This window comes from Loxodonta africana, chromosome 13 (assembly GCF_030014295.1).
Source record: "Loxodonta africana isolate mLoxAfr1 chromosome 13, mLoxAfr1.hap2, whole genome shotgun sequence".
Lineage (NCBI taxonomy): Eukaryota > Metazoa > Chordata > Mammalia > Proboscidea > Elephantidae > Loxodonta > Loxodonta africana.
The window spans coordinates 87,020,869-87,092,957 of record NC_087354.1 but is presented as its reverse complement, the minus strand read 5'-3'; positions in this window follow the sequence as shown (position 1 = coordinate 87,092,957).

The following is a 72,089-nucleotide window of genomic DNA, read 5'->3' as shown; positions in this document are numbered from 1 at the left end:
AGAAAAAATGGGTTATAGAAGATATTAAGGAGGGAATAAAGAACTCATAGAATGCAATGAGAATGAAAATACTTCCTATCAAAACCTCTGGGACACAGCAAAAGCAGTGCTCAGAGGTCAATTTATAGCGATAAATGCACACATACATAAAGAAGAAAGAGCCAAAATCAGAGAACTGTCCCTACAACTTGAACAAATAGAAAGTGAGCAACAAAAGAATCCATCAGGCACCAGAAGAAAACAAATAATAAAAATTAGAGTTGAACTAAATGAATTAGAGAACAGAAAAACAATTGAAAGAATTAACAAAGCCAAAAGCTAGTTCTCTGAAAAAATTAACAAAATTGATGAACCATTGTCCAGACTGACTAAAGAAATACAGGAAACAAATAACCCGAATAAGAAACGAGATGGGCCACATCACAACAGACCAAACTGAAATTAAAAGAATCATATCAGATCATTACAAAAAATTGTACTCTAACAAATTAGGCTAGACAAAGAAATAAAGGGCATCCAGATTGACAAGGAGGAAGTAAAACTATCTCTATTTGCAGATGACATGATTTTATACACAGAAAACTCTAAGGAATCCTCCCGAAAACTACTGAAACTAATAGAAGAGTTTGGCAGAGTCTCAGGTTATAAGATAAACATACAAAAATCACTTGGATTCCTCTACATCAACAAAAAGAACATCGAAGAGGAAATCACCAAATCAATACCATTCACAGTAGCCCCCAAGAAGATAAAATACTTAGGAATAAATCTTACTAAAGATGTAAAAGACCTATACAAAGAAAACTACAAAGTACTGCTGCAAGGAACTAAAAAGGACCTACTTAAGTGGAGAAACATAACTTGCTCATGGATAGGAAGACTTAACATAGTTTTGAGAGTTTTTTTTTCTTTTGAAAATTAATCTTAATTTGTTTTTGTGATTTCCCTACTTGAGTTGATATCAGGATGTTCTATTCTGACCTTGTGTTGTGATGGTATCTGATATTATTGTTTTTCTGACGAAACAATTTCCTTTAGTATTTCTTGTAGCTTTAGTTTGTTTTTTGCAAATTCTCTAAGCTTGTGTTTATCTGTAAATGTTTTAATTTCACCTTCATATTTGAGAGAGAGTTTTGCTGGATAAATGATCCTTGACTGGCAGTTTTTCTCCTTCAGTGCTCTATGTATGTCATCCCATTGGCTTCTTGACTGCATGGTTTCTGCTGAGTAGTCTGAACTTATTGATTCTCCTTTGTAGGAGACCTTTCTTTTATCCATGGCTGCTTTTAAAATTTTCTCTTTATCTTTGGTTTTGGCAAGTTTGATGATAATATGTCTTGGTGATTTTCTTTTTTGATCAGTCTTATGTGGGGCTCGATGAGCTTCTTGCATAGATATCCTTTCGTCTTTCGTGATGTCAGGGAAGTTTTCTGCCAACAGATCTTCAACTATTCTCTCTGTGTTTTCTGTTATCCCTCCCTGTTCTGGGACTCCAATCACACACAAGTTATTCTTCTTGATAGAGTCCCACAGGATTCTTAGGGTTTCTTCATTTTTTTAAATTCTTTTATCTGATTTTTTTTCCAGCTATATTGCTGTCAATTCCCTTGTCCTCCAGATCCCCACCCTGCATTCCAAATGTTTGATTCTGCTCTTCTGACTTCCTATTGCATTGTCTAATTCTGTAATTTTATTGTTAATCTTTTGGATTTCTGAATGCTGTCTCTCTATGGATTCTTGCAGCTTATTAATATTTCCACTATGTTCTTGAATAATCTTTTTGAGTTCTTCAACTGCTTTATCAATGTGTTCCTTGGCTTTTTCTGTAGATTGCCTTATTTCATTTCTGAGGTCATCCCTGATGTCTTGAAGCTTTCTGTATATTAGTCTTTTATGTTCTGAATCTGGCACTTCCAGGATTGTAACTTCATTTGGGAAAGATTTTGATTCTTTAGTTTGGGGAGTTGTAGAAGCAATGATGATCTGCTTCTTTATGTGGCTTGATATTTACTGGTGTCTCCAAGTCATCTCTAAGATATTGTAGAGATTTATTTTATATTTCCTCACTGAGTCTTATCTTGTTTTGTTTCTTTCCAATATACATAGATGGGCTACTAGATTGTGCTGTCTTGATTGTTGTAGCCCTTGACTCACTTATGTCCTATTACCAGCTGGTTTCAGCTGTTACCAGATATATAAGCCTAAGAGTCCATTCACTATTCTTGAGTAGAATCTGATTTTGGGCCATCAAGTGTGCAGACTGTCACCTACCCACTTAGAGAAGTAGTGGTGATAGTTGTGTGTACCAGATTCTAGTAGCAGCATGGTTTCACACTCCGGGGGGGGGGCAGGATGCTGACAGACTTCCCCCAAGTGCCAGTGAGGTAGGTGTGTCTCTATTCATAAAGCACCTTGGTGGGTGGGCTCTGCAGCTGTACCTTAGGCCCCCAATGCAAGTACCTCTACAGATTGGTAGTTGTCACCCTCCTTAGACCCCTAAGGCAGGAGGCTGGGTGGTCTTGGAGGAGCTTCAGCCCTCAGTTCCCTGTTGTGGGTAAGTGAGGGCTCTGTTGAATAGGCAGAGATATCAGACCTGGGAAACTTGTCTTTAAAGTAATCTGCTAAAACAATTACAGTCAGATCTCTATCAGAAATGCATTTGCATTATAATAGCCACCTTCTTCCCTGTAGGTATGAAAGCCCAAGACTGTGGGTCACATATGCTTGGCTGGAGTTGGTTTGGTGTTTTTAGTCCAGTTAGGGAAAGATTTTTGGTCCTTGGGTTTTTTGTAACTGCTTCTCTCAGGCCAGGAGAAATTGTTAAGAAAAGACCAAAAACAAAGAAAGAAAGAAAGAAAGGTAAACCGCTGCGCACTTCACTCTCTGGCTCAGGAAATTCCAATGTTAATGAAGCCACTTGGGAAAGGAAGGGGAGGGTTCATATAAATAGGAAAGAGTAGCACCCCAGAATATAGACAAAGTTACTTATCTTGCTTGAGATGAATGTTTTATCTGAGATTCCAGAGAGGCACATCAACTCTGTGCACTGGCTGGGTAGAGATTGCCCCCAAGGGTCAGGCCCGCTTCCCATGCTTGCGCTGTCTCAGAAGCCGTGGTTAGTTTCTTCGCTTCCAGTCCAAAGCTTCCCCATATTTGTTCATTCTCAGTCTCTGTCACTCAGGTCAACTCTTTAGATCTGTGTTTGATGGTCAGGGTTCATAGATTGTCATGTATGTGATTGATTCACTTGTTTTTCTGAGTTTTTGTTGCAAGAGGCATCGGAGGTAGCTTCTACCTAGTCAGCCACCTTGGCCCCATGTCCGGAAGACTAAATACAGCAAAAATATCTATTCTACCAAGAGCCATCTGTACATACAATGCACTTCCGATCCAAATTCCAATGACATATTTTAATGTGATGGAGTAACAAATCACCAACTTCATATGGAAGGGAAAGAAGCCTAGGAGAAGTAAAGCATTACTGAAAAAGAAGAAAGTGGGAGGCCTCACTCTACCTGATTTTAGAACCTATTATACAGTCACAGTAGTCAAAACAGCCTGATACCGGTACAACAACAGGCACATAGACCAATGGAACAGAATTGAGAACCCAGATATAAATCTATCCACATATGAGCAGCTGATATTTGACAAAGGCTCAGTGTCAGTTAATTGGGGAAAAGATAGTCTTTTAACAAATGGTTCTGGCATAACTGGATATCCATTTGCAAAAAATGAAACAGGACCCATACCTCACACCATGCACAAAAACTAACTCCAAGTGGATCAAAGTCCTAAACATAAAGACTAAAACAATAAAGATCATGGAAGAAAAAATAGGGACAACGGTAGGAGCCCTAATACAAGGCATAAACAGAATACAAAACATTACCAAAAATGACAAAGAGAAACCAGATAACTGGGAGCTCCTAAAAATCAAACACCTATGCTCATCTAAAGACTTCACCAAAAGAGTAAAAAGACCACCTACAGATTGGGAAAGAATATTCAGCTATGACATCTCCGACCAGCACCTGATCTCTAAAATCTATATGATTCTGTTAAAACTCAACCGCAAGAAGACAAACAACCCCATCAAGAAGTGGGCAAAGGATATGAACACGCACTTCACTAAAGAAGATATTCAGGCAGCTGACAGATACATGAGAAAATGGTCTCGATCATCAGCCATCAGAGAAATGCAAATTAAAACTACGATGAGATTCCATCTCACACCAACAAGGCTGGCATTAATCCAAAAAACACAAAAGAATAAATGTTGGAGAGGCTGCGGAGAGATTGGAACTCTTATACACTGCTGGTGGGAATGTAAAATGGTGCAACCACTTTGAAAATCTATCTGGCGTTATCTTAAACAGTTAGAAATAGAACTACCATACAACTCAGAAATCCCACTCCTCCGAATACACCCTAGAGAAATAAGAGCCTTCACACGAACAGATACATGCACACCTATGTTTATTGCAGCTCTGTTTACAATAGCAAAAACCTGGAAGCAACCAAGGTGTTCATCAATGGATGAATGGTTAAATAAATTATGGTATATTCACACAATGGATTACTACGCATCGATAAAGAACAGTGACGAATCTGTGAAACATTTCATAACATGGAGGAACCTGGAGGGCATTATGCTGAGCGAAATTAGTCAGAGGTAAAAGGACAAATATTGTATAAGACCACTATTATAAGATCTTGAGAAATAGTATAAACTGAGAAGAACACATCCTTTTGTGGTTACGAGTGGGGGAGAGAGGGAAGGTGGGAGAGGGTTATTTACTGATTAGTTAGTAGAAAAGAACTACTTTAGGTGAAGGGAAGGACAATTCTCAATACAGGGAAGGTCAGTTCAACTGGACTGGACCAAAAGCAAAGAAGTTTTGGGGATAAACTGAATGCTTCAAAGGTCAGCAGAGCAAGGGCGGGGGTTTGGGGACTATGGCTTAAGGGGACTTCTAAGTCTATTGGCAAAATAATTCTATTATGAAAACATTCTGCATCCCACTTTGAAATGTGGCATCTGGGGTCTTAAATGCTAACAAGCAGCCATCTAAGATGCATCAATTAGTCTCAACCTACCTGGATCAAAGGAGAATGAAGAACACCAAGGTCACACGATAACCATGAGCCTGAGACAGAAAAGGCCACATGAACCAGAGACTTACATAACCCTGAGAGTAGAAGAACTAGATGGTGCCCGGCCACAACTGATGACTGCCCTGACAGGGAGCACAATTGAGAACCCCTGAGGGAGTGGCAGAACAGTGGGATGCACACCTGAAATTCTCTTAAATAGACCAGACTTAATGGTCTGACTGAGACTAGAGGAATCCCGGCCGTCATGGTCCCCAAATCTTCTGTTGGCCCAGGACAGGAACCATTCCTGAAGACAACTCATCAGACATAGAAGGGACTGGACAATGAGTTGAAGAGAGATGCTGACAAAGAGTGAGCTACTTGTATCAGGTGGACACTTGAGACTGTTGGCATCTCCTGTCTAGAGGGGAGATAGGAGGGTACAGAGGGTTAGAAACTTGCCAAATCATCACAAAAGGAGTGACTGGAAGGAGGGAGCGGGCTGACTCATTAGGAGGAGAGTAAGTGGGAGTATGTAGTAAGGTGTATATAAGCTTATATGTGACAGACTGACTTGATTTGTAAACTTTCACTTAAAGCACAATAAAAATTATTTAAAAAAAAACTAGAAATAGAACTAACATATGATCCAGCAATCCCACTCCTTGGAATATATCCTAGAGAAATAAGAGCCTTTAGAGGAACAGATATTTGCACACCCATGTTCATTGCAGCACTGTTAAAATAGCAAAAAGTTGGAAGCAACCAAGGTGCCCATCATCAGAAAAATGGATAAACTATGGTATATTCACACAACGGAATACTACACATTGATAAAGAACAATGTTGAATCCATGAAACATTTCATAACATGGAGAAACCTGGAAGACATTATGCTGAGTGAAATCAGTCAATTGCAAAAGAACAAATATTGTGTAAGACAACTATTATAAGAACTGGAGAAACAGTTTAAACAGAGAAGAAAATGTTCTTTGTTGGTTACGGGGTCGGGGAGGGAGAGAGGAAGGAAGGGAGAGGGGTATTCGCTAATTAGATAGTAGATAAATTTTATTTTAGGTGAAGGGAAAGACAATGTACAATACAGGAGAGGTCAACACAAATGGACTAAACCAAAAGCAAAGCAGTTTCCTGAATAAACTGAATGCTTCAAAGGCCAGTGTAGCAGGGGTGGGGGTTTGAGGACCATGGTTTCAGGGGACATCTGAGTCAATTGGCGTAATAAAATCTATTAAGAAAACATTCTGCATCCCACTTTGGAGAGTGGTGTCTGGGGTCTGAAACGCTAACAAGCAGCCATCTAATATGCATCAATTGGTCTCAACCTGCCTGCAGCAAGGAAGAATGAAGAACACCAAAGACACAAGGTAATTATGAGCCTAAGAGACAGGACCACATAAAACAGAGACTACATCAGCCTAAGACCAGGAGAGCTAGATAGTGCCCGGCCACAACTGAGGACTGCCCTGACAGGGGACTCAACAGAGAAACTCTGAGGGAGCAGGAGAGCAGTGGGATGCAGATCCCAAATTCTCATAAAAAAAGACCAGACTTAACGGTCAGACTGGGACTGGAAGCCATGGTCCCCAGGCCTTGTGTTAGCCCAAGACAGGAACCATTCCCAAAGCTAACTCTTCAGACAGGGATTGGACTGGAATAACCCACCGAAAAAAACCAAACCCACTGCCGTCGAGTGGATTCCATAGAGGCAGGAAAAAAAAAAAATTCCAGTGCCGTTGAGTCAATACCAACTCATAGCAACCCTGTAGGACAGAGTAGAACTGCCCAATAGAGTTTCTAAGGAGCGCCTGGTAGATTCGAACTGCTGACCTCTTGGTTAGCAGCTGTAGCACTGGAATTGTTATTGTTGTTGTTGTTAGATGCCGTCGAGGTGGTTCCGACTGACAGCGACCCTATGCACAACAGAACAAAACACTGCCCAGTCCTGAGCCAACCTTACAATCGTTGTTATGCTTGAGCTCATTCCTGCATCCAGTATGTTGGTACACCTTGTTGAGGATCTTCCTCTTTTATGCTGACCCTGTGCTCTGCCAAGCATGATGTCCTCCAGAAACTGATCTCTCCTGATAACTTCTCCAAAGTGTGTAAGACTCAGTCTCACCATCCTTGCTTCTAAGGAGCATTCTGGTTGTACTTCTAAAAGAGATTTGTTATTCTTTTGGCAGTCCATGGTATATTCAATATTCTCCGCCAACACCACAATTCAAAGGCATCAGTTCTTCTTCAGTCTTCCTTATTCATTGTCCTGCTTTCACATGCATATGATGTGATTGAAAACACCATGGCTTGGGTCAGGCACACCTTAGTCTTCAAGGTGACATCTTTGCTCTTCAGCACTCTAAAGAGGTCCTTTGCAGGAGATTTACCCAATGTGATGCATCTTTTGATTTCTTGACTGCTGTCCGTGGCTGTTGATTGTGGATCCGAGTAAAATGAAATCCTCGACAACTTCAATCTTTTCTCCATTTATCATGATGTTGCTCATTGGTCCAGTTGTGAGGATTTTTATTTTCTTTATGTTGAGGTGCAATCCATACTGAAGGCTGTGGTCTTTGATCTTCATTAGTAAGTGCTTCAAGTCCTCTTCACTTTTAGCTTGTAAGGTTGTGTCATCTGCATAATGCAGGTTGTTAATGAATCTTCCTCCAATCCTGATGCCCATTTCTTCTTCATATAGTCCAGCTTCTCGGATTATTTGCTCAGCATATAGATTGAATAGGCATGATGAAAGAATACAACCCTGATGCACACTTTTTCTGACTTTAAATCAGTCAGTATCCCCTTGTTCTGTCCAAATAACTGCCTCTTGATCTCTGTAAAGGTTCTTGATCTATGTGAAGGTTCTATGTAAAGCACTGGAATAAAAAAAAATAGGGGATGGAAAATGATGGTGGCGAAGAATGAGCTTCTTGGATCAAGTGAACACATGAGATTATGTTGGCATCTCCTCTCTGGAGGGGAAATGAGAGGACAGATGGGGCCAGAAGCTACCCAAATGGACACGAGGAGAGAGAGGGAGGGAAGAACTGTGCTATCTCATCAGAGGTAGAGCAATTAGGAGTGTATGGCAAGGTGTATGTAAATTTTTGTATGACAGACTGATTTGTAAACTTTCACTTAAAGCACAATAAAAATTAGTTAAAAAAATATCAGCTGCTTGTATGTGGATGAATTTATGCCTGGATTCTCAATTCTGCTCCATTAGTCTATGTGTCTGTTGTACCAGTGCCAGGCTGTTTTGACTACTGTGGCAGTATAATAGGCTCTAAAATCAGGTAGAATGAGGCTGCTCACTTTGTTCTTTTTCAATAATGCTTTACTTATCTGGGATCTCTTGCCCTTCCATATGAAGTTGGTGATTTGTTTCTCCACCTCATTAAAAAATGTCATTGGAATTGCATTGTATCTATAGATGGCTTTTGGTACAACAGACATTTTTACAATGTTAAGTCTTTCTATCCATGAACAAGGTATGTTTTTCCACTTATGTAGTTGTCTTTAGGTTTCTTGCAGTAGTGCCTTTAGTTTTCTTTGTATAGGTCTTTTACAACTCTGGTAAAATTTATTCCTAAGTATTTTATCTTCCTGGGGTCTACTGTAAATGGTACTGATTTGGTGATTTCCTCTTCAATGTTCTTTTTGTTGATGTAGAGGAATTCGACTGATTTTTGTATGTTTATCTTGTATCCTGATACTCTGCTGAACTCTTCTATTACTTTCAGTAGTGCTTTTTTCTGAGAATTCTTTGGGGTTTTCTGTGTATAAGATTATGTCACCTGCAAATAGAGATACTTTTACTTCTTTCTTACCAATCTCGTTGCCTTTTATTCCTTTATCTAGCCTAATTGCTCTGGCTAGGAACTCCACCATAACGTTGAATAAGAGTGGTGAAAAAGAGAATCCTTGTCTGGTTCCCCTTTCTCAAGGGGAATGCTTTCGGGCTCTCTCCATCTAGGATGATGTTGGCTGTTGACTTTGTATAAATGCCCTTTATTATGCTGAGGAATTTTCTTTCTATTCCGATTTTGCTGAGAGTTTTTATTGTGAATGGGTGTTGGACTTTGTCAAATGCCTTTTCTACGCCAATTGATAAAATCATGTGGTTCTTGTCTTTTCTTTTGTTTATATGGTGGATTACATTAATTGTTTTTCTAATGTTGAACCATCCCTGCATACCTGGTATGAATCCCACTTGGTCATGGTGAATTGTTTTTTTGGTATGTTGTTGAACTGCATTGCCTAGAATTTTATTGAGGATTTTTGCATCTAAGGTCATGAGGGATATAGGTTTGTACTTTTCTTTTTTTTTTTTTTTTTGTGGTCTCTTTAGCTGGTTTTGATGTCAGGGATATGCTTGCTTTGTAGAATGATCTTGAGAGTTTTCTGTCTTTTCCTATGCTCTGAAATACCTTTGGTAGTAGTGGTGTTAACTCTTCTCTGAAAGTTTGGTAGAACTCTCCAGTGAAGCCATCGGGGCAGGGTTTTTTTTTTGTTGGGAGTTTTTTCATCACCTTTTCAATGTCTTCTTCTGTTATGGGTCTATTTAGTTGTTCCTCCTCTGTTTGTGTTAGTTTAGGTAGGTAGTGTGTTTCTAGAAATTCATCTATTTCTTCTAGGTTTTCAAATTTGTTAGAGCACAATTTTTCATAGTAATCTGATATGATTCTTTTAATTTCAGCTGGGTCTGTTGCGATATCTCCCATCTCATTTCTTATTTGGGTTATTTGTTTCCTTTCCTGTTTTTCTTTTGTCAGTCTGGCCAGTGGTTTATCAATTTTGTTAAATTTTTCAAAGAACCACATTTTGTTCTTGTTAACTCTTTCAATTGTTTCTCTGTTCTCTAAATTCATTCAGTTCTTCTCTAACTTTTATTATTTGCTTTCTCCCAGTGTCTGAGGGTTTCTTTTGTTGTTCTCTTTCTATTTGTTCAAGTTGTAGGAACAGTTCTTTGATTTTGGCCCTTTCTTCTTTTTGGATGTGTGCATTTATTGATATGAATTGACCTCCAAGCACTGCTTATGCTGTATCCAAAAGGTTCTGATAGGAAGTACTTTCATTCTTGTTGGATTCTCTGAATTTCATTATTCCATCCTTAATGTTTTCTATAACCCAGACTTTTCTAAGCAGAATATTATTCAGTTTCCAAGTATTTGATTTCTTTTCCCTGCTTTTTCTGTTATTGATTTCTACTTTTATCACCTAATGTAATATTTCAATGTTTAGGATTCTGCAAAGGGTTACTTTATGACCCAATATATAGTCCATTCTAGAGAATGGTCCATGTGCATTAGGAAAGAAAGTATACTTTGCAGCTGTTGGGTGGAGTGTTCTGTATACGTCTGTGAGGTCAAGTCGGTTGATTGCAGCATTTAGATTTCCCGTGTCTTTATTGAACTTCTTTCTGGATGTCCTGTCCTTCACCGAAAGTGGTGTGTTGAAGTCTTCTACTATAATTGTGGTGCTGTCTATCTCACTTTTCAATGCTGTTCGAGTTTGTTTTATGTATCTTGCACCCCTATCATTGGGTGCATAAATATTTTTTTTATTAACTTTTATTAAGCTTCAAGTGAACGTTTACAAATCCAATCAGTCTGTCACATAGAAGTTTACATACGTCTTACTCCATACTCCCACTTGCTCTCCCCCTATTGAGTCAGCACTTTCAGTCTCTCCTTTTGTGACAATTTGCCAGCTTCCCTCTCTCTCTATCCTCCCATCCCCCCTCCAGACAAGAGTTGCCAACACACTCTCAAGTGTCCACCTGATATAATTAGCTCACTCTTCATCAGCATCTCTCTCCCACCCGCTGACCAGTCCCTTTCATGTCTGATGAGTTGTCTTCGGGGATGGTTCCTGTCCTGTGCCAACAGAAGGTCTGGGGACCATGGCCGCCGGGATTCCTCTAGTCTCAGTCAGATCATTAAGTATGGTCTTTTTATGAGAATTTGGGGTCTGCATCCCACTGATCTCCTGTTCCCTCAGGAGTTCTCTGTTGTGCTCCCTGTGAGGGCAGTCATCGATTGTGGCCGGGCACCAACTAGTTCTTCTGGTCTCAGGATGATGTAGGTCTCTGGTTCATGTGGCCCTTTCTGTCTCTTGGGCTCTTAGTTGTCGTGTGACCTTGGTGTTCTTCATTCTCCTTTGCTCCAGGTGGGTTGAGACCAATTGATGCATCTTAGATGGCCGCTTGTTAGCATTTAAGACCCCAGACGCCACATTTCAAAGTGGGATGCAGAATGTTTTCATAATAGAATTATTTTGCCAATTGACTTAGAAGTCCCCTCAAACCATGGTCCCCAGACCCCCGTCCCTGCACCGCTGACCTTTGAAGCATTCATTTTATCCCGGAAACTTCTTTGCTTTTGGTCCAGTCCAATTGAGCTGACCTTCCATGTATTGAGTGTTGTCTTTCCCTTCACCCAAAGCAGTTCTTATCTACTGATTAATCAATAAAAAACCCTCTCCCTCCCTCTCTCCCTCCCCCCTTCGTAACCACAAAAGTATGTGTTCTTCTCAGGTTTACTATTTCTCAAGATCTTATAATAGTGGTCTTATACAATATTTGTCCTTTTGCCTCTGACTCATTTCGCTCAGCATAATGCCTTCCAGGTTCCTCCATGTTATGAAATGTTTCACAGATTCGTCACTGTTCTTTATCGATGCGTAGTATTCCATTGTGTGAATATACCACAATTTATTTAACCATTCATCCGTCGATGGACACCTTGGTTGCTTCCAACTTTTTGCTATTGTAAACAGAGCTGCAATAAACATGGGTGTGCATATATCTGTTTGTGTGAAGGCTCTTGTATCTCTAGGGTATATTTCGAGGAGTGGGATTTCTGGGTTGTATGGTAGTTCTATTTCTAACTGTTTAAGATAACGCCAGATAGATTTCCAAAGTGGTTGTACCATTTTACATTCCCACCAGCAGTGTATAAGAGTTCCAATCTCTCCACAGCCTCTCCAACATTTACTATTTTGTGTTTTTTGGATTAATGCCAGCCTTGTTGGTGTGAGATGGAATCTCATCGTAGTTTTAATTTGCATTTCTCTAATGGCTAATGATCAAGAGCATTTTCTCATGTATCTGTTGGCTGCCTGAATATCTTCTTTAGTGAAATGTGTGCTCCTATCCTTTGCCCACTTCTTGATTGGGTTGTTTGTCTTTTTGTGGTTGACTTTTGACAAAATCATGTAGATTTTAGAGATCAAGCACTGGTCGGAGATGTCATAGCTGAAAATTCTTTCCCAGTCTGTAGGTGGTCTTTTTACTCTTTTGGTGAAGTCTTTAGATGAGCATACGTGTTTGATTTTTAGGAGCTCCCAGTTATCTGGTTTCTCTTCATCATTTTTGGTAATGTTTTGTATTCTGGTTATGCCTTGTATTAGGGCTCCTGGGGTTATCCCTATTTTTTCTTCCATGATCCTTATCGTTTTAGTCTTTATGTTTAGGTCTTTGATCCACTTGGAGTTAGTTTTTGTGCATGGTGTGAGGTATGGGTCCTTTTTCATTCTTTTGCAAATGGATATCCAGTTATGCCAGAACCATTTGTTAAAAAGACTATCTTTTCCCCAATTAACTGACACTGGTCCTTTGTCAAATATCAGCTGCTCATACGTGGATGGATTTATATCTGGGTTCTCAATTCTGTTCCATTGGTCTATGTGCCTGTTGTTGTACCAGTACCAGGCTGTTTTGACTACTGTGACTGTGTAATAGGTTCTGAAATCAGGTAGAGCGAGGCCTCCCACTTTCTTCTTTTTCAGTAATGCTTTGCTTATCTGGGGCTTCTTTCCCTTCCATAAGAAATTGGTGATTTGTTTCTCTATCACCTTAAAATATGACATTGGAATTTGGATCAGAAGTGCGTTATATGTATAGATGGCTTTTGGTAGAATAGACATTTTTACTATGTTAAGTCTTCCTATCCATGAGCAAGGTATGTTTTTCCACTTAAGTATGTCCTTTTGAATTTCTTATAGTAGAGCTTTGTAGTTTTCTTTGTATAGGTCTTTTACATCCTTGGTAAGATTTATTCCTAAGTATTTTATCTTCTTGGGGGCTACTGTGAATGGTATTGATTTGGTGATTTCCTCTTCAATGTTCTTTTTGTTGATGTAGAGGAATTCGACTGATTTTTGTATGTTTATCTTGTATCCTGATACTCTGCTGAACTCTTCTATTACTTTCAGTAGTGCTTTTTTCTGAGAATTCTTTGGGGTTTTCTGTGTATAAGATTATGTCACCTGCAAATAGAGATACTTTTACTTCTTTCTTACCAATCTCGTTGCCTTTTATTCCTTTATCTAGCCTAATTGCTCTGGCTAGGAACTCCACCATAACGTTGAATAAGAGTGGTGAAAAAGAGAATCCTTGTCTGGTTCCCCTTTCTCAAGGGGAATGCTTTCGGGCTCTCTCCATCTAGGATGATGTTGGCTGTTGACTTTGTATAAATGCCCTTTATTATGCTGAGGAATTTTCTTTCTATTCCGATTTTGCTGAGAGTTTTTATTGTGAATGGGTGTTGGACTTTGTCAAATGCCTTTTCTACGCCAATTGATAAAATCATGTGGTTCTTGTCTTTTCTTTTGTTTATATGGTGGATTACATTAATTGTTTTTCTAATGTTGAACCATCCCTGCATACCTGGTATGAATCCCACTTGGTCATGGTGAATTGTTTTTTTGGTATGTTGTTGAACTGCATTGCCTAGAATTTTATTGAGGATTTTTGCATCTAAGGTCATGAGGGATATAGGTTTGTACTTTTCTTTTTTTTTTTTTTTTTGTGGTCTCTTTAGCTGGTTTTGATGTCAGGGATATGCTTGCTTTGTAGAATGATCTTGAGAGTTTTCTGTCTTTTCCTATGCTCTGAAATACCTTTGGTAGTAGTGGTGTTAACTCTTCTCTGAAAGTTTGGTAGAACTCTCCAGTGAAGCCATCGGGGCAGGGTTTTTTTTTTGTTGGGAGTTTTTTCATCACCTTTTCAATGTCTTCTTCTGTTATGGGTCTATTTAGTTGTTCCTCCTCTGTTTGTGTTAGTTTAGGTAGGTAGTGTGTTTCTAGAAATTCATCTATTTCTTCTAGGTTTTCAAATTTGTTAGAGCACAATTTTTCATAGTAATCTGATATGATTCTTTTAATTTCAGCTGGGTCTGTTGCGATATCTCCCATCTCATTTCTTATTTGGGTTATTTGTTTCCTTTCCTGTTTTTCTTTTGTCAGTCTGGCCAGTGGTTTATCAATTTTGTTAAATTTTTCAAAGAACCACATTTTGTTCTTGTTAACTCTTTCAATTGTTTCTCTGTTCTCTAAATTCATTCAGTTCTTCTCTAACTTTTATTATTTGCTTTCTCCCAGTGTCTGAGGGTTTCTTTTGTTGTTCTCTTTCTATTTGTTCAAGTTGTAGGAACAGTTCTTTGATTTTGGCCCTTTCTTCTTTTTGGATGTGTGCATTTATTGATATGAATTGACCTCCAAGCACTGCTTATGCTGTATCCAAAAGGTTCTGATAGGAAGTACTTTCATTCTTGTTGGATTCTCTGAATTTCATTATTCCATCCTTAATGTTTTCTATAACCCAGACTTTTCTAAGCAGAATATTATTCAGTTTCCAAGTATTTGATTTCTTTTCCCTGCTTTTTCTGTTATTGATTTCTACTTTTATCACCTAATGTAATATTTCAATGTTTAGGATTCTGCAAAGGGTTACTTTATGACCCAATATATAGTCCATTCTAGAGAATGGTCCATGTGCATTAGGAAAGAAAGTATACTTTGCAGCTGTTGGGTGGAGTGTTCTGTATACGTCTGTGAGGTCAAGTCGGTTGATTGCAGCATTTAGATTTCCCGTGTCTTTATTGAACTTCTTTCTGGATGTCCTGTCCTTCACCGAAAGTGGTGTGTTGAAGTCTTCTACTATAATTGTGGTGCTGTCTATCTCACTTTTCAATGCTGTTCGAGTTTGTTTTATGTATCTTGCACCCCTATCATTGGGTGCATAAATATTTTTTTTATTAACTTTTATTAAGCTTCAAGTGAACGTTTACAAATCCAATCAGTCTGTCACATAGAAGTTTACATACGTCTTACTCCATACTCCCACTTGCTCTCCCCCTATTGAGTCAGCACTTTCAGTCTCTCCTTTTGTGACAATTTGCCAGCTTCCCTCTCTCTCTATCCTCCCATCCCCCCTCCAGACAAGAGTTGCCAACACACTCTCAAGTGTCCACCTGATATAATTAGCTCACTCTTCATCAGCATCTCTCTCCCACCCGCTGACCAGTCCCTTTCATGTCTGATGAGTTGTCTTCGGGGATGGTTCCTGTCCTGTGCCAACAGAAGGTCTGGGGACCATGGCCGCCGGGATTCCTCTAGTCTCAGTCAGATCATTAAGTATGGTCTTTTTATGAGAATTTGGGGTCTGCATCCCACTGATCTCCTGTTCCCTCAGGAGTTCTCTGTTGTGCTCCCTGTGAGGGCAGTCATCGATTGTGGCCGGGCACCAACTAGTTCTTCTGGTCTCAGGATGATGTAGGTCTCTGGTTCATGTGGCCCTTTCTGTCTCTTGGGCTCTTAGTTGTCGTGTGACCTTGGTGTTCTTCATTCTCCTTTGCTCCAGGTGGGTTGAGACCAATTGATGCATCTTAGATGGCCGCTTGTTAGCATTTAAGACCCCAGACGCCACATTTCAAAGTGGGATGCAGAATGTTTTCATAATAGAATTATTTTGCCAATTGACTTAGAAGTCCCCTCAAACCATGGTCCCCAGACCCCCGTCCCTGCACCGCTGACCTTTGAAGCATTCATTTTATCCCGGAAACTTCTTTGCTTTTGGTCCAGTCCAATTGAGCTGACCTTCCATGTATTGAGTGTTGTCTTTCCCTTCACCCAAAGCAGTTCTTATCTACTGATTAATCAATAAAAAACCCTCTCCCTCCCTCTCTCCCTCCCCCCTTCGTAACCACAAAAGTATGTGTTCTTCTCAGGTTTACTATTTCTCAAGATCTTATAATAGTGGTCTTATACAATATTTGTCCTTTTGCCTCTGACTCATTTCGCTCAGCATAATGCCTTCCAGGTTCCTCCATGTTATGAAATGTTTCACAGATTCGTCACTGTTCTTTATCGATGCGTAGTATTCCATTGTGTGAATATACCACAATTTATTTAACCATTCATCCGTCGATGGACACCTTGGTTGCTTCCAACTTTTTGCTATTGTAAACAGAGCTGCAATAAACATGGGTGTGCATATATCTGTTTGTGTGAAGGCTCTTGTATCTCTAGGGTATATTTCGAGGAGTGGGATTTCTGGGTTGTATGGTAGTTCTATTTCTAACTGTTTAAGATAACGCCAGATAGATTTCCAAAGTGGTTGTACCATTTTACATTCCCACCAGCAGTGTATAAGAGTTCCAATCTCTCCACAGCCTCTCCAACATTTACTATTTTGTGTTTTTTGGATTAATGCCAGCCTTGTTGGTGTGAGATGGAATCTCATCGTAGTTTTAATTTGCATTTCTCTAATGGCTAATGATCAAGAGCATTTTCTCATGTATCTGTTGGCTGCCTGAATATCTTCTTTAGTGAAATGTGTGCTCCTATCCTTTGCCCACTTCTTGATTGGGTTGTTTGTCTTTTTGTGGTTGACTTTTGACAAAATCATGTAGATTTTAGAGATCAAGCACTGGTCGGAGATGTCATAGCTGAAAATTCTTTCCCAGTCTGTAGGTGGTCTTTTTACTCTTTTGGTGAAGTCTTTAGATGAGCATACGTGTTTGATTTTTAGGAGCTCCCAGTTATCTGGTTTCTCTTCATCATTTTTGGTAATGTTTTGTATTCTGGTTATGCCTTGTATTAGGGCTCCTGGGGTTATCCCTATTTTTTCTTCCATGATCCTTATCGTTTTAGTCTTTATGTTTAGGTCTTTGATCCACTTGGAGTTAGTTTTTGTGCATGGTGTGAGGTATGGGTCCTTTTTCATTCTTTTGCAAATGGATATCCAGTTATGCCAGAACCATTTGTTAAAAAGACTATCTTTTCCCCAATTAACTGACACTGGTCCTTTGTCAAATATCAGCTGCTCATACGTGGATGGATTTATATCTGGGTTCTCAATTCTGTTCCATTGGTCTATGTGCCTGTTGTTGTACCAGTACCAGGCTGTTTTGACTACTGTGACTGTGTAATAGGTTCTGAAATCAGGTAGAGCGAGGCCTCCCACTTTCTTCTTTTTCAGTAATGCTTTGCTTATCTGGGGCTTCTTTCCCTTCCATAAGAAATTGGTGATTTGTTTCTCTATCACCTTAAAATATGACATTGGAATTTGGATCAGAAGTGCGTTATATGTATAGATGGCTTTTGGTAGAATAGACATTTTTACTATGTTAAGTCTTCCTATCCATGAGCAAGGTATGTTTTTCCACTTAAGTATGTCCTTTTGAATTTCTTATAGTAGAGCTTTGTAGTTTTCTTTGTATAGGTCTTTTACATCCTTGGTAAGATTTATTCCTAAGTATTTTATCTTCTTGGGGGCTACTGTGAATGGTATTGATTTGGTGATTTCCTCTTCGGTGTTCTTTTTGTTGATGTAGAGGAATCCAATTGATTTTTGTATGTTTATTTTATAACCTGAGACTCTTCCAAACTCTTCTATTAGTTTCAGTAGTTTTCTGGATGATTCCTTAGGGTTTTCTGTGTATAAGATCATGTCATCTGCAAATAGTGATAACTTTACTTCCTCCTTGCCAAACCGGATACCCTTTGTTTCTTTGTCTAGCCTAATTGCCCTGGCTAGGACTTCAAGTACAATGTTGAATAAGAGCGGTGATAAAGGGTATCCTTGTCTGATTCCCGTTCTCAAGGGAAATGCTTTCAGGTTCTCTCCATTTAGAGTGATGTTGGCTGTTGGCTTTGCATAGATGCCCTGTATTATGTTGAGGAATTTTCCTTCAATTCCTATTTTGGTAAGAGTTTTTATCATAAATCGTTGTTGGACTTAGTCAAATGCCTTTTCTGCATCAATTGATAAGATCATGTGGTTTTTATCTTTTGTTTTACTTACGTGATGGATTACATTAATGTTTTTTTCTGATATTAAACCAGCCTTGCATACCTGGTATAAATCCCACTTGATCATGGTGAATTATTTTTTTGATATGTTGTTGGATTCTATTGGCTAGAATTTTGTTGAGGATTTTTGCATCTATGTTCAAGAGGGATATAGGTCTATAATTTTCTTTTTTTGTAATGTCTTTACCTGGTTTTGGTATGAGGGAGATGGTGGCTTCATAGAATGAGTTGGGTAGTATTCCATCATTTTCTATGCTTTGAAATACCTTCAGTAGTAGTGGTATTAACTCTTCTCTGAAAGTTTGGTAGAACTCTGCAGTGAAGCCGTCCGGGCTAGAGCTTTTTTTTTGTTGGAAGTTTTTTGATTACCATTTCAATCTCTTTTTTTGTTATGGGTCTATTTAGTTGTTCTACTTCTGAATGTGTTAGTTTAGGTAGGTAGTGTTTTTCCAAGAATTCATCCATTTCTTCTAGGTTTTCAAATTTGTTAGAGTACAATTTTACGTAGTAATCTGAAATGATTCTTTTAATTTCATTTGGTTCTGTTGTGATGTGGTCCTTCTCGTTTCTTATTCGGGTTATTTGTTTCCTTTCCTGTATTTCTTTAGTCAGTCTGGCGAATGGTTTATCAATTTTGTTAATTTTTTCAAAGAACCAGCTTTTGGCTTTGTTAATTCTTTCAATTGTTTTTCTGTTCTCTAATTCATTTAGTTCAGCTCTAATTTTTATTATTTGTTTTCTTCTGGTGCCTGATGGATTCTTTTGTTGCTCACTTTCTATTTGTTCAAGTTGTAGGGACAGTTCTCTGATTTTGGCTCTTTCTCCTTTTTGTATGTGTGCATTTATCGATATAAATTGGCCTCTGAGCACTGCTTTTGCTGTGTCCCAGAGGTTTTGATAGGAAGTATTTTCATTCTCATTGCATTATATGAATTTCCTTATTCCCTCCTTGATGTCTTCTATAACCCAGTCTGTTTTCAGGAGGGTATTGTTCAGTTTCCAAGTATTTGATTTCTTTTCCCTAGTTTTTCTGTTATTGATCTCTAGTTTTATTGCCTTGTGGTCTGAGAAGATGCTTTGTAATATTTCGATGTTTTGGATTCTGCAAAGGTTTGTTTTATGACCTAATATGTGGTCTATTCTACAGAATGTTCCATGTGCGCTAGAAAAAAAAAGTACACTTTGCAGCAGTTGGGTGGAGAGTTCTGTATAAGTCAATGAGGTCAAGTTGGTTGATTGTTGTAATTAGATCTTCCATGTCTCTATTGAGCTTCTTACTGGATGTCCTGTCCTTCTCCGAAAGTGGTGTGTTGAAGTCTCCTACTATAATTGTGGAGGTGTCTATCTCACTTTTCAATTTTGTTAAAATTTGATGTATCTTGCAGCCCTGTCATTGGGTGCATAAATATTTAATATGGTTATGTCTTCCTGATCAATTGTCCCTTTTATCATTATATAGTGTCCTTCTTTATCCTTTGTGGTGGATTTAAGTCTAAAGTCTATTTTGTCAGAAATTAATATTGCTACTCTTCTTTTTTGCTTATTGTTTGCTCGATATATTTTTTTCCATCCTTTGAGTTTTAGTTTGTTTGTGTCTCTAAGTCTAAGGTGTGTCTCTTGTAGGCAGCATATAGACGGATCGTGTTTCTTTATCCAGTCCGTGACTCTCTGTCTCTTTATTGGTGCATTTAGTCTGTTTACATTCAGCGTAATTATAGATAAATAAGTTTTTAGTGCTGTCATTTTGATGTCTTTTCATGTGTGTTGTTGGCAATTTCATTTTTCCACATGTTTTTTTGTGCTGAGACTTTTTTCTTAGTAAATTGTAAGATCCTCATTTTCATAGTGTTTGACTTTATGTTAGTTGAGTCGTTACGTTTTTCTTGGCTTTTATCTTGAGTTATGGAGTTGTTATACCTTTTTGTGGTTACCTTATTATTTACTCCTATTTTTCGAAGTAAAAACCTAACTTGTATCATTCTACATCGCCTTGTGTCGCTCTCCATCTGGCAGTTCAATGCCTCCTGTATTTAGTCCCTCTTTTTGATTATTGTGATCTTTTACCTATTGACTTCCATGATTCCCTGTTATGTGTGTTATTATTTTTTTTTTTAATTAATCTTAATTTGTTTGTTTTTGTGATTTCCCTGTTTGAGTTGATATCAGGACGTTCTGTTTTGTGACCTTATATGTGCTGGTATCTGATATTATTGGTTTTCTGACCAAACAATATCCTTTAGTATTTCTTGTAGCTTTGGTTTGCTTTTTGCAAATTCTCTAAACTTGTGTTTATCTGTACGTATCTTAATTTCACCTTCATATTTGAGAGAGAGTTTTGCTGGATATATGATCCTTGGTTGGCAGTTTTTCTCCTTCAGTGCTCTGTATACATCGTCCCATTCCCTTATTGCCTGCATGGTTTCTGCTGAGTAGTCTGAACTTATTCTTATTGATTCTCCCTTGAAGGAAACCTTTCTTTTCTCCCTGGCTGCTTTTAAAATTTTCTGTTTATCTTTGGTTTTGGTGAGTTTGATGATAATATGTCTTGGTGTTTTTCTTTTTGGATCAATCTTAAATGGGGTTCGATGAGCATCTTGGATAGATATCCTTCCGTCTTTCATGATGTCAGGGAAGTTTTGTGTCAGGAGATCTTCAACTATTTTCTCTGTGTTTTCTGTCCCCCCTTCCTGTTCTGGGACTCCAATCACACGCAAGTTATCCTTCTTGATAGAGTCCTACATGATTCTTAGGGTTTCTTCATTTTTTTAAATTCTTTTATCTGATTTTTTTTCAGCTATGTTGGTGTTGATTCCCTGGTCCTCCAGATTTCCCAGTCTGCATTCTAATCGCTCAAGTCTGCTTCTCTGACTTCCTATTGCGTTGTCTAATTCTGTAATTTTATTGTTAATCTTTTGTATTTCTACGTGCTGTCTCTCTATGGATTCTTGCAACTTATTAATTTTTCCACTATGTTCTTGAATAATCTTTTTGAGTTCTTCAACAGTTTTATCAGTGTGTTCCTTGGCTTTTTCTGCAGTTTGCCTTATTTCATTTGTGATGTCTTGAAGCATTCTGTAAATTAGTTTTTTATATTCTGTATCTGATAATTCCAGGATTGTATCTTCATTTGGGAAAGATTTTGATTCTTTTGTTTGGGGGGTTGGAGAAGCTGTCATGGTCTGCTTCTTTTTGTGGTTTGATATGGACTGCTGTCTCTGAGCCATCACTGGGAAACTAGTTTTTCCAGAAAATCCGCTAAAAAAATGCAGTCAGATCCCTATCAGAGTTCTCCCTCTGGCTCAGGCTATTCGGATGTTAATGAAGCCACCTGGGGAGGGTGGGGGAAGGATCATAAAGATAGGAGAGTAGCACCTCAGAATATAGCCAGAGTTGCTTATCTTGCTTGGAATGACTATTATATCTGAGATTTCCATGGGGTGCATGGCCTATGTGTGCTGGCTGTGTGGAGATTGCCCCCGGGGGGTCTGGCCCGCTGGAGTCACGGTCAGATCTCTCGCTGCCAGCCCCACGCCCAACGTCAAGTTTCCCCTACTGGGGTGGTGCACTCCTGACTCCAAAATCAGTCACTGCCTCCCAGGGACTCCCCGTCCTGCCAGCCGCGTCACCGCATCGCCCCCGCGAACCGGCTAGGCCCCCCCCCGGGGTCAGCTCAGGGGAGTGGAGCAGCTCCCCGCGCCTGCGCAGCTCGCGCGTCCCGGCTGCGACTCTGCTCTCCTTGCTCCAAGACCAGTCGCTGCCCCCGGGGGACCTCCCACACTGGCCACGTCGCCACGCCGCCCGCGCGTACCAGCTGGGCCCCCCCCCGGGGTCAGTTCAGGGGGGTGGAGCTGCTCCCCGTGCCCGCGTCCCGCCAAAATCCCGGTGGGACGGTTCCCCGGCTGGGACGCTGCTCTCCCCGCTCCAAGACTTATCACTGCCTCCCTGGGACTTCTCCCACCGGCTGCGTCGCCAAGCCGGCCAAGCAAACAGGCTGGGCCCCCTCCTGGGGTTAGTTCAGGGGGGTGGAGCAGCTCCCCGCGCTTATGCTGTACCCGCGTCCCACCAAAATCCCTGCGGGACGACTCCCCGGCTGGGATGCTGCTCTCCCCGCTCCAAGACCTGTCACTGCCTCCCGGGGACTTCTCCCACCGACTGTGCCTCCAAGCCACCTGCGCAAACCGGCTGGGCCCCCTCCCGGAATGAGTTCGGGGGCCATGGCTGGGCTCCTTGTTTGTGCCGTCTGCCCCCCTGGGCTCTGCCTCAAATCGGGTGCCGAAGGTCACCTGAGTGGTACACTGGCTCCAGGCTCTGAAAACAATTGCTGCCTCCCCGTATTTGTTCGTTCTCCATCTCTAAATCTGTGTTTGTTGTTCAGGGTTAGTAGATTGTTATGTATGTGATCGATTCACTTGATTTTCTGAGTCTTTGTTTAAGAGGGATCTGCGGTAGCGTCCACCTAGTCCGCCATCTTGGCCCCGCCTCCCTGAGTGCATAAATATTTAATATGGTTATACCTTCCTGGTAAATTGTATCTTTAATCATTTTGTAGTGTTCTTCCTTATCCTTTGTGGTGGATTTGACTTTAAAGTCTATTTTGTCAGCAATTAATATTGTCACACCTTCTCATTTTTGATTGTTTTTTGCTCGATATATATTTTCTGTCCTTTGAGTTTTAGTTTCTTTATTCTCTAAGTCTAAGGTGTGTTTTTTAATCCAATCTGCAATTCCCTGTCTGTTTATTTGTGCATTTAGTCCATTTACCTTCAGCATAATTATAGATAGGTTGAGTTTAGTGCTGTGATTTTGATGCCTTTTTTGTCTGTTGTTGACAGTTTCGTTTTATACTTACTTTTTTGTGCTGAGAAGTTTTTCTTTGTAAATTTTTTGTTCCTCTTTTTCATTGTAGTTAAATTTGTTTTTGCTGAGTCTTTATGTTTATCTCGGTTTTTATTTTGAAGTATGGGATTGTTAGTCTTCTTTTTGGTTACCTTATTATTTACCCCTATTTTTCTAAGTATGAACCTAACTTGTATCTCCCTATATCGCCTTGATTTCCTCTCCATATGGAAGATCTAGGTCTACGTTATTTAGTCCGTCTTTATTGATTATTGTTATCTTTTACATAATGACATCAGCAATTCCCTGTTTTGAGTGATTTTTTTATCTTATTTTATTTTTGTGATTTCCCTATCTGAGTTGATATCAGGATGCTCTGTTCTGTGTCCTAGTTTTGTGTTGATATCTGTTATTATTGATTTTCTAACCAGAGAATTCCCTTTAGTATTTCTTGTAGTTTTGGTTTGGTTTTTTGCAAATTTTCTAAGCTTGTGTTGATCTGTAAATGATTTAATTTTGCCTTCATATGTGAGAGACGGTTTTACAGGATATGTGATTTTTGGCTGGCAATTTCTCTCCTTCAGTGTACATGTCATCACATTACCCTCTTGCCTGCATGGTTTCTGCTGAGTAGTCCAAACTTATTCTTGTTGATTCTCCTTTCTAGGTGACTTTTCCTTTATCCCTAGCTGCTCTTAAATTTTTCTCATTATCTTTGGTTTTGGTAAGTTTGATGATAATATGTCTTGGTGACTTCCTTTTGGGATCTACCTTGTATGGGGTTTGATAAGCATCTTGGATAGATATCCTTTCATTTTTCATGACGTCAGGGAAGTTTTCTGCCAAGAAATCTTCAACAATTCTCTCTGTATTTTCTGTTATCCCTCTCTGTTCTGGAAATCCAATCACTCGCAAGTTATTCTTCTTGATAGAGTCCCACATGATTCTTAGGGTTTCTTCTTTTCTTTTTTAATTCTTTTATCTGATTTTTCTTCGAATATATTGGTGCCAAGTGCCTTATCCTCCATCTCCCCAGTTCTGCATTCCACTTCCTCAATTCTGCTCCTCCGACTTCCTATTGAGTTATCTAATTCTGTAATTTTATTGTTAAACTTTTCGAATATCTGAATGCTGTCTTTCTATGGACTCTTGCAGCTTATTAAATTTTTCGTTATGTTTCTGAATAATCTTTTTAATTCCTTCAACTGCTTTACCTGTATGTTCCTTGGCTTTTTCTGTGCATTGTCTGATCTTGTTCCTGATGTCTTGAAGCATTCTGTATATTAATCTTTTGTATTCTACCTCTGGCAATCCAGGAATACATCTTCATATAGGAGATACCTTGATTCTCTCTTTTGGGAGTTTGTAGAAGCAATCATGGTCTGCTTCTTTATGTGATTTGATATCGACTGCTGTCTCCGAGCCATCTATAAATTATTGTAATAATTTATTTTATGTCTGCTCACTGTACCCTAGCTTCTTGCTTTGTTTTGTTTTAATATACCCAGACAGGCTAATACAGTGTGCTAACTTGATTATTGAAGCCTTTGAAGCACTAATGTCCTGTTATCAGATGGCTAGATCTGTTAACAAGTATATGAGCTTATGAGTCCATTCATTATTCTTGAATAGATTCAGCTCAGGTGTCCTGATAGTCGGTCACCTAGTTTGTGGTATAGGCTCTCACCTACTATCTTAGAGGAGTAGTGGTGATGGTTATATGCTCTGGTTTCTGGTCACTGCAGGGGTCACACTCTGAGGAGAGCAGAGGGCTGACAGCCTTCCCCTAAGTATCAGTGAAGAAGTAGCATCTCTGTTCTGTAGAGCATGCTAGTGGGTGGGCTCTTTAGCTGTACCTTAGGCACCCAACGCATATACCTGTAAAGCCTGGTAGACACCACTATCTGCAGACCACTTTCATGGGTGTCTAGGTAGTTTGGATAGAGCCTCAGCCTTCAGGTCCCTGCTGTGGGTAGGCGAATGCTCTGTTTAGGTAGAGCAGTATCATACCTCCAAAACCTGCAACTCCACTGCAGAGCTGAAACAACTACAGTCAGACCTCTAACAGATTTGCCTTGCATTATAATAGCCACCGGATTCCATGTCAGGGTGAAAGCTAAAGTCTGTGGGTTGCTTATACCTGGGCTAGAGCCTTTTCTGCTCTGAGCTTCCAGTTTAGGGGAGTTGGGCAAGTATTTTTTGTCTGTTTGTCAATTTGCTTCTTCTCCCAGGCCGAGAGAATGGGTCAGAAAAAGTGAAGCATGTTCTATCTCAGGCCCAGGGAATTCAAATGTTAATGAAGCTGGTTGAGGCGGGGGGGCGGGAATCAGATAGATCGAAAGAGTACTTTCAGAAGGAGCTATTAGATCTGCATGATAAATTAGACAAAATCACTTATCTTGTGTTGAGAGCACTGTTTCATCTCAGATTCCAAAGGCATGTGTAGCCTGTGTGTGCTTGCTGGGCCCTGGTGCTGAGATTGCCCCAGGGGATTAAGGCTGCGTCCCATGCTTGCCATGTCTCAGGAAACTACAATCAGACCCGCTGCATTTGTGCCAAAGAACAGTGCCAAGGAATTGGAGCTGAGGCGGTATGCGCACTCAGCAACTCTTGATTGCTTCTGCACAGTCTCTTGCTCCTCTGTCACTCAGGTCGATTCCTTAGTTCTGTGTTTGACGCTCGGGGTTCGTGAATTGTCATATATGTAATGGATTCACTTGTTTTCTCGGGTCCCTGCTGCAAGAAAGTTCAGCAGAAGCTTCTGACTAGTTAGCCATCTTGGCCCTGCCTCCTACAAATGTACTTTTGTCCAGCATTTTGCTCAGTTCACTTTTAGAAATCTCAGTTCAGGTTACGTATCAGAACTTTCTTTGGAGTTCTGTTTTTATTTTTCCTTAATTAAACAGCCTCTCTGAATTTTTTTCCAAATTTTATGTCCCCCTTGAACAATAATTTTCAAGATTGTTTATACCTCAAAATCCAGTAGAGTCCTGCAAACATATACAGTGAAACCTGTGAGAGCCAGAACTTGTTGGGATTGCCTGGTTTTTCTTGGTCTTGTAAGTTTGACAGGGTGCAGTCTTACCCTTTCCTTTGCTCTCTATCAATGGAGAATATTTGTGTTTTCCTTCTCTGACAAGTTTCCACCTTATACAGGCTCCAGCTTCTGCAGATTAACTGTATATATGTCCAGGCCTTTCTCTGCTATGCTACGTCAGAATTCTAGGCATGTAAATCAGATATCTGTATTTTTTTCTTAATTCTGCAAATGTGATAATGAACAGCCTGATCTGAGAAACATTGCCTGCAGGTGATGCACCCTCCTACTTCTCCACCAATTTAGAACTATTTTATGTAATGAGTGGTGTCACTTATGAGCCTATGTTGTACATATGACTGGGATGAAGCAGAAAATAAGTTGAATAACTACAGTTTTAGATCACTTGTATGCACTCCCTCCTAATGCCATAGATTAGAAGATAACCATCCCTCTCTATGCAGATGCCATGATTTCATTATGAAGAAGCCTTAAGTGATTGAAACTTTAATTAATTATTGTCAGAATGATAGCCTATCATCAGCTGAGCTAAAATTTAACTCTGATGTTTTTAAATATTTCACTGGCCAATTTTACATAACCTCATCCAGAGGCCAAATTATGTATGAATAAATTATCTGCTGTTCTATAGGGAGCACAGTAAATTTCCATTGCAGTCAAATTGGGAAATTGGTAACTTTTCAGCTTTTAAAATGTATAAAAATGTATATAAGCTTGTAATAATCCCAGGATCACACTCACATTTTCATAATTACATATTGGATTTATCTGGTAAGCATTTGATATTTAAACATACTTTATAAATATAAACAAATCAATAATTGTCCTTTTTATACTTTGTGATACCATTGGTAATGATTTTGTTTTCTCTGAATACAAAATCACAATTTTATTACCTAAACAAATTAAAAGAGGCACAAGAGAATAAATTACCTTTCATATAATGTAGTTGGATATATTACCTTTCAAATAGATGTATGTTGGGTTTGAATCAGGAGTTCTGGTGGCATAATGGTTAAGAGCTATGGTTACTAACCAAAATGTCGGCAGTTTGAATACAACAGATGCTCCTTGGAAACTATAAGGGCAGTTCTATAAGGTCCTATGAGTCAAAATCTACTCCACCACAGCAGGTTTGGTCTTTTGGTTTGGGTTTGAATCAGACCTCCAGTATTTAGTCCCTATGTGGTGCTGCTCAATTAAAATATGCTTTATATTCATACTTATCACTTCCAGAAGGGAATAGCAACATGTTTCCAAAATGGTTATTGTGAGGATAAAATGAAGTAATCTTATAACTAGCAAGCTGATTTGCTGGCTAATAATTAGACTCAATATATGGTAGCTATTATTGGGAGGTTGCTTATACCAAAGAGACGTTTTCAACATCAGGAAATGTTTCCTTTCCTATTCTTCTTGATGTACCCACTAATTTTTCTAATACTGCCATCCTTCCTCTTTAAACTATTCTTCACTACAAACCCCCATCCCCAGAACCCATACAAACATTGCTGCAAAGCCTGACAGCTGGAAATAATAGTTCCCTTTTTCTTCCTTTTTTCATTACTACTTTAATGTGGTAGTTCTATTTGACTCTGTTCGTTAATGTTGACATTCCAGCCTTTTGAGGTCTTCCTTCTTCATGAATTTGATTTATAGAGTTCCAATAGGTTTGTGCAGCAGTCTTTAGGAAAATATTCTGCTTTATTTTATAGGAGTTCTAGCTCTGACATTTTGTGACATTTTCCCTTACTGTTGACAGTTTTTTTTGTTTTTTTTTTCCCCCTTTAGATAGTGAACCAGACTGGTGAGGTGTTTCATTTGTTTTATCCAGTCTGTTCTATATCTCAGACAGCCCTACAAATTTGTCACCTCACATTGCATTCTTGTGTTGGTTTTTATTAGCACTACCTTTCGCTTTACCTTGAATTCTTATGTTGTTTACTCGGATATGAGAAGTTGATTTTTTTCCCTTAGGCATCAGGCAAATGCGTTTTTACTCTTTTTGTAAGAAATTGTTTGTTCTCCTGTAATAATGATTACATTGTCTGAAGTTATTTTTAAAGCACTATAGACTACAATTTCTTAATTCAACTAAAACAAATTTTGAAGACTGTTTTATGTTTACTTATACTAAGTGTTAGGCAGTTATAAAAAAATATTTTATATAAATCGGTTTTCTCCTTAAAATTTTCCATCTTTATCTAGTTCGTGTTAATAATAAACATTGCTCTCCAAAATTGCTCATTGAAAAAAAAAAAAGCTGTGTTTTCATAACACAAGAAACACATTTTTATGGTTAAAAGGAATATGGCTGAGGTAAAACTTTCTGGCTGATGTTGTGAATTACTGACAGCAATTGGATAGCACTTAACCAGGATTGATGTTCTGCCTCACAACTATCCACACAACACCTGACAAAGCAAGAGTAACATTTCTTTCTGTAGTGCCAGGGTCATAAAAAAAAAACCACAATGAGTAACATGCTTGCAAGGCTTAAAAGTTTAAAGTACTTAGTTTTTGTTTTTGTTTTTTTTTTAATTCACCTGTCAATCTTGCTCTATTGCTGTCTCAAACTTTAATTTTGGGTACCTTCAGCTATTGGACCTAAAATTGTCATATTTAGTTTACTATTGGACTTGTATCCATCTGGGCTGGAGCACCTGGAATCTGTGGGAATTCTTATAAATAAAAATCCCCCACCCCACTCATAATACACATACTTTACCATATTGAATCATTTTATTGGTAATTTTTCAGTGTCAGTGGACTTTATTTTCAAAAAGGATTGATACAACTTTGATAATTGTTAGCATGTATATTTAAAAGATGCACAATAAAGAGATAATCAAAACATTTTTTGTAGTATCTCTGATCCTATCTTAGCCTGGAAGCTCAGCTGAAACCTGCCCACCATGACAACCCTGCTGGTATTTGAATACCAGTGATGTAGCTTCCAGCATCACAGCAACATGCAAGGCTCCAGAGTACGACAAACTGCAGACAAATGGGGGACTAGACGGACCAGGTAGAAGGGCCTGGCAGTCTACTTCTGAAAAGATTTAGGCAGTGAAAACATTATGAGTAGCAGCAGAAGACTGATTGATATAGTGCCAGAAGATGAGCCCCTCAGGTTGGAAGGCACTCCAAAGAAAACTTGGGAAGAGCTGCCTCCTCAAAGCAGAGTCGACCTTAATGATGTGGTTGGAGTCGAGCATTCAGGACCTTCATTTGCTGATGTGGAATGACTAAAAATGAGAAGAAACAGCTGCAAACATCCATTAATAATTGGAACTTGGAATGTACAAAGTATGAATCTAGAAAAATTGAAAGTTGTAAAAAATGAAGTGGAACACATAAAGATCCATATCCTAGGCATTAGTGAGCTGAAATACAGTGTATTGACCATTTTGAATCTTAGAATCATATGGTTTACTATGCCGGGAACAACAACTTGAAGAGGAATGGCATTGCATTTGCCGTCAAAAACATTCCAAGATCCATCCTGAATTACAACGCTGTCAGTGATATAATAATATCCATGCACCTACAAGGAAGACCAGTTAATACGACTATTTTTCAAATTTACACATCAACCACTAAGGCCAAAGATGAAGAAACTGAAGTTTTTTATCAGCTTCTGCAGTCTGAGATTGATCGAACATGCAATCAGGATGCATTGATAATTACTGGAGATTGGAATGTGAAAGCTGGAAACAAAGAAGGATCGGTAGTTGAAAAATATGGCCGTGGTGACAGAAACAATGCTGGATATTGCATGATAGAATTTTGCAAGACCAAAAACTTCACTGCAAATACCTTTTTTCACCAACATAAATGGCGACTATACACATGGACCTCACAGGATGCAATACACAGGAATTAAATTGACTACATCTGTGGAAAGAGATAATAGAAAAGCTCAATATCATCAGTCAGAACAAGGCCAGGGGCCGATTGCGGAACAGACCATCAATTGCTCATATGCAAGTTCAAGTTAAAAATGAAGAAAATTAGAGCAAGTCCACGAGAGCCAAGGTACAACCTTCAGCATATCCCATCTGAATTTAGAGACCATCTCAAGAATAAATTTGACTCATTGAACACCAATGACCAAAGGCCAGACAAGTTGTGGAATGACATCAAGGACATCATACATAGAGAAACCAAGAGATCATCAAAAAAACAAGAAACAAAAGAAAAGACCAAAATGGATGTCAGAAGAGACTATGAAACTTGCTCTTTAATGTCATGTTGCTAAAGTGAAAGGAAGAAATCATGAAGTAAAAGAGTTGAACATAAGATTTCAAAGGGTGGCTCAAGAAGACAAAGCAAAGTGTTAAAATAACATGTGCAAAGACCTGGAGATGGAAAATCATCTCAAGCCGAAAGAACTGAAGAAAAATTCAAGCCTCCAGTTGCATTAGCGAAGGATTCTATGTGGAAAATATTAAATGGCTCAGGAAGCATCAAAAGAAGATGGAAGGAATACACAAAGTCACTATACCAAAAAGAATTGGTGATGTTCAACCACTTCAGGAGGTACCATATGAGCAGGAACCAATGGTACTGAAGGAAGAAGTCCAAGCTGCATCAGTGAAAAACAAGGCTTCAGGAATTGACAGAATATTAATTGAGATGTTTCAACAAACGGATGCAGCACTAGAAGTACTCACTCTGCTATGCCAAGAAATTTGGAAGGTAGCTACATGGCCAGCTGACAGAAGAGATCTATATTTATGCCTGTTCCCAAGAAATATGATCCCACAAAATCTGGAAATTATTGAACAATATTTTTTTATCATTAATATAGCATGTAAATAAAATTTTGCTGAAGATCATTCAAAAGTGACTGCAGCAGTATATTGACAGGAAACTGCCAGAAATTCAAGCCAGCTTCATAAGAGGCCATGGAACCATGGATATCATTGTTGTCAGATGGATCTTCGTGGAATGCAGAAAACACTAGAAAGATGTTTACCTGTGTTTTATTGACTATGCAAAGGCATTCAATTGTGTGGATCGTAACAAATTATGGATAACATTGCGAAGAATGGGAATTCCAGAACACGTAATTGTGCTCATGAGGACCCTGTACATAGATCAAGAGGCAGACTTTGGAACAGAACAAAGGGATACTACATTGTTTAAAGTCAGGAAAGGTGTGTGTCAGGGTTTATCCTTTCACCATACCTATTCAATCTGTTTGCTGAACAAATAATCAGAGAAACTGGACTATATGAAGAAGAACGGGGTGTCAGGATTGGAGGAAGGCTCATTAACAACCTGTGTTATGCAGACGATACAACCTTGCTTGCTGAAACTGGAGAGGACTTGAAGCACTTACTGATGAAGATCAAAGACCACAGCCTTCAGTATAGATTACACCTTAACAGAAAGAAAACAAAAATTCTCACAACTGGACCAATAAGAAACATCATGATAAATGAGGAAAAGATTGAAGTTGTCAAGGATTTCATTTTACTTGGATTCACAATCAACACCCATGGAAGCAGCAATCAAGAAATCAAAAGACACATTGCATTGGGCAAATCTGATTCAAAAGACCTCTTTAAAGTGTTGAAGAGCAAAGATGTCACCTTGAAGCCTAAGGTGTGCCTGATCCAAGATGTGGTGTTTTCAGTCATCTCCTATGCGTGTGAGAGCTGAAAGATGAATAAAGAAGACTGAAGAAGAATTGATGCCTTTGAATTGTGGTGTTGGTGAAGAATATTGACTATACTATGGACTGCCAAAAGAATGAACAAATTTGTCTTGGAAGAAGTACAGCCAGAATACCCCTTAGAAGTAAAGATGGCGAGACTATGTCTCACATACTTTGGACATGTTATCAGGGGGGACAAGTCCCTGGAGAAGGACATCATATTTGGTAAAGCGGAGGTCAGCAAAAAAGAGGAAGACCCTCAATGAGATGAACTGACACAGTGGCTGCAACAATGGGCTTAAGCATAACAGCAATTGTGAGGATGGTGCAATATTGAGTGGTGTTTCATTCCGCTGTACATAGGGTGGCACCTAACAACAATGACGACATCTGATCCTGCACAGAATATATTAAAGCATAAAATCAGATGTGTAAAAAAGAAATGGCTTAATTAAAGCACAGTATTCGTAGCTGCCTACTTGAAGAATCTCTCAAAGGAAAGGTTAGAGCATATTAGAAAAGATGAACAGCCAACCCTCCAATATTCTGTAGCAACGGACCTTTTTAAAGAGCAGGGAAACAATTTCTCCTGGGGTAGTTTCTGGATATTTTGGCTGAATTTGTTCACTCATAGGTAACCTTTAGGGAAACCCTGGTTGCGTAGTGGTTAAGTGCTATGGTTGCTAACCAAAAGGTCAGCAGTCCAAATCCGCCAGGTGCTCCTCGGAAACTGTATGGGGCAGTTCTACTCTGTCCTGTAGGGTCGCTATGAGTCAGAATTGACTCGACGGCAGTGGGTTTTTAGGTAACCTTAACGGGATTATGTTTGCCATTCTTCTGTGGTTTTTAATTTTTCAATATGCCTATCTTTTTTTTAAATATCAATTCTGTCATACATTTTAATTTGTGTATTTAAGGAATGACTATTGAAAGCCATTTTGAGGCCAGGGTAAACTCTCTTGCTACCAGCCACACTCCTTGACATCATCATCAATATTCTCCTGACAAAGCTCTAGGGCACTTGCCCATTGTATTTCATCTGCTCTGCAAAATTCCAAGCTTGGGTTTAAAACAAAAAATGTCTTACTTGTGCCTGTCCAAGGCAGCTAAGTCATGCCAGAGGTAATCATATTGTCCCGCAGAATATCCTCACTAGAAATTTCTCATTGCCAACCACAACTAGGTCCTTAGTTCTTATCAGCAACATTACTATTTCCGTTGTCAGTTTACTTTCTGGTTCTCCTCAATCACTACTTTAAGCCTTCTTGATTTTCCTTTAAGCTCCTCAGCATATGACATTAAAGAGAAGAAATAAGTCCATCTGGTCAAAAGGCCTTCAACTTGCCATCAACAAATTAGCAAATGTGCATTTATGTAGACCTTCTTCCATACTGCTTTAATAGATAAAGCAACTTTCATCTTATCTGCAGTCAATTCTTATGACTCTGTTTGTATCACATCCATTTCTTCCTTTCAGGTACATGGTTATATGTACCCCCTCATAGTTTCTAGATACGTGTGTCTTAGATTGGATTCTTCACAGAAACAAAACCAGTCAAGTGGGTGTGTATATATGTGTGTGTGTGTGTGTGTGTGTGTGGAGAGAGAGAGAGAGATTTACCTTAAGGAAATGGCTCACTTGGTTGTAGAGGCTGGCAAATCTCAAGTGTGTGTGTCAGGCATCAAGCTGAAGGTTTCTCCTGATTCATGCAGCTGCAAGGGCTGACAAACCCAAGATCTGCAGGTCAGATGGCAAGTTGCTGGCTCATGGGCTGTGGAGGCTGAAGAAACCAAGATCAGCAGGCAATATGGAGGGCTGCTCACTCAAGTTCCAGGAACTGGAGGTCAGATGATAATGAGACGTATGCAGGATCCAGAGTGAAAAAAGCCAGTGAGTTTTGCCAGAAAGTCCATATATATTGAATGCAGACCACACCCTCAAAAAAACCTGCCCGACAACTGATTGACTCATCACATCAGATCACATAATGAAGGATTACATTTTATCACATAATGGAGGTTAACTTACTCCATTACATAGCTGCCAAACAACTGAGAATCATGGCCCAGCCAAGCTGACACACAACCTGTCTTTTTTACACTAGATTCTACATTTGATATTGTCACATGTTAAATTATTTCATATATATATACATTTTATATATATATAATATATATAGTGTGTATATATATATATATGAAAACCTGATGGTTAAGAGCTATGGTTGCTAACCAAAAGGTCTGCAGTTCGAATCCACCAGGTGCTCCTTGGAAACTCTATGGGGCAGCTCTACTCTGTCCTATAGGGTTGCTATGAGTTGAAATCAACTTAACGGCAATGGGTACGGGTGTGTGTGTGCGTGTACATATAAAGACACTCCCTTAGCATTCTGTTCTTCTCTAGATCCTACCATATCTCTCATTTTGTAATTTATTATTTATGAACTTGTTTACACACTTGCTGTCTCTATTTCTTATTTCTGACTCACTTTTCAGCCCAATCTAATAAAGCTTCTGAATCCATCATTTCAGTGGGACTCTTCTTACTAAGGTTATCGTGATACCTCCCTGAGATATCTCTTCTTAGAATTCTCACAGGCATATCAAACAATCTGAACAGATTGGATTTATTACTTTCTCCCTAAATCACCCCATCCTAAGTTGTTGTTGTTGTTGTGTGAAGTTGAATCAATTCCGACTCCTAGTGAACTTATATGATAGAGTAGAACTGCCCCGTAAGTTTTCCTAAGCTGTTGTCTTTACTGTAGCAGATTTTTATGTCTTTTCTCCCATGGCTGGTGGGCTTGCAATGCTGACCTTTTGGTTACCAGCCAGTTGTTGCACCACCAGGCCTCTTCAGCCAAACCTATAGAGTTTCCTAATTTGCCACCATAAACCAAGTTGTTCAAGGCAGAACACTCAATGGCATGCTTGCCTTTTTTTTCTAGCCCCATTTCCAATTAATAAAATTCCTAATGTGTTTTGCCAGCAGAAGACTTGCAGGAAACATTTGGTAAATATTACCAAATAAAACCCTCTGCCCTCTAGTCAATTCTGATTCATAGCAACCCTATCAGACAGAGTAGAACTTCCCCATAGGGTTTCCAAGGAGCGTCTGGTGGATTTGAACTGCCGACTTTTTGGTTAGCAGCCAAACTCTTAGCTACTATGCCATGAGGGTTTCCTGGTAAATGTTAGGTATTAAAAATAGCAATAGCAGTATTCATTACATTTGGCATGCATTAACAATTCGTGTTTTACACTTTTAAAACTTTTTTTTTGTTATATCTCAAGTTTATTGGAGAAAAGACTTTTATATACCCCCAAGTCCCTAATTCCTATCACAATAAATTAAGATTTCTCCATCCTAGTTTTTTTTAACATAGAGAATGACTATCAAGCTGTTCTCTTTCTTTGTACTTTGATGTCCAACAGACATCAAAACAAACGGCAGGTTAATAAAAGATATAAATATAAAATAATAAAAAATAGATGAATGTTTAATAAACTTCAAGATAGGAGTGCATTTATTAATATAAAATATTTTGAAGAAGTTACAAATACACATATCAATAGATTGTGCTACTTATACAATTAAAATAATGATGGGACAAAAATAATCCTAAAGTAAATTTCAAAAGAAAATTTCAAGGTGAGAAAAATTTTATAAAAAATAAGCTCTCCGAAAGGATCCTTGATGAAAGATTTTAGCCATTTGCAAGGATTGTTGCACAGTACAGTCTAACAGAGATCTCAGATAGATAGGCCTAAGCTGGGTTCACCATTGAAATATGAGTGTTTATGTATTTATTTGGCAGATATTTGGACTTCTCTATTCTGTTTGTATGGTGGAATTTTATTGGAAGTTTTGGTGAAAGCAAAAAAGGGGTTTCGATGTGCACTGGGAGAAAATGAATGTGGAAGTTGGAGAGCCTTAGAAAACTAAGACCAACCATGGTAATAATGGGGGGAATCAAAAAGAGGTGCCTTCAGGAGCGGACTCCATGGAATTGGGGAAGATGTGCCATAGCTTTTATGCCAGCTGACAACGAATGATGCAAAGTGCAAAGGCCATTCATCTCATGTCTGCATCAAAGACAGAATGACTGTGGAACAATTCAGTATCTAGTAGAAATAGAAGTGTTATCCATAAGAAATTGGACAGGAAATGGAGTGGCACAGCCAAGTGGATGAAGCCAATGCCTGAAAAGACTATATTGATAGCAGGAGAAACTCTGATAGCGAATATCAAGTCATTGAGCAGGTAAAGGAAAATAGTGCACAAGTACATGTAGAGGAGCAGTGAATTCCCCCAGGCTTATTGCTGAGCATGTAGGATGCACTCCTAGGGATGCCTTAAGATAAATGGATAAAGTAATTGAGGACACTGGAGGTACAGCAGTAGTAGACAAGGAAAAATTAGTGAACTTATGATTATTGCCATTTGTATGTTTTATTTGTATCCAATATGTGATGATGTATAAAAAACTGTCACATAAAAGCACACACATGCATATGCAAAATATAACCTAGGAGGTTGTCTTAGTTTCATAGCACTGCTGTGACAAAAATACCACAAATGGGTGGCTTTAATGAACAGGAATTTATTGTCTTATGGTTTTGGAGGTTAGAAGTCCGAATTCAGGACTTCAGCAGACTCTGCTCTGTTCAGTCTAGGAGAAGATCATTCCTTGTCTCTTAAGTTTCTGGCAGCCCTGGATGTTCCTTGACATTCCTTGGATTGTAAATGGATCTTCATATGAGGACTTCCCTTGCAAGTGTTTCTGTGCCTATTCTCCTCTTTTTATAAGACACCAATGGAAAAGGGTAAAGTTTAGAACCAACCCTACTCAAGTATGACCCCATTAACATTACAAAAGAAAATCTCACTTCCAAACAGGGTCACATTTACAGATACAGGTGTTTGCACTTCAACATATCTTTTTGGGTAACTGAATTCAATCCATACAGAGGTCTGTATAGAAAAACAGGAAAAGATTTAAAACGAATACAATAAACAGATAAAAAAATTTTTTTTTTTTTACACTGGTTAATTCTATATGATAGAATGCTAGGTTGCTTTGATTTTCATTTATATATATTTATATATGTTGTTAGTTGCCATGGAGTTGATTCTGACTCTTAGCAAACCCTTCCCCCACCCCATGTGTGCAAAGTAACAGCTGTTCCATAGCATTTTCAAGGCTGTGATCTTTCCAAAGCAGGTTGCTAGTCTAGTCTTCCAAGGCATCTTTGGGTAAATTTAAACCACCACATTTTGACTAGTAGTTGAGTGCTTAAACTTTTTCACCAGCCAAGGATTCCATGTACATCTATATGTATACTTATCAATGTGTATGTATGTGTATGTGCATATATATATATATATGTATGTATATATATATCAGAGAGAGAGAGAAAAAGCAAGAGCCCTTGTGGCACAGTGGATAAGTGCTCAACCGCTAACCAAAAAGTCCATAATTCCAACATACCAGCCATTCTTTGAGATAAAGATGTGGCAAAATGCTTCCCAACAATTACAGGCATTGAAAACCTTATGGACTTGTTCTACTCTGAAACACTTGGGGTTGCTATGAGTCAGAATCAACTTCTGCAATGCATTTAGCTTTTGTTATATGTATATATACAATTTTTTTTTCATTTTTACTAGGTACAAGAGAATAGTTCTTCAAAATAAAGCAGAGATAAGCATATAGTCATTCAGTTTTCTGACTTACATTTTCTTATGTCTGCTAAACACTGTAACAACCATTGATGAAATTTCTTCATTTTACGTCTGAATTATTGATTTTTCATATCAGAAAATATTATACCCATAGTCTCTGTATTAGCAGATGTGTGGAAAACAGTGCAACCCAGAATAGTGAATTAAGAGAATGGACGCACTTACCACTTATGGAAGGAAGAGTCTCTGGGATGCTGAAGATATTTAAAGAGCACAGATTTAAATAAGTGAACGTCTGAAGCTGAAGAGAGTATGTTGCTGCTGTTACGTGCCATCGCGTTGGTTCCTACTTGTAGTGACCCTATATACAACATTGCCAGGACCTGCACCATCCTCACAATCATTACTGTTTGAACCCTTTGTTGCAGGCACTGTGTTGATCCATCTCTTTGAGGCTCTTCTTTTTCACTTACCCTCTTCTTTACTAAGCAGTCTTGATATTCTCTTTTCTAAGGAACATTCTGGCTGTACTTCTTCCAAGCCCAATTTATTCATTCTTCTGGTAGTGCATAGTACATTCAACATTCTTAAACAACACCATAATTCAAAGGCATCAATTCTTATTCAGTCTTCCTTATTTAATTGTTCGGCTTTCATATGCATATGAAGCAATTGTAAATATTGTGGCTTGGGTCAGGCACATTTTAGCTCTCAAAGTGACATCTTTGCTTTTTAACACTTTAAAGAGGCCTTTTATAGCAGATTTACCCAATGTAAAATATTCTTTGATTTCTTGACTGCTGCTTCTGTGGGCGTTGATCGCAGATCCAAGTAAAAGAAAATCCTTGAGAACTTCGATCTTTTCTCCACTTACCATGATGTTGCTTATTGGTCCAGATATGAGGAGTTTCGTTTTCTTTATGTTGAGGTGTAATCCATACTAAAGGCTGTAGTCCTTGATCTTTATAGGTAAGTGCTTTAAGTCCTCTTTGCTTTCCGCAAGCAAGGTTGTGTCATCTACATATTGCAGGTTTTTAATGAGTCTTCCTCCAATCCTGATGCTGTGTTCTTTTTCATACAGTACAGTTTCTCTGTTTGTTCAGCATACAGATTAAATAAGTATGGTGAAAGGATACAACCCTGGTACACACCTTTCCTGATTTTAAACTATGCGTTATGCCCTTATTCTGTTCAAACAACTGCCTGTTGGTCTATGTACAGACTCTACATGAGCAAAAATAAGTGTTCTGGAATTGCCATTCTTCACAATATTAACCATAATTTGTTAGATCGACACAGTCGAATGCCTTTGCATAGTCAATAAGACACAGGTAAACATCTTTCCGGTGTTCTCTGCTTTCAGCCAAGATCCATCTGACATCAGCAATGATATCTCTCATCCCACATCTTCTGAATCTGGCTTAAATTTCCGGTAGTTCCCTGACAATTATCTGCTTCATCTGGTTTTGAATTATCTTCGGCATAATTTTACTTGTACGTGATGTTAATGGTATTGTTTGATAATTTCCACATTCCTTTGGATCACCACCCTTTGGAATGGGCAAGAGTCTGGATCTCTTCCAGTCATTTGCCCAGCTAGCTCTCTTCCAAATTTCTTGTCATAGACGAGTGAGCACTTCCAGCATTGCCTCCATTTGTCGAAACATCTAAATTGGTGTTTCGTCAATTTCTGGAGCCTTGTTTTCACCAATGTCTTCAGTGGAGCTTGAGATTCTTCCTTCGGTGCCATTGGTTCTTGATCATATGCTAATTCCTGAAATGTTTGAATGATGACTGATTATTTTTGGTGTAGTAACTCTGTGTATTCCTTCCATCCTCTTTTGATGCTTCCTGCATCATTCAATTTTTTGCCCATAGAATCCTTCAATATTGCAACTCAAAAGTTGAATTTTTTCTTCTGTCTTTTTAGCTTGAGAAATACTGAGCATTGTCTTCACTTTTCGTTTATTTTCTAACTCCAGGTTTTTACACATTTCACTATAATACTTTACTCTGTCTTTTCAAGCTACCATTTGAAATCCTCTGTTCAGCTCTTTTACTTCATCTTTTATTCCATTCACTTTAGCTGCTCTACATTCAAGAGTAAGTTTCAGAGTCCCTTCTGACACCCATTTGGTCTTTTTATTACTTCCTGTTTTTTTTAATAACATTTTTTTCTTTCTTTATTTGTGGTGCTCTTGATATCATCCCACAACTTGGCTGGTCTTCAGTCATTAGTGTTCATTGTGTCAAATCTATTCTTCAAATGGTCTCTGCATTCAGGTGAGATATACTTAAGGTTGTACTTTGGCTCTTGTGGATTTAATTTTCTTCAACTTCAGTGTGCATATGAGGAATTGATGATGTGTTCTACAGTTGGCTCCTAGCCTTTTTCTGATGGATGATATTCAGTTTCCCCATTGTCTCTTTCTACAGATGTAGTCGATTTGATTACTGCATATACCATCTGACAGAGTCCATGTATATAGTTGCTGTTTATGTTGCTGAAAAAAAGTATTTCCAATGAATAAGTCATTGGTCTTGCAAATTCTGTCACGTAATCTCCTGTGTTGTTCCTATCACCAAGTTTTCCAACTACTGATCCCTCTTTTTTGTTTCCGACTTTCACATTCCAATCACCAGTAATTATCAGTATATTCTGATTGCATGTTTGATCAATTTCAGACTGCAAAAGTTGGTAAAAATCTTCAATTTCTTCATCTTTGTCCTTAAGGTAGTTGCATAAATTTGCATAATAGTCATATTCACAGGTCTTCTTTGTAGGCATATGGATATTATTCTACCACTGACAGTGGTGTACATCAGGATAGATCTTGACATGTTCTCTTAGATGATGAATGTAATGCCATTCTTCTTCAATTTGTCGTTGTCCGCATAGTCAACCATATGACTGTCCAATTCAAAATGGCCAATACCAGTCCATTTTGGCTCTCTTATGCCTAGGATATCTATTTTTAAGTATTCCATTTCATTTTTGAGGACTTCCAATTTTCTTAAATTCATACTTTTTACATTCCATGTTCTGATTATTAATAGATCTTTGCATCTGCTTCTTCACATTTGAGTTGTGCCACATCAGCAAATGAAGATTCTGAAAGCTTGACTCCATTCATGGCGGCACAGTGGTTAAAACAATTTACTGCTAACAGAAAGGTCAACAGTTTGAAACCACCAGTGGCTCCATGGGAGGAAAATGTGGCAGCCTGCTTCCACAGAGGTCTACAGGCTCCAAAACCCTATGGTGTCACTCTGAATCAGAATTGACTTGATGGCAGTGGGTTTTTGAGGCTGTACTTGGTGGAGGCAGCTCTTCCCCAGTCATATTTTGTGTGCCTTCCAACCTGCGGGGTTCATCTTCCAGTACTATATCAGACAATATTCCTTTGCTAATCAAATGGTTTTCACTTCTCAGTTTTTTTCCGAAGGAGATCACCAGGTCCTCCTTCCTAGTCTGGCTTAGTCTGGAAGCTCCACTGAAACTTGTCCACTGTGGGTCACCTTGCTGGTGTTTGAGATACTAGTGGCATAGTTTCTAGCATCACAGCAACACACAAGCCACAACACTGTGAGAAACTGACAAACAAGTGGTGAGAGAATATAACCAAAAATAAAAATGAAATCTGTTGCCGTTAAGTCAATTCCGACTTCACAGAGACCCTATAAGACAGAGTAGAGCTGCCACATAGGGTGTCCAGGGAGCTACTGGTGGATTCAAACTACTGGCCTTTTGGTTGGCAGCCAAGCTCTTAAACACGTTGCCACTAGGGGTGGGGGTGGGATGCTATGGTCTTTTTTCTCTGAAGGCCAAAATGTCCTCTCATAAATTTGGAACTCTAATTCAAGTGTATGAAAAGGGAATATCAACTCCTGGCATTAAGTTCTCTTATTCTGTTTTTATTTTCCAAAAAACAATAGCGTGGGTTCTTGTCAGGTTGCCTCTGACTATTTTTCCATATTTGAAAACATGGCTCAGGTGTACTGAAGTCTGTGAACAAGTTCTATAGGCTCTTCGGGGAGTTTCCATAGAGCCTTTTAAGAGCTAGTATTCATCTGCTTTAACAAACAAGTAAAATTATTTTAGGAGGTTGTATGCTTCTCCGTTCAGGACTGCCAAGTGGCAAGGAAATGTAAGTACAAATATTTAGGTATATCCCCCAGATCACAAACTAAATAAACACCTGGACTAGGTCTTAAACAGGACTTTGATTCTAAACAGTGTGCTCCTTTATTTCAAAATAAAATAGAAATGTCGCTGTTGGGGTAGCCAACTAGAGAACATTAGTTTTGGTTAATGTTAACGTAGTATGCAAACTAAATCTCCATAATTAAGACAAATGAGGATATATTTTTCTGTTAGATATAATGCCCGTTATTTAGTAAATTACTTAGTGTAACACCTTATTTTCCTAAATGAGAAAAGTGGTTATAAAGCAAAGCATCACATTTCTTCACAATGAACCTAGCAAATATTATCAATATAAATTTTACTCACAGTAAGTTTTTCAATGGATATTCAAATGAGTTGAGAAATATTTGACCCTTAAAAGATTAAACTATAATTCCATGGTCTGTTTCGTGATTTGTATGTGTATACACACAGACACACACATACATATGTATACATTTTGCTTTAAAATCCTCAAAATAGGACCCAAAGTGTGACTATTAAGAATAAATATTCTAACCAGTTAAAAATTCAATAATTATATGGAGTTAATATAGATATGTTGTTGCTGTTGTTGTTAGCACTGTTGAGTCAGTTTCAGAATGAAACACTGCCCAGTACAATTTAGATATAAATATAGTTATAATTATGTAGATAAGATTGAATTAAGGATATCAAACAGAACAATAATATAAATTTATATTTTCTCCATTAGGACTTTGAGAATAGAATAAACAAAAATAATAAAAGATGATAAAATTATTTGTAATTTAAGAAATTATTAAAAAAGTAGAGTATTTTCCTCTGAGGCATGATATTAATTACTGTTTTTCTAAGCTCTACTTATAACTCTTTTATTAGTCTTACTATGACCCATAACACATGGCCTTGCTACCAAATTTAACCCTTTCTAAATCTGACAATTGGATTTTAGATACTTTTGATATCACCTTTATCAACTTTATTTTCCATGTTCTGAATGCTGTATTTCTTTTATTTTTTTAAATTATGCTTTAGGTAAAAGTTTATAGCTCAAGTTAATTTCTCTTTCAAAAACATATACTCATATTGTTTTGTGACATTTGTTGCAATCCCACAATGTGACAGCACATGCCCCTGTCTAATCTTTGTCTGAAAAATGGGCTTCAAGAATGGCTTCAGCTCTGGGTTAGAAGGCCATAGTTTTGGGGGTTCCTCCAGACTCTGTCAGGCCATTAAGTCTGGTCTTTTTATGTGAATTTGAATTCCATTCTACATTTTTCTCCTGCTCTGCCCAGAACTCTCTGTTGTGTTTCCTGTCAAGGTGGTCATTGGTTGTAGCTGGGCAGCATCTAGCTCTTCTGGTTTCAGAACGCTGTATTTTTGATCCTTGTTATTACTATATAGGTCCATATATTGCAAAAAAAAAAAACTGTTGAATATATTCTGCTAATGCCTTTTACCAAAGGCCTACCTGTAGATGTCCTAGGCTGTAGATCTGGCAGTGGTGATAATGGGCAGTTTTAGGCAGTTTTTATTTTTCCACTCTGTTATTAATAAGAATTAAGACTTTAGTAACATAGATTAATATACATTACAAAGAACAAAATATTGTCTTGCCGAATTTGGTTTTTATTTCATTCACACTCTCTAAATTTGGACTACATACTTTAGTTTTATGAACTCCAAAAGATATAATTTTCTTATTCCAACTTAAATTTCTATTAGTAATATTGAATTGGCTGAATCCAACAATTGAGGTAGCACACTTTTGTAATATTCTCATATTGCATTTTACATAAAAGTCTATCAAAATTATGATATCATACTAAAATTATCTATTTTTCTAACTCTTTGGACTGCAAGCTTCTGAAGAGGAGAATTTAAGTTAAATGATCTTTATAGCTACAGTCTGTTACATAATTGCTGGAAAATAAATATTTAATTGATTTGTAAATGAATTTTTCAGAGATTTGGGGGTAGGGCAAATTAGAATTAACAAACAAACCTTGAAATAATGCAGTTAAGATAATGTTAAAACACAGTTATACATTTATATCAAGAGGACTTTTTAACACTTTCCAATATTCTTGTCTTTTAGGAGAACAATGAATTTATTAATCTCTTTATTAAAACTTGCCTCTGTAAATACATCTGAAAACAGCAACATTCTCTGTTTTCTACATTGTATACATGTGAAATTGAGTTTTTCACTTAAGCTGAAGCTTCTAAAATATGTAGTTCTACGTTAGTCCAAATAAATATGAAGACAGAGTTTACACTGCTTTGAAGATGTTGAATTCAAATTCAATGGACTTACTATTAATGGGTTAGCATCGGTACTGGGGTATCATCTAAATGAGAGTGATAGACTAACTAGTCAAGTAAAAAATAACGTTCTTTAAAAAAAGTTGCAACAGGATAGTTTACTTCAAAACCAACATCAAGCTGAAAATAATTTTTATTATTGGGTTTACACAAATAATTTACTTGACTTTCCCTTGCAATTTATTTTACACAAGTAAGGGCATTAACAGTACCAATGATCAACAAAAAAACCTAGTCATTATTACAAAAACTCATCTTTAGGATTTACTCATCTGACAACATTGCCACTCCCGTCTCCCTTTCTCTCACTTTATCTTTTCCTCATCAACCCTCTTTGTCATTTATATTCATGGAACTGCCTCCAAGTGTGGCTTATGTGTATTATTATTTTTCTCATATAATTTACTGTGATCCTAGCTGTCCCCTGATTTTTTTATATAAATTTGTTTTGTCACAACATTCTCTAAGGTTTTGTTTAGTTCTCAATAAGCCAACAATATTAACTCACTGCTTGCAACACAAGAAGTCTCCCAATCTCCCATGATTTTTTTTTTTTTTAGTGTCTGATCTTTTACCTGCCTGAAGGGTCCATGTTCCTCCCATCTGTATATTAATACTAATGTAAAATCTTATACCAACTGGAAAAAAAGGAATGTCCAAAAATCAGAATAACTTTGAACTCTCAGTGATTTAGTTTAACCTTAATTAATTCTGGATCCTTCACTGGAAAGTCTGGTCCTCACTTTATGCTCTTGAAACACTTCTTTCTAACCACTTCTCCTCATGCCAGTGTTTCTAATCTCTTGAAAGCATCTTTTAAAATTTACCCCTTAATTTATTCATCTTTCAATCATGTATTCATATTTATTAATTTACACATTGCCCTTTTCGAGGAAAAAATTTCAATCTTTGATGGGTTTTAGAAAATAAGGAAATCTTATTTGGAAAGCAGGTTATGGGCCCCATTCCAAAAATATGGGGTGAGACTGATACACAGCATTTTTAAGAAGCTTCCTAGGTATTTCTGCTGCAGGGGCGATATGAACTCTGATTTAGACACTCACCTTTTTTCGTATTCACCTCATTTTCAGCATGTCAGTTGTGGACAGGAATCATCAAAGTCTTATAACTGATACATGAATCTCAAAATTTTGTCTATAAACATGAGGGCTATTATGGAGTAAAATAGAATCAACATTGTAGGAGGCAAATGCATAATATAATTTTTTAAAATCAGATAAATACTTTTAATAATAGAAAGATGATAACTAATAATCCAGAGAGGCTACTTACTGAAAAATGAGCACAGTTAGGGAAATTTTAGCATACCATGTGGCAATGGAACTCAGCTGAACAAATAAAATTATTGTTTCTTGCATTCTAGTGCAGATGCGGTTTACCTCAAACTGGATTTATAGACAGAGCTGACAGTAATAGGAAATGTATAAAAATATTCCAAATTCATTAGTTTGGAAATTGTGTAAAATATTTCAACAATTTATTTCAAAGCAAAATTCTATTTTTTATCAATATCATTCAAATTTTATGTAAGCAAAAGGTAAATTGCTAACTATGATTCTGAAATATGTGGCTTACAATATGGACTATTAAAGAGGACAAAGCGATGCCAAAAAGAAAAAAAAAAGATAAATCTTGAGGTGAATTTGGAGGAATATGGCAATTGTCCTATTAAAAGGAGGGCAGAGATAGGATGTTAAAACTTTTCAGGGCAATACGAATATTGCAAAAGAAAGAAAGATTGTGTATGGTTTCTGGTATTTTGAATGACTAGGATCATTTCCAAAATCAGATACACATGAAAGATTGCTGCCTGTGGTAGTGCAGGTTGGGGCCAGGGCAGCTAGAGAACCGAAATTTTGTAGTTGGGTGACTACAGAGGAGTTTCCCAGGGCCTGGGCCTTAAAGCTGTAAGTTGTAGCAGCAGGAAATCCAAGAAGAGAAAAACCTACAGTAAGCAGCCAGGAAAGGCAGGATGGCCCTCATGCCAGAGTTCTAACGTAAAACAGCTGTGGAAATACTGATACGTAGAACTGAAGTTAAATTGGGAAAATTGAATCTGAGACCCTGACACGCCAAACCCCGCTGACATTCTGAAGTGGTCCTAAATAAGTGCCCCACTTACTAAGAGAAATAGAACTAACGTGCCAAATTAGGCTGGCAGGACCCCAAAGTCTTAGATAATGAAAGACTCTCACAAAGGTCAACAAACCCACCAAATGAAGCTACCATAAAGAATAAATTTGGATTTAATCCCCCAAATACTGCAGATGTTGGAATTAACAGGTAGTGAAGATAAAATGACTAAGGATATATAAAATACTTAAAATAATAAAAAATGCAATTGTAAATATTAGCATTCAAAAATACTATCAGAAATACACCGATTTAAAAAATGGAACTGCTAGAAGGTTAAATAGTAGATAAAATGTAGTGGAAGAAAGAATTAGTACACTAAAACATAAGCCGAAATAACTTTATCATAGGCAAATTTGTTGTCTAACAAAATTTTAGGACGTCAGTAAGTTCTGGAAGACCCAGTGAACATCCAGTGAGGAGGAAGGGGTGCTAAAGTGCATGGGCTTTGGGATAGATGGGCTGTCTCAGTGCGTCCAAGACTGGGCCAAAAAAGCACACATTCTTGTTGTAGTAGTACATTAGGATTCATTTTACTTGGTTGGTACAGTGAAAACATACCACAACTTCCTGAGATAGGAAGATAGTGTTCCGGGTGATTTTGGGATGACTCTGTTCTCCCACCTCTACTCTTTCATCTGCTGTGCTCCTGAGAATAATAACTGCTCTAACATTACCTGTACGACTAGCATGATTAGACATTTTTATGAAAATAATTTTCTTACAATTGCTGTATGACAAAGTTTATTTCATTGTATTTTTTCCATTTTTTAAAAAGCCGCGGTTAATTCTCACTTTCCTGTACAGAAAGATAGAGAGATGATAGATAGACAGACAGACAGACAGACAGACAGACGGATAGACAGATGGACGGATGATCAGATGGACGGGTGGATGGGTGAACGGGTGGATGGCTGGGTGGGTGGGTGGGTGAATGGGTGGATGGGTGGATGATGGATAGATGGACGGAAGGACGGATGGACATAGATAGATGATAAATAGATGGATAGAGATATGGACAGATTTAATTCCAGAGGCTTATACACTGACATCTTGACATTTGATGTTAATGCCAATAAAATTCTGTTTTTTGTGAAAAAGATTTTAAGAAGTACAAAACTCTGTGTAATTGGAATCTCATTTAGACTTCTTAAGAGGTGGTTAAGAGTTCAGCTGCTAACCTAAAGGTCAGCTGTTGGAATCCACCAGCCGCTCCTTGGAAACCCTATGGGGCAGTACTACTCTGTCCTATAGGATCACTATGAGTTAGAATCAACTATACGGCAATGGGTTTGGTTTTTGGTTATAAAGCATAGAATGAACCAATAATCCAAATTCCATGTTTAGGCATTTATTCTGCTTTTCAGACTGCTAAAAAAATACTAGGTTCATTAATGATGCAATATTTTTGTATCAAAATACAAAGTAGATTTAAAATATGACCAAAATTTGTACATATTGCCAGTATGTTACTTTTGTAATTATGTTCTTATTTTTTATGGAGCCTCATAGATTCTTTGCTTCCTATTTGAGTTACCTAACTCCTAAGGCCTATAGTTTTAAGTTGCAAAGAATCTACAAAATTATTGCATCATAATTAGCTATATAGCAAAGATGTGATTATCTTCCCCAAAATAATAATTCATAGTGAACATACTTATAAAAAAAATCACTAGGCAGTCTGTAATTTCTTTTTTTTTTCTTAAAACTATGTTTGTTCAAAAATAATATATATTCTAGTTTGAAAAGAGAGAATAAAAATGTAAGAAAGTAAACTTTGTATTAACTGGATTATCCTTTAAAATAAATAAATACAGCTAAAAGTTTAATCTGTGTATTCTAGTAATACACAAGAACTTCCCAACCAAATTCTGAATTTCAGAGCCTCCAATTTATCACTAAATGTGAAGTAGCATTTAGTGATAAATGACATCTAAATGAAAGAAGCACTCTGATTCATCCCCCATAAGTAATCAGAAATACAGCTCCGATTACCTGTATCAAGGTTTGTGTACCTTATCCCCTAAGAACTAGAAATTGTTCTTGAAATAACTTATTTCCAAAGATGCCATTTAATAGCATAAATCTTAGAAAAATTAAAAATTAAAAAAAAAATTGTTGGCATTAGCAATGCTTGTGTACGAAACAAAGATACTGAATGCCGCTGGTGTTTCCAATAGCTTCTCTGTTATTTTTTTCCTCACTAATTTGTCATATATAGAAAAAGAACATGAAAAGACACCTGCATAAAAATTAGCTGCATTTTGTTATTAAAGCAACTATCTATTTGAAAATAGGATTTCATTTTCAAGATCATCTTCTCTGATTTTTTTTTTTAATGCTTCTTAATGAAGCTTTATGGTGACCATTTTATGCTGATTAAATACTGTGATTCTGGTATTTGTGCAGGTCTCTTGTGCTCCTCACTTTTATTGAACACAGGATCTAATGAAGCTCGCTCAGTGTTTCTGGGTAATTATTACTTATAGTCTGAAGTGAAATTCAGTTCCAAGCCATTTACATTTATGTTCTGAAACTAAATGATTTAATGTGGATTTTTGCACATTTTTAGGTTTAATTTTTTCGAGTAATGAAACTATAAATTCCAAGCTCTCAGAATCTTCTTATCTTCTATTTAATTCTGTATGTAATTGGGAACAAGTCTTTAATATAGACAGAGGACTTTCTAAATTTAAATTGATTAGTGATTAAGCCACACTAATACATTGAAAGCAAAAGGTTTGATTGGTGTTTAAAACATAAAAAGAAATTTGAAAAAAATAAAATAAAATTTGGAAATTTCACATTATTTCCCCCAAATAGTATTACAATAGTTCTACCATTTTGAAGTGTTTATGTAGCTTTTTCAGCCTAAGAAACACTATCAGAAAATTAGATTTATTCAATACTCACAAAGTAAATTATACTTAAAATAACAATCAATTACCTTATGAATGTGATTAAAAATTGACTTTCTTCACTCTGTGCTCTATAGAGAAATGTATGATTTCTTGAACTTAACAATAATATTAATGTTTAACAAACTCTTTTCTGTAAAATGGCATAATCATAAATTAATCCCAAACTTTTTTAAGCTTTCCAAGTCTCATTGAACTGATAAGCCATCTATGATTAAATTATCAAATGATTAATTTTATTTTTCTATATAAATTATCAATCATTAATGAAACAAATACAGGTTCATAAAGCAATATACTAGCAATAATACAACCAATCAAGCATAGGATAGAACTATCATATTTTAAAAAATTGTTAACTTTTATATCTAAATCATGACATTATTCTTTCTCTAAAGCTTTAACTGTATCTTTAGTATTAATACAGCTTCCATATCTAAAGATGTATAAGGAAACATGAAGATTGAATTCAGAATTGGTTGTAGTTTTCATTTAGAAATAATTTCAAACTTACATACAGACTGTAAAAACAAATGTAGTACAAACATTCAGATAGTCTTTTCTCAGAGCCCCTTCCCTGTATTTTGTCCCGTTTGCATAAGCATTTGTATATATGCATTCTCTCTCTTTCTTGATGTGCGCAGACACACAGACACACACATTTTTCTGAACCATTTAAGGATAAGTTACATATACCATATAATTCAATGAATATCTCCAAGGGATGAGGATTTTCTCTTACATAAACTTAGCACAATTCAATCTTGATATCATCTAATCACTCTTCATATTCCAATTTTATCAGTTGACAATATAATATCGTTTATAACATGTTTTTTTCCTCAAGTATGGGATCTTCAATAGCATCAGGTGTTGTATCTGAGTCAGAAAGTTAACTTCCATAACCATATTTCCTACACCCACGCATATATTAAGACTTTGAAGTCCATTCTCTTGTTTTTTTTGTTTTGTTTTATTTTGTGATAATTGTAGGTCTACAGAATTAAGGTCCAGACTTAATGACCATATTCTTAACTTCTCTGAGTATCAGCCATCAAATGGAGGTGGTATTTTCATTAGGAAATTCTCAACGTTATTATTATTGTTAATAGCTGAGCATATCTACCATTAAATCGATGCATTTCTTCAATTGTCATGACACATTGAACTAAGTTCCATTAAAATAATACAATTACATTTGAGAATTACTGAAATTTCTTTTTAACTTTTTTTCCAAGTTTTGCAAAATTCTACTCCCACTCTCAGACTTTTAGGAACGCGATTCTTCTATGGCCGATAAAAAAAAATACACAAAGAAAATAATTGGAAAAATATATAAGAAGAAAATTGTAACCTGAAAATCATAAAAGTTATGCAATCTGTATTTTTGCATTCATGTGAAGTATGCTAAATGGAATGCCAAAATTTAAAAACATGCAGTGTAAGTAATAAGGTAGATAAAAATTTATTTATCAGATTTCATCTTGGGAAAAAGGACTGTATTTTGATGGCAGAAGGACTGTGATAAACTGCCTAGGACAGAGATTGAGACCATAAATATCATGGTTAAAGACAAAAAGCTGTTCCCCAAATTTACAAACCCAAATACTCACCACTTCCTAAACAAATAAGATAAGAAAAAAATAATTCTTTAGGTGATGAAATACAGACATGGAGAGTAAAGGGAAAAGGGAAGAGAGATAAAAGGGAAAAAACAAAGATTGCTAACTGGAATTAGGTTGGAAATATGATGCCTTCTCACCTCAACCTCACAATACCTCAGAGCTGAAGTAAGGTTAAAAAAAAAACTTAGCAAAAGTGACGGGATATCATTGCCACAATTAGGTTACAAATGACAGTTACTCCTTGCTGGCCCTCTCTCTTGACTTCTCACTTGCCCTCTGCCGTGTTGAAGAATGCTCAATGGAGAGGATCATATGGCCATGGGCTACTGAAGACAGCCTCCAGCTAACGGCTCCTGAGAACTGGGATCTCAGTCTAACAGCCTGCAAGTAACTAAATCCTACCAACAAAAAAATGAGTGGGCTTGGAAATGGGTCCTTCACCTTGAGTCTTCAGATGAGGCTGCAGCTGTAGCCAAAGCCTTGATGGTAGGTTTGTAAACAACCCTGGAGAATCCACCTATGCCATACTGCAGTGTGTGACTTGGAGAAGCTATAAGATAGCAAGTAGGGTTGTTCTAAAATGTTTAATTTTGGGGTAATTTGTCACAAGCAAAAAATAACTCTACACAAAACCACATATACATATACGTGTATATATAGATAGATATAGCCCTATTTCTAGGTATACAGGTATGAATAGTTTTATATACAGATATATCTATAAATAGTTATATATCTGTAGTTTATAAATATGGATATATAATATTACATGCACGTATCTGCTTAGATAAATACATCGGCACATATAAATAAATAGTCATAGTTATAGCTATCTTTATAATTCAAAGCTTCTGAGGTTTTCAGCTCATTTGGAAAGTGTAGTTGTTATCAAAAATTGATTAAATTAAACCTTTATATACATTCAACAAATACACACACATATGAATAATTCTAGTTCAAGAAATATTTTTCATTTTTATACTAAAAATATAATAGCACCAACATGTGACTTACATATTCTGTACCTGAGGTGTTTTTTTTGTTTGTTTTTATTGTTATTCCTTTAAAAAGCATTATTATGTTTACAATAGTTATATATGGACAAGTAATTTACAAAATGTATTATATTGTCATTATAGTACATTACATAATTATGCATTTTACTATATAATCTATAATATATATATTAGATTAGATTTTTGCTCAATTAAGCACCTATTAAAACTGGATACCAATGATCAAATCACTTTTTTTTATTCTATGAAAACATTAAGTAATTGCTAAAATGTACTCTTTAAAATTTAGACATTTAGAATGAAGACACACAAATTGAATCTGATTAACAAAAATTTGCACCCAACCCAAGCCGTGGTATTTTCAACTGCCTTTTATGCATGCAAAAAGCTGGACAATGAATAAGGAAGACCAAAGAATTGATATATTTGAATTATGGTATAGGCAAAGAATATTGAATATACCATGGACTGCCAAAAGAACAAACAAATCTGTCTTGGGAGATGTACAGCCAGAATGCTCCTTAGAAGCAAGGATGGTGAGACCTCATCTCACATACTTTGGACATGTTATCAGAAAGGACCTGGAGAAGGACACATGCTCGGTAAGGTAGAGGGTCAGTGAAAAAGAGGAAGACTCGCAATGAGATGGATTGACACAGTGGCTGCAACAATAGGCCCAAGCATGGAGATAGTGAAGATGGCACAGGACTAGGCAGTTTTTCTTTCTGTTGTACATGGAGTCCCTGTGAGCCAGAATCAACTCCATGGCACCTAACAACAACAACAACAATTTAAATATGATGATTATAATTAGAAATTGTTGTAGGCAATGGGAATATTTCAGAGATTGACAAAATGCTGGCCCTTATTTATTGTGGTTAGAAATACATAAAAGTAAACATTTCCCAATTTGTCAATTTCTACATGTATAATTTAGTGAACTTGATTATGTTCTTCATGTTGTGTAGCCATTATGCCTACCCTTTTCCAAATTATTCCACCACCATTAACATAAACTAAATAACCTCTAAGCAAAAACTCCTCTTCTCCCTCCCTATCACCCCGGTGTTAATGTTGTTAGGTGCCATTGAGTTGGTTCTGACTCATAGCGACCCCATGTATAACTGAATGAAACATTGCCCAGTCCTGTGCTATCCTTACAATAGTAGCTATGTTCAGTTCAAAGTGTTGCAGCTACTGTGTCAATCTGTTTCTCTGAAGGACTTCCTCTTTTTCTCTGATCCTCTATTTTACCAAACACGTCCTTCTTAAGGGATTGGCCCCTCCTGATAACGTGTCCAAAGTAAGTGAAATGAAAACCATCCTCACTTCTAAGGAGCATTCTGGCTGTACTTCTACCAAGACAGATTTGTTTGTTCCTCTCCATGGTATATTCACCCCTGGTAACCACTAGTAATATTTTCTATATATTTGCTTATTTCAAATAAGTGAGATCATAAAGAATTTGTCTATTTTCAACTGGCTTGTTTTACTCGGCATAATGATTTCAAGGTTTATCCATGTTAAGGCATGCATCAGGACTTCATTTCTTTTTATGGCTAATATTCCATTGTATGTATATACTCCATTTTGTTTATCATTCATCTGTTGATGGACATTTTGGTTGTTTCTACATATTGGCTATTGTGAAAAATGCTGCAATGAACAAATAAGCTGGCCCTTGATTTTGAACAATGTAATGCAATCAGAAAATCAATGAAATAATTTAAGCAAAATTTAAAGACGTCCAGAGTCAAAAAATTTGATCAACCAAGAATGGAAGAATGTATAAATGTTTCTAACCTCTGCATTCCAAATAGTATTTAATTGCTGTTAATATGCTTTGCAGCTTGCAGCATTATTTTTGTTTAACTCGGTTTATATATCCCAAATATTCAATGAAATATGCAGTGGAATTATGTATAATATGTGTCATCCTTTGGTTTTACATACACTCATTAAGTTTGTGACTGAACACTAGAAAAAATGCAAGCTTGCTTCATGGTTAACTTAATTTGCTAAAAGTTCACTTTTTTTTCTATATTTTATCTAAATTTCACTTTAACAAGCGTGAATCTAACACTGTATTAGTTATGGCTGCAGTAAGAAAATACCAAAAAATTGGAGGTTTTAAACAACAAAAATTTATTTTCTCACAGTTCTCTAGACTAGTATTTTGAACTCAGGCTCCAAGAGTGCACTCTTTCTTATCTCTCACAGCTTCTTATAGCCCCAAGTGTTCCTTAGCCTGCAGATGACTCATCATATACTATTTTTTCTATCTCTCTTTTTTTGTCTTCTCATCTATTAGGACACCACTCAGATTACATTATGATCCACTCTTCTCTGGTATGGCCTCATGTTAACTAATAACATCTTCAAACACCTGTTTCTAAAGAAGATCATATTCACAGGTACAAGGGGCTAAGTCTTGGACATATCATTTTGGGGGACATAATTCAATTAAGACAGGGAACAGGGGGCCCCCCAAATCTGCAAAGTACAGGAAATGGGCCAGGGTGCAGAAGCGAAGCCATTCCCCAGAACAATGGGGCAGGGTATCAGAAAATAGCCCTCAAACTTCTTTAAAGCTGTCTTTCAGAAGCAGCTGGAGAAAACCAGCCCCAGGGACATGTGCAGAACATGCACGTGTGACAGCTGTGTGGTCTTCCACCAGCAGGCAGTGAGGAGCTGCAGCAGCAGCTGAGAAACTGCACAGGCACAGCACCCCGTAATAAATCCTGCTATGAATCCCAGAGACCTCCAGGACAGGAGCCATCTTGGAAAGCTGTTGCACTCACCGTAGTTAACATATCCCTGCCTATACCTGTGAATAAACATGAATCTTTTCCCACCCAAGAACTTTTAAAAACCCAGGCTAATCTTTTGTTCTGCAAAATGGGGGTAAGCCTTGCTTTAGGCCCTCCTCTTCTCCACTTGCAAGCCCCTTCAGTAAAGCTTTGTTCATGTGGAAAACTCTATGTGTCTTACCTGCTCTTTCTTGATCAGTAAGAGGCAAGAACTTTATTCCCATAACAATTTTTGGTGAGCCAGCCAGGAACCAAGTGGACCCTTTGTGTTCCATTCTCAGATGCAAGGCAGTATGGAGAGAAGAATTGCCTGACCCCAGCGGACAAACAAAGCAGCTGCTAGGACTGATTTCTTCTCATGTTTCTCTACCACGTAAGGACTTCTCCCCCTTACTCCTCTCGGCCCCACCTTCATTTCATTTTTCTCCTCAGTAAACTTTCTGTTTTTCTGTCTGTTTTTCCTTGGAAACGTGAAGCCCAATAACGAGGACTTGATAGAAATATGAGTGGCAGATGAGTTGCTCACCCAGGTAAGGCCACCTGGGAGTCCCCCACATATGGATATCTCATGCTGTGGGGGCTGGAGTAACTAGTGAAGGGTGAAGGGTCCCCAGTGCAACAGGTCTTTCTGACTCTAGGGACTAAGGGATGCCTTCTGAAGGGTCCCCAGTGCAACGAATCTTTCTGACCCTAGAGACCAAGGGACACCTTAAACCTCTTGGACTAGGGGGTTCCACATCAGGAATTTCTACTGAAAGGTCTAGGGAAGGTCCCGAGTGTGACAACTTTTAGCTGACCCTGGGGACCAAAGAACACTTTCCGAGGAGGGTACCCTGTGCAACAGATCTTTCTGACCCTAGGGACCAAGTGATGCCTTCTTTTTGACCCCAGAGATTAGAGAATTTCTGATCTGCTGGTAGTGCACTCTTGGCAGGGACTGCAGCCCACCCCTTTTCCTCCTCTTTCCTTTACTCCCAAACTGGCCTTTTGCCCAGCCACTTGTTTCAGCTGTCATTTTTGTGTGTCTGGATACTGTCTGTCTCTAGATGGTGCACCCTATTTGGGGGGGGAATGGATGTAGAGGTCTCCTGTTTAGATTGAGAGATGGAAGCCCCTCTGTTTGGTATTGGAGATAAGAGATATCTGGAAGATCAAAGTAGAGATTCAGATATTCCTGACTTGTCTGGTCAAAACGTTCTCTGTTTGTCTTATGTGTGACTGGGGCTGTCTGGGAACTTGAGACTGTAAGATTATCTCAGCTGCCTCTGTCTGTGTTTTATGTGCAATTTATGTGTGTTCCATAGAAATAAGTTGGTGAAAAGAAATTCAGGTTAAATTAGAACATACTTATAGAGACTTCTGAGAATTTATTGATTGGGCTGTTTACTGAGGAATTGGTCATCTTTTGCCCTAGATGGTTGAAAGAAAAAAGATTATTCTGTCTCAAAAGAAAAGTGGCAGTTCCAGAAAGCAAAAGTGAAAGAAATTGTTGTGTTTTGCCTCTCAAAATGCCTAGGTACACTTAAACATATGTAAATAAATTGGAATGACTCCCTCCAGCCCCCAGTCTCCCTAGCTGAGAATTGATGGATTCATTTACAAGATTGCTAAAGGACTTTGGTATTTACTGGGTAGGTAGCCTTTCAAAATGCCTCTGTATGTAAATGAATCAGAATGTACTAATCTTGTCTTCTACCTTGAGTTAAAAGGTAGGTAGGGTGGAGCAAAATCAGGCCTCTTCAGCCCCCAGCCTTCAGCCGCCAAGGTCAAGTAGAGATCACAATGAGGCATACCTGAAATGGCCTGGAGAAATGTTTCATTAATCAGTCAGACAGAAACTTTGTGATTTCCAAAGCCAGTTGATAAAATTAGATTGGAAAAATATGAGAAACAATAAAAGTAGAATGAAAATTTGGAATATTTAAAGAAACTTTATTTCAATTGGTTGTGGTATGCAGGCTTGGAGTAATTTCTAAGACCTTTTAGGTTTTTTTTTAGGTAACTTATTGATGTTAAATTGAGTTAATAGATATTCATCTTACATACTTTTTGCTTTTTACACCACAAAAGAAAGGGTACATATATGTGTATATTTGAGTCAACTAATGAGTGAGTTCATTTTTGCCATTTTAAAGGAATGTATTATAAGAGATATGCAATAAAGAATATTTAAGAGGTTTATTAAAAAAGAAATTTATTTGATATGGTCAAAAGTTTTATCTGCCTGGCTAAAGTTCAGTGGTTTAATTTATGAGATTATTAAGAGCTTTGATGTTGAATAGGATATAAAGCAAAGAATTAGGTTTCTCACTGTTAAAATAACAAAATTTTATATAATTACTGAGTTAAAGAGTTAATCTCTTCTTTGCATAATCTACTTCAAAGACAAAGGTTCAGTCTGTTGTTAGAATAAGATTCCTGAATCAGAAACCAAGCCACAGGGCTTTAGAGAAAAAGAAAGCTAAGGTTTTTTATTTTAAGAACTAAAGTATTGTTTCTTGGTCATAATAAATATGATAAACTTCTGACAAGTTTGAAAGCCATGAAAATTTTTTATTAAAAAAGAGTGCTAAAAGGTTTATTTAATATTATATAAGTTACATAAAACATGTTGTTAAAATGATGAGAAGTGCCTTTCTCTCTTTGGGTTAAAATTCATATGTTAGTATTTCCTTTGTGTTTTTGCCTGATATTAGACAACAAATGCATAATATTATGTCTTCTTAATTGCTAACTTGGTTGAAACTTTATTTTTTTAATCTAGCATCATTGAAGCCAATGAATTAATTGAAAATTTCACACCATTTACCTATAAAGTTATTTTTATTGCTTTTCAGGTATTTAGAGACTTGATAATCTTGATATGCTCTTGGTATATCCTGATTGTATGGTGTTGTGTCTCAGGATTAATACATGTTACATCTGAAGTTCTTTAAAAATATGGTTAATGGTTATAATTAGGAATATTTTTATCTAGAGCTTTTTCCTTTGCATTGTGCTTGTCTATCAGGCCTTAACCATTAAGAATGATGTTTATAAATTAACCATGGCCATATTAAATTTTGTCATCTGCAGATAAGTTTTTACTTTACAGATTTTCTGAAAACATTTGACCAGAATATCTCAACAAAATGATGGACTATATTGGACTTATGAAAGGGACTGTGACTAGACTCAATCAAGATTTTCAGAGCTCTTATGCAGATGCTGGTGGGTTCACAGACTGCAGTTGACCCAGTAACAGGAATTAACTACATAAGACTGAGAAAACAAAATGATCATATGGGTTTTATGTGGAAATATTGTGGATGTTTTAAGGTCTTTCTTTCTGGAAATAAGAAATGCTTTTATGGTCCTCCTTTCTGGAGATAGGAAACCATATTAAGTTAAAGTTATAAATATCGTAACCAGAAAAGCGTCTGAAATTTAAGCTACGATTTTACAAATTAGAATAACATTACATTTCATATTAGTCCTCTCGGAACAGTTTTGTGCCTTAAATAAATGTTGCAGTCTTAGGCTTGAGAGAAGGTAGTTGCTGCTGAGGCACATGAAAAGCACTGACTAATAATGTTTAAGTGTAAACGAACACCTCATGTGATTTATTTCCTTGGTTCAAAGACCTGAGGGTCATGGTTTCATTGGTTATTTCAGACAATTGGCTTAATATTAGTGTTTTTATTCTACCACCTAATTTGCTGTGTAGTGCCTGAGATCTTAAAAACAGACAGTGAGAGGAGGCGGGGCCAAGATGGCTGACTAGGTAGAAGCTACCTTGGATCTCTCGCGCAACAAAGACTCGGAAAAACAAGTGAATTGATCACATACATGACAATCTATGAACCCTGACCATCAAACACAGATCTAAACAGGTGACCTGAGTGACAGAGACTCAGCCAGTGCAAGCAGGCTGCACACTGACACGGCTAATGAGAGAACGAGCAACCATGGAGAAGCAGTGACTGGTTTTGGAGCCTGGATCCAGCATCACAGTCAGAAAACCTTGGCGCCAAACTTTGGAATGGGTGCAGGGGAGCTGAGCATGGCTTCCTGAGATGGCACAAACACGGGACACAGCCCTAGCCCCCAGAAGTGAACTCGGGGGAACCCAGCCAGTGCACACAGGCAGCACAGAGAGGAGGCTGACAGGAGGAGAAGTCACCAGGAGGCAGCGATTGGTTTTGGAGCCTGGAGCGTGGCGTCCCAGCTGGGGAACCTTGGCACTGGGCTTTGGACTGGGAGCAGAGGAACCGACCACGGCTTCTGAGACAGCACAAGCACAGGACAAGGGCCTGAACCTCGGGAACAATCTCAACCCAGCCAATCTCAGTTAAAACAGTCATCACCAAGCAAATAAGTAACTTTGTCTATATTTCTGAGTGCTACTTTCTCCTATCTATCTGAACCCTCCCCTCCCCTCCCCTTCCCAGGTGGCTTCATTAACATTGGAATTTCCTGGGCCAGAGAGTGAAGTGCTCTGTGGTTTTTTTGTTTTGTTTTGTTTGTCTTAGCCTAACCCATTCTCCTCGCCTGAGAGAAGCAGCTACAAAAATCCCAGGGACCAAAAATCCTTCCCTGACTTCCAGAAATTGGATTAAAAATACAGAACCAGCTCCAGCCAAGCATATGAGATCCACAGGCTTGGGCTTTCATCCCTACAGGGAACAAGGTGGCTATTATAATGCAAAGGAAATTCTGATAGTGATCTGACTATAATTCTTTTAGCAGATTACTGGAAAGACAAGTTCTCCAGGTCTGATATCTCTACCTATTAAACAGAGCCCTCACTGACCCACAACAGGGAACTGAGGCCTGAAGCTCCACCCAAACCACCTAGCCTCCTGCCATAGAGGTCTGAGGATAGTGACATCTACCAATCTGTAGATGTACATGCATTCGGTGCCTAAGGTACAGCTGCAGAGCCCATGCACCAAAGTGTTTTAGGAATAGAGACACACTTACCTCACTGGCACTTGGGGGAAGACTGTTAGCATTCTGCCCCCTCTGGAGTGTGACCCCCTGCTGCTACTAGAATCTGGTGCACACAACTATCACCACTACTCTTCTAAGTGAATAGGTGACAGTCTACACCACACACACTTCGTAACCCAAAATCAGATTCTACTCAAGAATAGTGAAAGGGCTCTTAGGCTTATATATCTGGTAACAGCTCAAACCACCTGGTAATAGGACATAAGTGATTCAAAGGCTACAACAATCAAGACAGCACAATCTAGTAGTCCATCTACGTATATTGGAAGAAAACAAAACAAGATAAAACTCGGTGAGCAAAAATAAAATAAATCATTACAATTTCTTATAGATGGCTCGGAGACAGCAGTCAATAACCAACCACGTAAAGAAGCAGACCATGATTGCTTCTACAACTCCCCAAACTAAAGAATCAAAATCTTTCTCAAATGAAGATACAATCTTGGAATTGCCAGATGCAGAATATAAAAAACTAATTTACAGAATGCTTTAAGACATCAGGAATGACCTCAGAAATGAAATAAGGCAATCTACAGAAAAAGCCAAGGAACACACTGATAAAGCAGTTGAAGAAATCAAAAGGATTAATCAAGAACATAGTGGAAAAATTAATAAGCTGCAAAAATCCATAGAGAGACAGCATTCAGAAATCCAAAAGATTAACAGTAAAATTACAGAATTAGGCAACTCAATAGGAAGTCAGAAGAGGAGAATTGAGCAATTGGAATACACAGTGGGGGAGTAGGAGGATAAGGCAATTGATACCAATATAGTTGAAGAAAAATCACATAAAAAAATTAAAAAAAGTGAAGAAACCCTAAGAATCATGTGGGACTCTAACAAGAAGAATAACTTGCGTGTGATTGGAGTTCCAGAACAGGGAGGGATAACAGAAAATACAGAGAGAATAGTTGAAGATCTGTTGGCTGAAAACTTCCGTGACATCATGAAAGATAAAAGGATATCTATGCAAGATGCTCATCAAACCTCATATAAGATTGATCCAAAAAGAAAATCACCAAGACATATTATCATCAAACTTACCAAAACCAAAGATAAAGAGAAAATTTTAAAAGCAGCCAGGGAGAAAAGAAAGGTCTCCTACAAAGGAGAATCAATAAGAATAAGTTCAGACTTTACTCAGCAGAAACCATGCAGTCAAGAAGGCAATGGGATGACATATATAGAACACTGAAGAAGAAAAACTGCCAGCCAAGGATCATATATCCAGCAAAACACTCTCTCAAATATGAAGGTGAAATTAAAACATTTACAGGTAAACAAAAGCTTAGAGAATTTCCAAAAACCAAACCAAAGCTACAAGAAATACTAAAGGAAATTGGTCAGAAAATCAATAATATCAGACACCAACACAATACAAGGTCACAGAACAGAACATCCTGATATCAACTCAGATAGGGAAATCACAAAAACAAATTAAGATTAATTTAAAAAGAAAAAAAATACTCAAAACAGGGAATCATTGAAGTCATTATGTAAAAGACCACAATAATCAAAAAGAGGGACTGATTACAGGAGGTATAGAACTGCCGTATGAAGAGGAAAACAAGGTGATATAGGATGATACAAGTTAGGTTTTTACTTAGAAAAATAGGGGTAAATATTAAGGTAACCACAAAGAGGTCTAAGAATTCCACAACTCAAAATAAAAACCAAGAAAAACAAAATGACTCAGCAAACATGAATTCAACTACTATGAAAATGAGGAACACACAATTTACAAAGAAAAACGTCTCAACACAAAAAAGTGGAAAAATGAAATTGTGAACAACACACACATAAAGGCATCAAAATGACAGCACTAAAAACATAAAACCTAGTGCCATCAAGTCGATTCTGACTCATGGCTACCCTATAGGACAAAGTAGAACTGCCCCATAGAGTTTGCAAGGAGTGCCTGGCGGATTTGAACTGCCGACCCTTTGGTTAGCAGCCGTAGCGCTTTACCACTACGCCACCAGGGTTTCCCTACTAAACACATAAAAAAAAACACATACGTATCTATAATTACACTGAATATAAACGGACTAAATGCACCAATAAGGAGACAGAGAGTCTCAGAATGGATAAAGAAACACAATCCATCTATATACTGCCTACAAGAGACACACCTTAGACTTAGAGACACAAACAAACTTAAACTCAAAGGATGGAAAAAAATATATCAAGCAAAAAAGAGCAGAAGTAGCAAAATCAATTTCTGACAAAACAGATTTTAAAGTTAAAACCACCACAAGGATAAAGAAGGACACTACATAACAATTAAAGGGACAATTGACCAAGAAGATATAACCATATTAAATATTTATGGACTCAATGACAGGGCTGCAAGATACATAAAACAAACTTTAACAGAACTGACAAGTGAAATAGACACCTCCACACACCACTTCCGGAGAAGGATAGGACTTCCAGTAAGAAGCTCAGTAGAGACACGGAAGACCTAATTGCTACAATCAATGAACTTAACTTCATAGACTTATACAGAACACTCCACCCAACTGCTGCAAAGTATTCTTTTATTTTCTAGTGCACACGGAACATTCTCTAGAATAGGTCACATATTAGGTCATAAAACAAACATTTGCAGAATCCAAAACATCAAAATATTACACTGCATCTTCTCGGACCACAAGGCCATAAAAGCAGAAATCAATAACAGAAAAATCAGGGAAAAGAAATCAAATACTTGGAAACTGAACAATACCCTGCTCAAAAAAGACTGGGTTATAGAAGACATTAAGGAGGGAATAAAGAAATTCATAGAATGCAATGAGAATGAAAACACTTCCTATCAAAACCTCTGGGACACAGCAAAAGCAGTGCTCAGAGGTCAATTTATATCAATGAATGCACACATACATAAAGAAGAAAGAGCCAAAATCAGAGAACTGTCTCTACAACTTGAACAAATAGAAAGCGAGCAACAAAAGAATCCATCAGGCACCAGAAGAAAACAAACAATAAAAATTAGAGCTGAACTAAATGAATTAGAGAACAGAAAGACAATTGAAAGAATTAACAAAGCCAAAAGCTGTTTCTTTGAAAAACTTAACAAAATTGATAAACGATTGGGAGACTGACTAAAGAAATACAGGAAAGGAAACAAATAGCCAGAATAAGAAACGAGATGGGCCATATCACAGCAGACCCAACTGAAATTAAAAGAATCATATCAGATTATTACGAAAAATTGTACTCTAACAAATTTACAAACCTAGAAGAAATGGATGAACTCCTGGAAAAACACTACCTAACTAAACTAACACAATCAGAAGTCAAACAAATAAATAGACCTACAAAAAAAAAAAAAAAAAGAGATTGAAAAGATATTCAAAAAACTCCCAACAAAAAAAAAGACCTGGCCCGGATGACTTCACTGCAGAGTTCTACCAAACTTTCAGAGAAGAGTTAACACCACTACTACTAAAGCTGTTTCAAAGCATAGAAAATGATGGAATACTACCTAACTCATTCTATGAAGCCACCATATCCCTGATACCAAAACCAAGAAAAGACACCACAAAAAAAGAAAATTAAAGACCTATATCCCTCATGAACATAGATGCAAAAATCCTCAACAAAATTCTAGCCAATAGAATTCAACAACAGATCAAAAAAATAATCCACCATGACCAAGTGGGATTTATAGCAGGTAGCAGCGTTGGTTTAATATTAGAAAAACCATTAATGTAATCCACCATATAAATACAACAAAAGACAAAAACCACATGATCTTATCAATTGATGCAGAAAAGGCATTTGACAAAGTCCAACACCCATTCAGGATAAGAACTCTCACCAAAATAGGAATTCAAGGAAAATTCCTCAGCGTAATAAAGGGCGTCTATTTTTTTTTATACCAACCCGCCAACATCATTCTAAATGGAGAGAGCTTGAAAGCATTTCCCTTGAGAACGGGAACCAGACAAGGATGCCCTTTATCACCGCTCTTATTCAACATTCTGCTAGAGGTCCTAGCCAGAGCAATTAGGCTAGACAAAGAAATAAAGGACATCCAGATTGGCAAGGAGGAAGTAAAATTATCTCTATTTGCAGATGACATGATCTTATACACAGAAAACCCTAAGGAATCCTCCAGAAAACTACTGAAACTAATAGAAGAGTTTGGAAGAGTCTCAGGTTATAAAATAAACATACAAAAATCAATTGGATTCCTCTACTTCAACAAAAAGAACATCGAAGAGGAAATCACCAAATCAATACCATTCACAGTAGCCCCCAAGAAGATAAAATACTTAGGAATAAATCTTACCAAAGATGTAAAAGACCTATACAAAGAAAACTATAAAAAACTAGTGCAAGAAACTAAAAGGGACCTACTTAAGTGGAAAAACATACCTTGCTTATGAACAGGAAGACTTAACATAGTAAAAAGGTCTATTGTACCAAAAGCCATCTACACATACAATGTGCTTCCGATCAAAATTCCAATGACATTTTTTAATGTGATGGAGAAACAAATCACCAACTTCATATGGAAGGGAAAGAAGGCCCGGATAAGTAAAGCATTACTGAAAAAGAAAGAAGAAAGTGGGAGGCCTCACTCTACCTGATTTTAGAACAAATTATACAGCCACAGTAGTCAAAACAGCCTGATACTGGTACAACAACAGGCACATAGGCCAATGGAACAGAATTGAGAACCCAGATTTAAATGCATCCACATATGAGCAGCTGATATTTGGCAAAGGCCCAATGTCAGTTAATTGGGGAAAAGATAGTCTTTTTAACAAATGGTGCTGGCATAACTGGATACTCATTTGCAAAAAAATGAAACAGGACTCATACCTCACACCATGCACAAAAACTAACTCCAAGTGGATCAAAGACCTAAACATAAAGACTAAAACGATAAAGATCATGGAAGAAAAAACAGGGACAACGTTAGGAGCCTTAATACAAGGCATAAAGAGGATACAAATCATTACTAAAAATGATGAAGAGAAACCCGATAACTGGGAGCTCCTAAAAATCAAACACCTATGCTCATCTAAAGACTTCACCAAAAGAGTAAAAAGACCACCTACAGATTGGGAAAAAATTTTAGGCTATTACATCTCCAACCAGTGCCTGATCTCTAAAATCTATACGATTCTGTTAACACTCAACCTCAAAAAGACAAACAACCCAATCAAGAAGTGGGCAAAGGATATGAACACGCACTTCACTAAAGAAGATATTCAGGCGGCTAACAGACACATGAGAAAATGCTCTCGATCATTAGCCATTAGAGAAATGCAAATTAAAACTTCGTTGAGATTCCATCTCACTCCAACAAGGCTGGCATCAATCTAAAAAACACAAAAGAATAAATGTTGGAGAGGCTGCGGAGAGATTGGTACTCTTATGCACTGCTGTGGCAATGTAAAATGGTACAACCACTTTGGAAATCTATCTGGTGTCTTCTTAAAAAGTTAGAAATAGAACTACCATACAACCCAGAAATGCCACTGCTTGGCATATACCCTAGAGAAATAAGAGCCTTCACACAAACAGATATATGCACACCCATGTTTATTGCAGCACTGTTTACAATAGCAAAAAGCTGGAAGCAACCAAGGTGTCCATCAACGGATGAATTGTTAATTGAATTATGGTATATTCACCCAATGGAATACTACGCATCGATAAAGAACAGGGACGAATCTTTGAAACATTTCATAACGTGGAGGAACCTGGAAGGCATTATGCTGAGTGAAATTAGTTAGATGCAAAAGGACAAATATTGTATAAGACCACTATTATAAGATCTTGAGAAATAGTATAAACTGAGAAGAACACATTTTTTTGTGGTTACAAGAAGTGGGAGGGAGGGAGGGTGGGAGAGGGTTATTTACTGATTAGTTAATAGATAAGAACTACTTTAGGTGAAGGGAAGGACAATACTCAATACAGGGAACGTCAGCTCAACTGGACTGGACCAAAGGCAAAGAAGTTTCTGGGATAAACTGAATGCTTTGAAGGTCAGGGAGCAAGGGCGGGGGTTTGGGGACTATGGCTTAAGGGGACTGCTAAGTCAATTGGCATAATAAATTCTGTTATGAAAACAATCCGCATCCCACGTTGAGGTGTCGGGCCAGGGGTCTTAAATGCTAACAAGCGGCCATCTAAGATGCATCAATTGGTCTCAACCTACCTGGATCAAAGGAGAATGAAGAACACCAAGGTAACAGGATTACTATGAGCCTAAGGGACAGAAAGGGCCACATGAACCAGAGACTTACATCATCCTGAGACCAGAAGAACTAGGTGGTACCTGGCCACAACCTATGACTGCCCTGACACAGAGCACAACAGAGAACTCCTGAGGGAGCAGGAGAACTGTGGCATGCAGACCCCAAATTCTCACAAAACGACCAGACTTAATGGTCTGACTGAGACTAGAAGAATCCTGGCGGTCATGGTCCCCAAACCTTCTGTTGGCCCAGGATAGGAACCATTCCCGAAGACAACTCATCAGACATGGAAGGGACTGGACAATGGGTTGGAGAGAGATGCTGACGAAGAGTGAGCTACTTGTATCAGGTGGACACTTGAGACTGTGTTGGCATCTCCTGTCTGGAGGGGAGATGGGAGGGTAGAGAGGGTTAGAAACTGGCAAAACGGTCACGAAAAGAGATACTGGAAGGATGGAGCAGGCTGACTCATTAGGGGGAGATTAAAGGGGTGTAGGTAGTAAGGTGTATATAAGCTTATATGTGACAGACTGACTTGATTTGTAAACTTTCACTTAAAGCACAAGAAAAATTATTAAAAAAAAAAAAAAAACTGATAGTGATCAAAGATTCTATAACAAAATCATGATCCAAAAGAGGGAACCGTGAGAGAAATGTACGTAATTCTCCTGGAATTCAGATTTCTCGCTTTCATAGAGGTTGAGACAACCCACTTAGACCATCCCCTTTGGGTGTCCTTTGAACCTTGAGCTTTGAAGAAAAACTGGTTCCTGAAGCCACTTCGAGGCAAACAATTATCCAGATAAACTAGCAAGACTATTTTGCTCTAGGCATTATGTCTTTTTAAAGGAATTCAGTCTGTTTTGAGAAAATGACTCCAAAGATCAGTAAATACAGTTATGTGTAGGGTAAATTAACAATAGGTTTAATCAGTCTTCAAAACGATGTTGTATGAAATACCTGTCTAATGCTCGTAATCAAACTCTCATCCTCTTGCTACACAGAAAATTATGTATCTAAAAGAAACCAGGTTCTCAGAGGAGATCGACGTCATGGCTCAGACTCCATTTTGTCTGAGATTCCACTTCTGCTTCTGAATAAGTGACCCATGACTGTTAATAGGTAAACCAGAGAAGACCATCTGGCCCTCAGGAAGGACACTTAGTATGTTTTAGACAGAGTAACTGGAGACCTCCAACAGGAGAAGTCCATCCTGTATTATCTTGCTAATCCTGTATTCTTTAACGGAAAGTTACTTGTCCCATGTAAATTTTTCTGTATTTTCTGTTTTCTCTAGACAAACTTTGTGTGCTTTATAGATATACGTTTTCGTGTGGTAGATTCAACCTAACTAATTTAGATGATCCCTTTCCAACTGATAGTGAATTTACATGGACAATTCTTGTTTAGATTCCTGATAAATGAGTGGACAGTACACTTTGGGAACTTTAAAATTATCTTTAGATATTCATAGTAAATATTAGAAAGGTAATGTTAAATTTGTTACCCACTGTAAAACTAGAGTCAGAAGAAAGCCCATTGGTCCAACACTCAGAGTATGGGTGATAACTTAAATTCCTATTTAAGCTATAGTTAAATTAGAAAAATCTAAGAACTTTTTTTTTTATGGGATTAGAGGCACAACTCGGAATCATGTGCCATTTTCAGTCTCAAACTTAAGCCAGTGCAAAGAAAGATTACAGAGTGCGTCGGAGGAGCCTGAGAAGTTTGAGGATGAGTTCATGAAACTCAGCTTAAATTTAGTTTGACCTTGGGAGGTGCGGTGGTCATTTAGGCTCACTGTTGTGGCACAGATGAAAAGACTAAGATCCTGGCTAATACTAGAGAACAGGCAGATGATAATGTTAACCGCCCACAACCAACACGTGTTTTTTCAGACCGGGAGGGGAAACAGTCCCTGCTGCAGAGCCAAACTGGGATTGCAATGGGGATGGTAAGGAAAGAGCCAGACATTTAATTACACATGTCATAGGCAGATTCAAAAGTGTGTAGCCAAGCCTGTTAATTATGATAAGGTAAAAAGAAATTACCCAGACAGCAGAAGAGAGCCCAGCAGTCGTCTTTACCAGGCTGACTGAGGCTTTTAAGAAGTATACTAACACTGATCCTGAGAGCCTAGAAGGAAAGACCTTTACCCAGTCTGTAGCAAATGTTAAAAGGAAGCTGCAAAATATAGAGGTGGGACTCCAGACCCCACCCTCACGACTGGTTGAAGAAGCCTTTAAGGCCTTTAACAACAGGGACCTGGTAGCGTAGGATAAAATGGAAAAAAAAAAAAGACCCGATTGTTGGCAGTAGCACTTCAGGGCCCACCTCAAGGTAACCCTACAGGATCCTGAAGACCAAGACCTCCACGAGAATTTCCTCTTTAGCCAGTGAGTATTTTTTCTTTTTTTTATCGAGCCAGGCCAATGTGGGTATTACAAAAAGAGAGGCCATTGGAAGGCAGAGTGTCCTGAGTGTCCTAAAATGGGGCGCCCAGTTGACTTCTCCTGGAGACCAGTCAAGGCAGGCCCACAGCACCTAATGTCCCCCTCGGAACAGGAGGAAGAGCAGCCCTATTGACAAGGCCCAGAGGTCCACTTGGCTCCTGGCCAGAAGACCATCGCTGTGTCTGCAGCAGAGCCTTGGGTTACTCTCAACATGGGAGGTAAGGAGACTAAATCTTGCTAGGCATGAAAGCTGCCTTCTCTGTTTTAACCCAAAATCCAGGCCCACTCTCTAGTCATGATTATACGGTCACTGGGGTTGACAGAAAGCCTAAGGTAAAGAACTTTACTTTTCCACTTTCCTGTGAAGTGGGCCAGAGAATGTAAAGAAACAAAAGAGGGGGAGACCAAGATATTTGGTGGGCAGTGTGGGAAGCACCCCCCTCTATTACTTGGTTTCTACCCTTATTGGGCCCTCCTCCTAGATACCCCAGAGTTAAACTTAAAGGTGTGCCAAACTTTGAACCCTACCACCCTTTTATGCAATTGTCAGCCAGACTGCTGTTATTGAGGCAATAGCTTTACCACCAGGACCATCAGCCCAAAAAGCTGAATTAACTGCCTTGTTGAGCACCTGAAGAAAAAAAAAAAGGATTTTTCTTAAGGTGAGACAAGATAGATGAAGAATGATAAAAGAGTATTATATGTGCTTGAGTATTTATTTATGAAAAATAATAAAAGCCTTTCATGATGCCACATACTATGGCAGGGATGCCCCCCTAGAACTATTGTCTAAATGTGTAAAAGGAAAAGGGCTACACAAAGTAAACAAATTACCAATGGTTGTGAGATCTGTCTGAGGCTGGCTAAACCTGGTCAACATTGGTGTATGTACCCAGGGGCGGACTGAGGAAGTCATAGTTTACTGATGCTGTTTATGATAGATTTAGCCACTCCTACCCAGGGCACCAGTGGAATCCTGCACCAGAAAAGGCAGGTACCAGTGACACTACTAACCATGTGAGTAGCCACCATAGTGTCTAGAGCCTTAACCGGCAAAATAATATACAATACAGCCACAGCCATTCACATTCAGCCCCTGCCTGTTTAAGCTGTTGGTAAAGTTCATATCTGCCAGATTACAACAATTTCAGGCCAAGCTCCTGGTCATGCAAGAAGAGCAACTGATTCACCTGTGACTGCTGTGTGACCTTCCACCAGGGGTAGTGAGGGGCTGCAGCAGCAGTCGGGAGACTGCGCAGGTGCAACACCCCATAATAAGTCCTGCCACCAATCCCAGAGGCTTCCAGGACAGGAGCCATTTTGGAAAGCTGCTGCATGTGCACGATAGTTAACATATTCCCTTCTATGCCTGTGAATAAACGTGAATCTATTCCTGCCCAAGAACTTAAAAAACCCAGCCTAGTCTTTTGTTCTGTGAGATGGGGTAAGCATTGCTTTAGGCTCTCCTCATCTCTGCTTGCAAGCCTCTTCAATAAAGCTTTGCTCGTGTGGAAAACTCTATGTGCCTTACCTGCTCATTCTTGACCAGTGAGAGGCAAGAACCTTATTCCGGTAAGAAATTCATAACAACTATTCTCAGGAAAGTTTTTATTTCTCAATTAATACAAACATACTTTTAGAAAATCCATATGTGCCTTAACATCTATGAGATAACTTCCTTTTTCAAAAAGCCTCATTCAGTGATCAGATCAAGCCAGATATAACAGCTTTGATTGGGAGTTATAGACGAAGGAAAGAAAACACATTCTGCAATAGTAATTTCTCTATACATTCCCATCAACTTTTTAAGGCTAAAAATTCTAAGAGTCTCCTAAACACACAGACACACATACAGAAGATTTCTGATTAGCTTAACATAAACATTATTTATTTTATTTAATTTTAGTGACAGCATCTTCTAGTTTTAATACTCATATAATGAATTAATAAGTGTAACAAAGAACAGTGTCTCACACATTATAAGGATTTAATATATATTTTATATTCCTACTATATTTGAATTAGAGTATTGCAATAACACCACTAAGGCCACTGACGTTACATTACAAATGATCATTTTCAGCAGTGATCGACTAGGTAGAAGGGGTTTTTTCTATTGGTTTTGGTTACTCTCTATTGTTTGGCCACTTGTCTTTTTCCTAGTCTTTTCTTTAATAATTTATAATTTAATTCCATTTCAGTTAAAGAACATCATTTTATATTTATTAAAACTTATTTAATAGCCCAGCATTTCGTTTATCTTTATATTGCATGTGAAAACAATGTGTATGAAAAATAATGAAATGTCATTGAATAAAGTGTTCTATGAAAGTCATTTTCTTTGTTAGTCACATTCACTTATCTTTTTTTTCCCCCTCTACTTGCCCTATTAGTTACTAAGAGAGCAGTGCTGAAATCTAAAAATATAATTGTGGATTTGTCTGTTTCTCAATTTACTTCTGTCAGAATTTGATTCATGGTTTCTGAAGCAGTGTTATTATGCATATATGCATACACACATTTAGAATCATCATGCGTTCGTGATGAATTGACCGCTTTAGCTTTGTTAAATGACTCTCTTTATATCTGATAATTATTTGCTATCTGAAGCCTACTTTACTACTAGTGTAGCCACTCTTTTTTTTCCATTCTTTTTCTATGATAGATATTTTTCATTTTCTTATTCCAATCTATTTTTTTTGTACTTAAATTGGGTTTATTTAAGACAGCAAAATATTTGGTATTGCTTTGTTATCCATCCTGACAAGGTACCCTCTTCCTTTCAATTAAGTGTTTAGACTGGTGCTAGGGAATTGTGATATTGGTCTATAATATTGAGCCCTAAAAATATAGCTAGCATAATAATACACTGCATTTTTATCTCTTTAATTAATTTAAATTTAATTAGCCTCATGTGTTTATTGAAAAGTTCAGATTTAGACCATTTGCCTTTAATGTAATTACTGACATGTTTAGATTTAAATGTGCCATCTTGTTATTTGTTTTCGTTTTCCCAATCTGTCCTTTGTTTACTTTTTTCCTCTTTTCCTAGCATCTTTTGGATTATTCAAACATAGGGATGGCACTCAATTTTTATTTTCACCATTGGTCTTTGTCTTAGACTAGGTTCTCTAGAGAAGCAAAAAGAGCAAAGTGTGTAAATGTATATAGAAAGAGATTCATATCAAGGAAATGGCTCACATGGTTATTGAGGCTGAAATGTCCCAAGTCCATCTGTCAGGATGGAGGCTTCTCCTGATTCACATAGCCACAGGGGCTGATGAACCCAAGATTAGGGAGCAGGGCTCTTGCTCACAGGCTGTGAAGATGGATGAACCCCAAGATCAGCAGGTAAGAATGCAGGTAAGCTGCTAGCTCAAGTTCCAAGAACTGGAGGACAAAGGAACAGGAGCCAGCTGCAGAATCCAGAGTGAGCAAAAGTTCATGAGCCTTGCCAGAATATCCACTTATATTTGATGCAGGCCACATGACCAAGGATGTGATTGGCTACTCACAGCAGATCCCATCATGGAGGTGATCACATTATATCAAATCTCATTATGGAAGTGACCACAACATCATACAGCTGCCATACTACATGATAACTGCCAATCCTGAGAATCATGCCCCAGACAAGTTGACACATAACCTTAACCATCACAGTCTTTCAGCTTGAATGTTTTATTTCATTTTTGTTTCATTCTTCATTTGCAAAGTGTATTTTTAAATTATAAGGATCTTACTTCATTTATCATGTAAGAAACTTACAGTAAATACTTCAATTTTCTTTTTTTGCAATCATTGCACAATTATTGGCATGTTTATTTCCATGTTGTAAACTTCACAATACATTTATTGTATTTCTTCTAAAGAGTAGCTTTCACTTTAATTTTTGCAATGAGAAAAATATATATATCTTATTTATCTATGTATTTTCTGTCAACAATTA